General features: G+C 37.0%; 2 protein-coding genes and 1 long non-coding RNA gene across 7 annotated transcripts; all 3 read left to right on the plus strand.

Annotated features, from left to right (window-relative positions):
- The first annotated feature begins 34,878 nt into the window (after positions 1–34,878).
- LOC145086096 (uncharacterized) lies at positions 34,879–37,010 on the plus strand. Of its 2 annotated transcripts, XM_079023825.1 has the most exons (6): positions 34,879–35,124; positions 35,212–35,577; positions 35,680–35,754; positions 35,855–35,927; positions 36,647–36,699; positions 36,808–37,010. In XM_079023825.1, the coding sequence occupies exons 1-5, from the start codon at positions 35,029–35,031 to the stop codon at positions 36,664–36,666; spliced, it is 630 nt and encodes a 209-aa protein (XP_078879951.1). In that variant the 5' UTR covers positions 34,879–35,028; the 3' UTR covers positions 36,667–36,699; positions 36,808–37,010. The 2 variants fall into 2 exon arrangements, with proteins under 2 accessions (XP_078879951.1, XP_078879948.1); XM_079023822.1 differs by lacking the exons at positions 36,647–36,699; positions 36,808–37,010 and having other exon boundaries at positions 35,855–36,160.
- Positions 37,011–37,015: 5 nt separating this feature from the next.
- Positions 37,016–38,430, plus strand: LOC145086095 (cationic amino acid transporter 4, vacuolar-like). Of its 2 annotated transcripts, XM_079023821.1 has the most exons (5): positions 37,016–37,407; positions 37,490–37,574; positions 37,668–37,802; positions 37,872–38,126; positions 38,197–38,430. In XM_079023821.1, exons 1-5 carry the CDS (start codon positions 37,322–37,324, stop codon positions 38,317–38,319), a joined length of 684 nt encoding a protein of 227 aa, XP_078879947.1. In that variant the 5' UTR covers positions 37,016–37,321; the 3' UTR covers positions 38,320–38,430. The 2 variants fall into 2 exon arrangements, 1 of the variants encoding a protein (XP_078879947.1); XR_013700297.1 differs by lacking the exon at positions 38,197–38,430 and having other exon boundaries at positions 37,016–37,399; positions 37,738–37,802; positions 37,872–37,926.
- An 11,613-nt stretch (positions 38,431–50,043) lies between these two features.
- Positions 50,044–52,194, plus strand: LOC145090257 (uncharacterized). 3 transcript variants are annotated; one of them, XR_013701462.1, is made up of 5 exons: positions 50,044–50,578; positions 50,676–50,759; positions 51,191–51,276; positions 51,352–51,464; positions 51,977–52,194. It is a non-coding gene; the product is annotated as an uncharacterized LOC145090257 (long non-coding RNA). The 3 variants fall into 3 exon arrangements; XR_013701460.1 differs by having other exon boundaries at positions 50,676–51,276; XR_013701461.1 differs by lacking the exon at positions 50,676–50,759.
- Positions 52,195–72,089: the final 19,895 nt, after the last annotated feature.

Consider the following 72,089-nt stretch of genomic DNA (forward strand, 5'->3'; position numbering starts at 1 on the left):
CTAGTAGCTAATTTGGACACCAAAACACTTCAAAATCAAAGAGTTTTAGGAGTTTACGGCCAAGATATGCTCTTGGGCCGTAAACCCCTTTTTAAGGGCTATAAGTGCCCTAAATCACTCCTAAGGCTTTGAGACAATTACCCTTGAAAACATAGGACTTGAATGGGGATTAAACTACACAAAAATCATCCCTTAAAGGGAGTTTACAGCCAAGGAACATCACTTGGGCCGTAAACTCCAAGTAAAGGCACAAATGTGTGCCTAATGTCCCCTTTAGCCTTAGATAAAAACATAGAAGCTATCCTACATGTGCAAGTGACCAAAAAGAATTGAAACCAACACCCCATAGGAGTTTACGGCCGTAAACTCTAGGGGATATGGTCTTTAGGCCGTAAACTCCTCTATGGAGCATTCTAGGGCCGTAAACTACTTCAAGGATTATTCCAACAATGCTAGGCTTATTTTAGGATTAAGATAGCACTTCAAAACACCAAAAACCACCAAGTGGGGAGTTCACGGCCGTAAACTCATGGGTTCACGGCCGTAAACTCCAAAGGTGGGGTTTGTTGGGTGGTGAACTCTTATACAAGGTCTTTGGTGCTTCAAACCCTTTCGCCTTGTCCCGTATCGACTTAGATGCAACCCTTAGGACCTATAACATTTATACAAAGTGTTTTCATGTTCCTAAGTGTCCCAACTTATTTTAATAAGTTATTATTTGGCTAATTAGTTATATATATGCTTATTATATGATAACTAGGCTCGTGCGTGTAAACAAGTCTCCGTTTGCCACTTAGCATGGTATCCGACACTACAATACAAACAGCTCACCACAAGTGATTTCATACCCCTTTAATCAACCTTTGAAATGATTTTAAATGTTTTAAATACTTTATGGGGGGAATACAAGTCAAACACTTATAGTTATTGCTTCAATCACATGTGATTGCCTTGAATCACATGTGATTAATAACTAGGAAACCAATGATTTTACCACTGTTCAACCCGTTTATCAAACTATTTATCAAACTGCTTTACATAGAAATGTTTTATAAACGCTTATACTTTTAAACTTATTTACAACTGTGATTCAAACAAATGTTCCAAATACTTAAACTGTTTTATTAAACTTATGCCTTCAAATTGTTTTATAGATTGACATCAAGTCGATCTTTTCTTGAAATAATATTTATGTTTCAAATGTCTTATAAAATCTTATTTATGCTTTTACTTCTTATAAATTACATGCCCATATATGTATAGATGTATAAATAATGTTTAAAGGGCTTAGGAATGCCATCCGCCCTATTTCCTTTTCCTCGATTTGGATGTGGTCTGGTGGGATTTCGGGTGACCATCCGAAGGTCGTTTCAATATTAATTATATATCAAATATACATATATAGACATAAAAGTACTCCCATATTCATCCGTACGAGACACATCACTAGTTAGTTACCATCGGGGTAACACAGGATCATACATATACAAATATACTACGAGAACATATACAACTATACTACGAGAACATATACAACTATACTATGAGAACATTTACAACTATACTAGCAGGAGAACATATACAACTATACTAGAACTAGAAACATTACATTGTATATACGAGAATACGTTAACAAATGTGATCCACTGTATCGGTGCATGCCTTAAATGTCATGTCCCGAGTTGTAGCCAGAATTCTCTTGGAGGGAGAGCGTGAGTTTGCGTATAGATCTATACTGGATTGACTATCCTACACCTTCCTGCTAGCTACAGCTGGACCTGCAGGTCTGTGGGTGCCAAACGTCATTCCATTATTACGACCATTCGTATGTTGTTGTTACCAGTCGATAGCATGGTGCAATCATCACATATTACCTTATTATAAATCCGGTTTAAGGTAGTTAGTACAGCAGTAGTTTCTCTAAAACAGAACTACAGTACTACATTGATTTACCCATTACATATTTTTAGTGATAACCTCACTTAAACATTAAATGTACAAACTATATTTTAATAAATGATAGTTACATTTGGTAAATTACACACTTTTACAACAGACGAGCATACAAACAGTTAAGCCTTGGTAGAAGGCTCCTTTAATAGAAAATATAGGATTTTCTGAGAGATTCAAACTTTTACAAACACTTACATACATTTTACGAACTTATACTTTAGACACGTTCAAACGATTCTGATAACGAACACCGACACTAAAATACTTATGAACTCACCAGCTTAATGCTGATAAACTCTTTCAAAATAACTTGTATTCTCAGGTCAGCAGTAGACAGGTACCGAGGCCAGCTTTTGAGAAGATGGAGCGCATTCAAGACTCATCTCATATTATTTTGATTTACATTATATTTTTGGTGTCTAAAACTGTACAGAACACTCTTGTATTAAAATTATATATTTAATGCAATGGATGATGTTGTTTGCTTATTTACATTTACTGTGTTGTGATACTTTACATGACGTCCTCCGCCCCAGAACGTTTCCGCCGTTCTTGGTTTTGGGGTGTGACACATACTCTTAATTTGGAATGGCATACAAATTTTATAAACCACTTATGAACTCACCAACTTAATTGTTGACACTTTCTCTTTGAAATAACTTGTATTCTCAGGGTACCGCTAAGCAGGTTTGGAAATCAACTTTTGGGGATTAACGCGCTGGCGTTAATTACTTCTTTTGAAAGATGTTTATGTATTTATCTTTTGAACATGTAATGAATACAATTATGTAAACATTTTTAAAAACCTTTATATATGTATGGTAGTGTGCACTTTCCTTTCTATGAACTATTATGATACTGAATATGACGTCCTCCGCCCCCGAACGTTTCCGCCGTTCTGGTTTGGGGGTGTGACATATTCTGAAATCTAATCTAAAATTATTCTTTCATTTCAGATGTCTTCCAATAACAATGCTTCTGGCTCAAACCCTACTGGCTCATACTCTCTCATGAACCTTTGCTGGAGAGTCATCTTTTATGGATCCAATTTTATGGATTGGATTAGAACATCAGGATGGTCACTCACTATGAAGACAAAGAATATGTCCTTGATAGGTAGCTGAAGGAGATTGATGAGTCATCTGCTACCCCAGAGGAGATTGCTGCATTTCGAGCACATGAAAGGGATGCTACCAAAGTAGCATGTATCATGACTACCACAATGACAGCTGAGCTCCAAAAGTCCTATGGGGACTATTACCCTTTTGAGATGCGCATGGACTTGATGGAGCGATACCATCAAAGTGCTCGTCAAGAGAGGTATGAAATAATCTCCTCCATGATAACCACCCAAATGATGGAAAATGAGTCCCTCACGACCTACTTACAGAAAATGCAAAGGTTTGTGGATCGCTTGAAGAAACTGAATGTTGACTTTCCTGAGGAGTTAGCAATAGATATCATTTTGCACTCCTTACCTTCATGTTATCATCAATTTAGAATGACATACCACATGAATAAAGAAGAAGTTACACTTATTAACTTCAAGGACTCTTAAAGACTGCAGAAAGTAGTCTTAAGGGTAAGTCGGGTGTTACTAATCCTCCTACTCCTACTGCGGCCAATGTCTTGGCAATCGGGCATGGCAAAGATAAGAAGAGAAAGGACCCTTCTAAGGGTACCAAGGGTAAGACCCATGAAGGCTCCTCTTCAAGAAAAACCAAGAAAGGTTTTGTCACGCCTTCTGCTAACCCTAATGAGGCTGAATGCTTCTATTGCCAAGAAAAGTCGCGCTGGAAGCAAAACTACCCAAAGTACCAGCAAGATTTTAAGGATGGGAAAGTAAAACCCAACCATGCAGGTATATACACTATATTGTCTAATAACTCACCTCATTCTAAGTATCGGGTCCTTGATGCAGGTTGTCTCACATATGTTCTGATTTGCACGGACTAAGAAGAAGTGAGGATTTGGAAAATGGAAAGATAAACCTAATATGACGAATAGGAAAGTTTCACCTATCACCAAGATTGGAGTTTATTCCTTGTTACTAGATGGTGGGTTTACATTAGACTTGAATAAATGTTGTTATTCGCCAGAAATGGCAAGAAATGTTATTTCCTTTCATGCATTGTATAAACAAGGGTTCACCTTTTATTTTGATAATAAAAGTGGTGGTAATGATGCTTTCTATAATTGTGTTCTTTATTTAAAAGCATTACCTTGTGATGGTGTGTATGAAACTATATCTGTTGTAGATAACTTAAGAAATAATGTATTGTGTATCGATTCTTCCACTAGCTTAGATAAATCATCTTTATGGCATTGTCGTCTTGGACATGTAAGCAAGAAACGCATAGGCCAACTCCAAAAGGATGGAGTCTTGGAATCATTCGACCTAAAGTCGGATGATAGTTGTGAATCTTTTCTACTTGGAAAAATGACAAAGTCACCTTTTATTGGCACTTGTGCTAGGGGTGAAGGTTCGTTGGATCTCATACACACAGATGTGTGTGGACCCTTCAGAACCGTCACCAGAGATGATAATCGCCTTTATGTGACTTTTATTGATGATTTTAGTAGATATGGATATGTCTACTTAATCAAACATAAGTCGGAAACCATTGATAAATTCAAAGAGTTTAAGCAAGAAGTGGAGAATCAGTTGGGCAGGAACATTAAGATGCTTCGATCCGATCGAGGTGGTGAGTATCTTAGTACCGAGTTCCTTGACTATCTTAAGGAATGTGGGATAGTCTCACAATTGACACCTCCAAGAACACCACAGTTGAATGGTGTAGCTGAGAGGCACAATCGAACCTTGTTGTACATGGTTCGTTCCATGATGAGTCGAGTTTCGCTACCAATTTCATTTTGGGGGTATGCCTTAAAGACTGCTGTCAATATCCTTAACATAGTCCCTACAAAGAAGGTTGCCAAAATACCTCATGAGATGTGGACCGGAAAAGTTCCAAATCCAGACCACATCAAGGTTTAGGGTTGTCAGGCTTTCGTGAGATGCGAGACTCACAACAAGCTCGAACCTCGAAGTGAGAGGTGTATTTTCATCGGCTACCTACATAAATCTTCTGGTTATATCTTCTACAGACCCAGTGATAATGTGGTTTTTGTAGCAAGAAAGGGAGTCTTTCAAGAGAGAGAACTCATAAGCCAAGGAGATAGTAGGAGGCAAGTTGACCTTGAAGAAATTCAAGAGTCAAGCAGTGAAGGAACCTAAAACCCTAGCCCTCAACCTGATGAGGAAACTCTTGTTGAGCCGACTAAAGAATCCATACCTCTGAGGTGTTCCACCAGAGTTAGGAATGCACCTGAGCATTATTATGGTTTCCATATTACTGCAGAAGGTGATACCCTTATCAGTTATAATACATTGATAAATCTGGAAGAGCCTAACAGCTACACAGAAGCCATGGCAGGCCCTGAGTCTGCTAAATGGAAATAGGCTATGGATAGCGAGATACAATCCATATATGACAATCAAGTATGGAACTTGGTTGACAATGTACCAGGTCGTAAGATAGTAGTGTGCAAATGGATCTTCAAGAAGAAGACCGGCATGGATGGTAATGTACACTATAAGGCATGACTGGTTGCAAAGGGTTATTCTCAAACTCTGAGAGTTGATTATGATGAGACCTTTGCACCAGTGGCCTTGATTAACTCTATTAGGGTTATGTTAGCCATTACTGCATTTCATGACTATGAAATATGGCAAATAGATGTCAAAACCACTTTCCTTAATGGAAAGTTGGCTGAGGATGTTTACATGGTTCAGCCAGAGGGTTTTGTAAGTACAGAATACCCTAATAGGGTGTGTATGCTTGAAAAATCCATATATGGATTGAAACAAGCACCTCGCAGATGGAATCTTTGCTTCAATGAGAAAGTCAAAGAGTTTGGCTTTTCGGGATGTGAAGATGAATCTTGTATATATGTCAAGGCTAGTGGGAGTATAGTTAGCTTTTTGGTACTGTATGTGGATAACATACTACTCATAGGAAATGACATTCCAACCTTTCAGGAAGTGAAATCTTGGCTTGTGAAATGTTTTGCTATGAAAGACCTAAGAGAAGCTGCCTATATCTTCGGGATAAAGATTTTGAGAAACAGGAGTAAAAGACTAATTAGACTTAGTCAGAGTACCTAGTTGGACAAAGTGCTGAAGAGGTTCAGTATGGAAAATTCCAAGAAAGGAGATTTACCTATTCAGTGTAATGCCAGACTGAGTAAAACTCAGAGCCCAAGTACAGATGAATAGATAGCTGAGATGTGTCGAGTCCCATATGCTTCCGCTGTAGGCTCGATCATGTATGCCATGACTTGTACTCGTCCTGATGTTGCTTTTGCTTTAAGCATGGTTAGTAGATATCAGAGTAATCCTGGAAAGGCTCACTGGACTACAGTAAAGAATATTCTCAAGTACCTACGAAGGACTAAGGACTGGGTCATTACCCTTGGTGGGAGTGATGACTTGAAAGTAGCAGGGTATAGCGATGCTAGCTTTCAGACGGATAGGGATAATTTCCACTCTCAGTCGGGCTGGGTCTTTACCCTAAATAGAGGGGCAATTACTGGGAAAAGTTTCGAGCAAGCTACAGTGGCTGATTCCACTTGTGAATCATAGTATATAGCAGCATGTGAAGGAGCAAAGGAGGCTATATGGCTAAGGAACTTCATCGGAGACCGTGGAGTTGTACCAGCTATTAAGGAGCCCATGGAAAGTTTCTGTGATAGTGAAAGTGCAGTTGCCTTAGCAAAGGAACCAAAGGATCACGGGAGATCCAGGCACATCGACAGAAAGTATCATTTCATCAAACATCGAATAGAAGAAGAAATTCTTGTGGAAAAGAGGGTATCATCAGATGAGAACCCGGCAGATCCCCTCACGAAGGGACTGAATAGGGTTAAGCATCTTCAGCATACTAGGAGCATAGGGCTAAGAGATGATATTAGTTTTAGAAGTTAGATAATTTTTGAAATATTTAAAATGTAATTGACATTTAATGATAAATAAAAGTTGTTATTTATGAGTAAAGTGTTACTATCTCTTGTTAATCATTTACTAGTATTTCTTTTTGCATGTTTTGACTTCCCGAATAATTATGTTATGGTATATATCATATGATTCAAATTCTCCACAGTCAATCATATGTTGGAAGTACATATGAATCAAGACTATCATGGGTTGGTTTGTAGAGGTCCAAGATGTTAGACAAAGGGGGCTACAACACTCATGAGTGCTCATAAGTTCTGAGTATTGGATTCAACTCACGCTCACTGGTATCACTTCATGGAATTTATCTCGAGTGATCGTGAGACGGTAATATCATATAAGCCTTCAAACCTAGACATATGATTTGTTACCTATGAGTTGGTTATGCATTGATTGTACGAAAACACATTGGTAACTCGATGTTATAAAACGTACCTTTGTGTGTAATTCAACAAGTAGTAGAGCAAACATATGTGTCGAAGTTTATCTGTTCCTTCTTGGATTAGAAGCGATATCTGGGCCCCTCAATGATTTTCTTTTGACCCATGTATTGGGCTCGATCAGAACTGAATTGATGTGTTCAATTAAGTTCTATGTCAAACAAATCGGAAATCGGAAAACAACTGCTGGACAATAGAAAGAGATTGCTCCATGTGTTTGTCCGGCTGATATCTAGAACATAGGATTATATGATCACTTATCTAAAATGGCACACCATCATCTTCTCAGTTCCGAAAGACCTTGAAAGAGCTACGATTGTTGATCGGTTCCTGAAGTCATACTTGCAACTATAGTTATTAGACTTATCCAAGTGGGAGACTGTTGGATATAGTGTGTAAGTCTATAAATATATTTGGTATGTACTTGACCCGACCCAACATGGTCCATTTTGGTGGCATGGCATCATGCACTTGGATAGACTAAATGAGAGAAATAAGACACTTATGGTTTATTAATATATTATAAGTTCTAATATATTAATAATAAGAATAATAATATTTAGTCAGTATTGATCAATAATTAATTTAGAATTAATTATTTGATCAAAAGAAGACTAATAAAATATATGGGTTGATTGTGTCAATCATCCATAACTTATATAGTGGGCCAAGGCTCCATGGATTATCAAGTTGGGTTAAACCCATAGGATGCTCCACGGATGCTCCATGGGGATTACATAACCCATGGGTCATGGAAAACAAAGGTCATGACAATTAGGGTTTACATGTTGTAACCCTAATTGTAACATACTATATAAAGAAGCTATTCTTCACCATTTTCGGCCACTAGAGTGAATAAAAGAGGGCTAGCCAAAAATACTAAGTGTTCTTATTCTCTTAAGAGTTTATTCCAAGTGTACCTAGTGTTGCGTGAAGCATTTGAGGCATCACACTTGAGGTGCTAGGCCCACAAGGTTTCAAAGGAATCCAAGCTACAAAGAGGTATGTAATTCTTACTAACTATTAGAATAAAAGATCCCCATGTATGCTAGATATCATTATGAACCTTGGAAAATAATTTTGCATGTATCTTAGTCAAACATAGATGCAAGGTTTCTAGGGTTGCATGTACACCATAGGAGTGTTAGAATGCTAAAATCCTAACAGTAACATCCCGACTCCCAGGTATAATATTTATTTATTTATTTGTAAGTTGATTGAGCAACTCGATGAGTTGGATCCCCCAACTCGTCGAGTAGAGACGGATTAGCCACGTGGGTTTTATAACTAACTCGATGAGTCGGAGGGATCAACTTGGCGAGTTGGCACTGTGAGAGAAAACCCTAATCTTTGGGGTTTGGTCCTATTTAAAGGACCTTAAGTCCTCATTTCAGTTTCACCAGCCACCTTACTCCCCTGTGTAAACCTTAATCGTCCATATTGATCTAAGAGAGAAAGAGAGCTAATCTTTGGGCATTTTAGTATACTTTTGGAAGAGAAAAGAAGATTATCAAAGCAAGGAACATGAAGGTACTGTTGGATCTGGTGTTATTTCATCTATAACTTCTGTTGAAGGTAAAAAAAAAAGTCTCCACCTTGCTCATTAGTTTGATTAGATCTTATTTACGGAGTTTTAGGGCTTATTCCATCTTTCCTTGAGGCTTTGAGTGTGTTGAGCTTACCAAGAGATTAAGAATTCAGATCTAGACATTGTGAGGTCCCTAGAGTCCAAAGGTCCCCGCTTTATCCAGCTAATAGAAGAGCTTTTATGATTAAGACCCTAAATGGAAGTTGTTTTGGCATTTCAAACCCTAAGTGTCATGCGTGGACGTAAAGCTTGCAGCTTTACGTGGTATCTCAGCCTTGGGAGGCTAGATCTGGAGTTTAGGGTTGTAGATTTGACTTAAAACGTCTGAATGAGAAAAGGGTCTGAAGGGACTCGATGAGTCGATGAGCTGACTCGACGAGTCGTCTAGGGTTTTCCTCGACGAGTCTGGACATGAGTAACTAAGCGAGTTGATGAGACAACTCGACGAGTTAAGTTGGGTTTTTGCGATATTTCTGAAGGAATGAGGGGACTCGACGAGTCGGGTCAACATGGACTGTTGACTTCTTTTGACTTTAGGGTTTGGTTATGGCAGGAGTTGTGGAGACCATGAAGGGGTAAAATAGTCTTTTACCCATTCCAAGAGATTAGAGAGAGAACATAACTTGGTTTATTTGGAGTTGTGATGTAAGTGTCAATTAGAGATAATTCTCATATGTCTTAAGCGGAGGCAAGATCGGTGATTCGTGTACGAGGTTTATTGGCTTACTTACTAGGGGAGTCTTCTCACTATACTTACCTTGAGTGGTAATTTTGTGTGACCGGAGGGTCTTGTGTGCTTATATTGAGTATTGTTTTATCCTGCATTATGTCTTTGTGATTTATGTTGTGTATTATGCTGAGCTTTACTGAGTTAGGACTGGAGGGTCCACCCGAGTTGTGGGACCGGAGGGTTCCACTGAGACACATTGACCAGAGCGTCTTACTTGAGATATAGCCATGAGAGGCTAATGAGTTATGTGTGGTATTTTGGGGAACTCACTAAGCTTCGTGCTTACCGTGTTATGTGTTATGTGTTTCAGGTACTTCTCAAGATCACGGGAAGGCACCGTCTTGATTGTACACACGTGACGAAGTTATGTTTTGAGGATCTTGGATTGTGTTTAAACAATTTATGAACATGTGTGTTTGATAAATTGTCGTTGTTGGAGAATTATGAATCGTGTGTTTGAGAATTATGTGATTTAATTTTAAAATGAAAATTTTGTTTAAAAATTTACGTTTTTACAGTCGTCGTCACCACTATCATCCACCATTGTCTCCATTACCACCACTTTCCTAGTCGATCTCACTTTCTCTCTTATCTCCGAAAATAGTTTTTTTCTCTCTCTCACTCGCCCCCCCTCCCCCCCCCCCCCCTCTCACACACATATACACACAGATTTGAGTTGGAACGTCACTTCTTTTGCCATCACTCTTACAAAAATGATAATTGGGAAGTGGTCAGACGAATAAGAAGATCGAAGAAAATCATAAGATCGAACATCCGTCATCAGCACAAATATGTCGTCGTCTACACCTTCTTCACTGCCGACGCCAATACTAGGGTTTCCTAAATCTGCACCATGATACTATGTCGATATGGTTTCAAGTCTGGCGAGATATCTAGGGTTTGTAGAGGTGGTGACACAAGGGCTTGTGCAACGTCGTATGGGGTTTGGGTTCTGCTGTTTATGGTTTGAAAAGAATTTTATGGCAGCTTAAATGCGAATATCTGTTTTTTGAACAGGTGTGGCTCTACTGAATCAAGGGTTTCTTGGAAGAAGAAGATTATATATATATATATATATATATATATATATATATATATATATATATATATCTATATATATATATATATATATATATATATATATATATATAGAGAGAGAGAGAGAGATCCTCATATGGGAACCATCAATGTTTAGAAGACTGAGCAAGAGCTTTGGAAGGAGTTTGAAGAGTTCCATCATCATAAATACGTAAGTACACCATATGCTTGATTTAGGCTACCCATATTTTCTTTCCGCATTTGATTCGGGTTCCAGTTGCTTTAGGTTACGAATTTTCAGCCATGATTTAAATTATCATATGAGATTTGGGTTTTTATGGTGTGGGGGAGAGTTTCAAATGGGATTTCACTTTTTTCAGAAGCTTTTGGAACTGGGTATTTTCGATCTGTAGCTAATCATGTTCACGTTTAAAGAGCAGATTTCACTTTTGAAGGTGTTGATGGCTACGATGTGCAGGTAACTACAGAGGGTGCTGAACGTGCATGTGTGTGTGAGAGAGGAGATATTTTATTTTTGATGTGTTTTTAATTGTTTTTAATTGTTGTACTAAAAGAAAAATGGAAAAATAAAGTAATAAGGGCAAATCCATCATTATAAAAAAGTTTAAAACACTTTGGACCAAACTTGCAACAAAATAAAATCTTTTGACCTCTAGTCCTAGTTCAAACCTATTCGGACCAAAGTGACAATTTTCACCTAACCACAAGACAATTCATGCAATTTTGTCTTGTAAATATGATGATGATTTAAACAATATCTTACAAAATTCAAACAAAATAACTAAAGCTTAGATCACTTATAACATTATTAGATATAAATCTTGTTTCAGTCATTAGAAATAATTACTCTAGCTTGAAATTGTGAAAATGAAGATACAATTTTACGTTAGCGTTTAAATATATTAAGCTAATGGATCAAGAAATTGCAGCCCTTCAAGCAAAATTGGAGGAATGGAGCTATCATTTGCAATTTTGTTGGCTATTTAGGTAATTTCCTTAATTTCGGTTATTTTTTAATTTTATAGATTAAATAAGGATTTTGGTTAATTTTTTTTTTCTCAAAAATTTATCGCCGTCAATCTTCAAATATACTAAACATTAGAAAATATATTCCAGTTTAAGGAGTAATAAACTAATAATCACCATTGTCTCAAAGAGTACGCAATATGTTGATATCTATTCGATGTCATTTTTTTGGAACTCCCAATTATATTTAGATTACTTAAGTCGTTCATCTACCTTCTTTTATCCACACCCACAATCCCTTGAATTTGGATCAAAATTATTCATCGAGGATCGGTTTGACCTTCAATCCATTTATTATTGCTTTCAAGTCTTTTTTGCGTTTCTTTATGTTATATCCCATAGTTTCACTTAGGGATGAGCAAAAACCGAACCGAAAACCGAAAAACCGAAAAAAACCGATATAACCAAAACCGAAAAACCGAAACCAAAACAATAACCGCCGGTTTAGGTTTGAATTTTACAAAAACCGAAAAATAACGGTTTGGTTCGGTTTTGACGTATAAAACCGCCCATAAAAACCGAACCGACCCATATATATATATTATTTATTATGTTTTAAACTTTTACTTTTAGACTTTAGACTTTATCTCTTTAATACTTTATGTTTATTTTCAATAAACTGTTAATGGTGTTAAACTTTGATATTTTAAACATTTTTATGTTTTTATAATACTAGAATTCGTACTCTTTATTTTGGTATATTTAAAGTAGATACAATACTATTTATCGCAACGTATTTTCACTAGGTTTGAACCCAAAAACTAGAAAAAAAAAAATAGGAGCTCATAAACCCACGGTTTAAAACCGAAAACCCATAAACCCAACCCGGAAAACCGAAAAACCGAACCATGCAAAAACCGAACCTATATGGGTTTAAAAATCGAAAAACCGACTTTCTACGGTTTGGTTTGGTTTTATCCAAAAACCGACCCATGCTCATCCCTAGTTTCACTTAACCGAATAGTAGAATATCTCATCTATCTTGGAGAATCCATATATTTTTTGTTTAGAGTTTAAGATAACAAACAAGATTGATTGGATTATTTTGAGCCTCTATTTGTAAATATTTCCTCATTAAAATCAGAAATGAATTCAATATCCACCCCTCGAACACTTGAATTGGGGATTACCACTGGAATGTTCATTACCTCACGGACTGGATATACTTCACCAATCTGATGTTGCGGTTGGCCTTTTGCTGCTATGGTTTTTTGAATTTTCTGTTGGGCTGATGTTACGCTAGCAGTCTGTTTATGTTGTTGGGCCTTCGCTATTACAATTTGAGTTTTCTGTCATAGCAAGTAAACAACCTATGTCTGCTATTGGGTCACATCTGATGCAACTTGCAACCATCTAACTTGATGTATATGTCCCTAGACTTGTAGATATTGCTGTTGGAGTAGTTGGTTGTGAGCCGATTTGAGGTGTGAACCAAACCGCAGCGGTGGACTCAGAACAAAATATCAGGAATAGCACACGTAAAATTTAGGGTAGCACGAGGGGAAAATTAAACTAAACCAAAAAAGATGTAAACAAATTTCCATCATGCCAAAAAATTTGAGGGTTAGCATGGGTTACCTGAGCTTCCACTGAGGTCTGCCCTTTAGATGGATACATGAGTGTGACTTCTACATTGGCTCCTCTAGAATTCCTATTTTGTGTTATTATCAATAAAACTTCCTTCAACATTATTTTCTTTATTGGTTTTGATGATATTGTTCAACATTATCTTCTATCTTGGTTTCATCTTGAGCAAAGGTGCCGGTTACCTCATCCGTGAATTCTTCATCTTTCATGTTATTATGTTAGTGGCACTTTAGTTGTGATTAAAAGCTAAAACCTTCGTTAAATAAGTTGTTAGATTGTTTAAAGTTTTCCTCTTGACCTTTCACTTTGTTGTTTTCCTCATCTTTAAGCAATTTGGGTCCAATCACTAACTTCAGCCATTATGGCATCGAAACTGATATTCATGGTTAAAGATCTAACAATTAATTGAGTACTACAAAGGTTTTCACTGTGGGCATCATCCATGTAAAAAGCTGTTCGCAATTTATAACCAACTTTCTTAAAAAAAATTGAGAGCAAGATTTTAATGGAATATCTCCTATATCGATCCCAAACCAATCCATTAGAACAAAATCATGTGACCAAGGAAGAAGTTGATTAAACCATGATAGCATCCTACATATTGTGAGCTTAAAAGTTTTTGCAAGAACATTGTGAAGTGAATTCAAACAACACCCATCAAGCTCTGATGTACTTTAAGCTCGCATCAATAAAACCTTCATTTTTGTACAAATGTTGAATATTGGGAATGGAGAAGACTTCTTTCACTAGACATCAATAAAACCTGTGGTTGAACATAAGTTTTCACCGGACATCACATAATCACATTGTATAGAATTTTTATTTTTTTTTTATTTTTAAAAGTGATTACATCGATACAATAGAAAAGGAAAAATAAATAGACAGATTGTTTACATCAACATGGAAACCCATTAAGGTTAGGAATAGATTATGTGATGGAGAGGAAAATTTGTTTACATCAACATGGAAACCCATTAAGATTAGGAAGAGATTACGTGATGGAGACGAAAATCAGGAGTAGATAATTATGCAATCCAATACTCCCCCTCAAGATGGAGCGTCCAGATTTCGCATGCCCATCTTCTTGAGTAAAGGTTCAAGTTGTCGGCATCCGAAAAGCTTTAGTGAAGCGGTCGGCTATTTGTATCTTTGTGTTGATGCAGAGAGGTTCTATTTCTTGAGATTCGACCCATTCTTTGACGAAGTAACAGTCCATCTTGACATGATTTATTCACTCATGAAAAACCGGGTTATTCACGATGTGTCGTGCCGCTTGGTTGTCGCAATAAAGTGGTGTAGGCCCACTTTGTTCAGCTTCAAGACCCTTTAGGAGCCACCCCATCCATAAAATCTTACTGGTGGTGGTTGCCATGGCATGGTATTCAGCTTTGGCTGAGGATCGAGAAACAACATATTGTTTCTTGGATTTCCAATAAACTGAAGCTCCCCTAAGAGTAAGAGTATACTGTATCCTATTCATGATCTTCTTGTGAAGGGGAACCCTAACTAGTCGGCATCACAATATGTGACCAAGTTTGTTCCCCCGTCTTTAGGAAAGAAAACACCTTGTCTTAGTGTCGCCTTTAAATACCAAAGTACTCGCATGACATCATCCAAATGGCTTTGATGATGGTCGAAGACAAATTGGCTTAGGACGTTTACCGGGTACGTGATATCTGGTCTCGTGGCTTGGAGATAAAGCAACCTCCATACTAACCGTCTATACATGTTGGCATCCAAACAAACATCATCATCATTAAGCTCGAGTTTTAGATTTTGTTCCATTGGGAATGAGTTCAGTTTACACCCTAGCATCCCGCTATCCTCCAAAATGTTTAGAGTATATTTACGTCGGCTAAGCATTAACTCCTCTTTCGTTTGTGTAACCTCTATTCTGAGAAGGTATTTAAGAGGGTCAAGGTCTTTAATCCTAAACCTCCTGTCAAGATGGGTTTTTTTCTCTTGTATTTTCTCTTTGTTATTTCCCACTATTATGACATCATCAACATAAATGAGAGCACTAAAAAACAGCTTCCTTCTTTTATAAGTAAAAAGTGAGTAATCAGCAAAAGATTGTTTGAACACATGTTCGAGCAAAACTAATGTAAATTTTTGGTACCAATGTTTCGAAGCTTTCTTCAAATCGTATATCGACTTCCGTAACCGCACACTTTTGTTACTCCCTTTTCATCATAACCCTATGGGATTTTCATATTAACTTCGTCATGTAAGTCCCCATGCAAGAATGCATTATTCACATCGAGTTGTTAAATAATCCACTATTTCTTAACGGCAATGACGAGTAGACTTCTAATTGTGTCAAACTTAGCCACTTGGGCAAACATGTCATCATAATCAACGACTTCCCTTTACGTGAATCCCTTCGCCATTAGCCTAGCCTTGTACCTTTCTATTTCACCATTTGGTTTATACATTATCTTATAGACCCATTATGAGTCTATAGCTCTTTTCCCATCTAGCAAATTTTCTACAGTCTAAGTTCCACTTTCCTCAAGTTCCTTTATCTCCGTTTGTATTGCATCCCTCCAATTCTGATCTTGTATATTTTCCTTAAAGTTTTTCGGCTCATCATTTGAGGTGATGGCCGTTAAAAAGGCTTTGTGTGAATCAGAAAAGTTTTCATAAGAAACAAAGTTAGACAGGGGATGTACCATCGAGGATTATTGATTGGCAGAAGGTAAAGCATGATCTATGGATGGAGGAAGGTTGACAATGCAATCGTTCAACCTTTTTTGGCTGAGTTATGGCCCTTTTCGGTCTGGCTAATTGCAGCCCAACATTGCCCACTTCATCTTGTATGTAGTTATCGGTTTGGTTAGCTCCTTGTGGGTGATCATCAGGCCAATTATCTAGTGTCTCATTCTCATTGTCAAACTAAATGTTGTTATCTAAATCGTTTAGGTTGGTTCCACCAGTTTGGTATGTTGTGGCCTCATCAATTTCCTCATAATACAAAGGTGGGAAATCAAAGAGTCTTATTTTCTTGTCTATTAATGGGGTTCAAGTTTCGATAGGTAAAAGTATTTTCGACAAATCTCATGTCTCTTGATTCCACTATTTTTTCCCTAATAGGTAGCTTAAAAACACACCAGGTTTCCCCCTCCATTCAAACTTGTTTCCCTTTGTGTCGGTATTCCGAAAGTAGGCAAGACACCCAAAAACTTTCATATGTTCATACTTGGTTTTTTGTTCATAAAGAATCTCAAAAGGGATTTTGTTGTCAATAGTCTTTAACAGGAGACGATTGATTATATAGGAAGTCTGAAAGAACATAATTTTGTGGTTTAAGCTAGGCATCATTTTGAATAGGTGATAGTGTCATTTTTTGCAGTGATTGTGTGTTGTCATGCAATGTGTGCTGCCACACATGTGTGTGCGACCGCACACACACTCATGTGTTCGGATGCACACTCTTGTGCTGGTAGAAGGAGTACTATATATAGCAACTGTGTTGTGTCAGTTTGTACCTTTTTTTTGCTTTGTGTCAGAACTTTGTAGTAGTTGTACTTTATCAAGATGTACTTGACATTTAATGGCAATAGATGTGTGCATGCTTGATTCTACTTCTTCTTCATCTCAATCTCAATTTAATTGCAATTAACTTCATTGATTACTAAATTGGATCCTCAGTTTTGGGACTAACAATTGGTATCAGAGCCAATTTGGTATCAATTGAAGTTATTTTTGAGTGTGACAGTGCAAACATTTCATTGTTTTTAAGAATTTTGATCGAAGAACTGTTGAAGGTTTGCTGCCGATAGTGTGTGCGGTGGAGTGTATCCTTTGAAGCTGTGTGCGATTGATATTTGTTGTGTGCGGTTGGTGTTTGCTGTTGAAGTTTGTGCTGTTGATATTTGTTGTGTGCGGTTGGTGTTTGCTATTAAAACTTGTGCGGTTGGTGTTTGCTGCTGAAGTGTGTACGGTTACAAGTGTAGTGTTTGCTGTTAAACTGTGTGTGGTTACACGTGTACGGTTGGAAAGTGTGTGCGGTTAAGATTCGTTTGCGGTTGAGTGTTAGTGTGCGGTTGAGTGTTGCTCAAATGGAATCTCAAAGCATGATTGCTCATCAAGATTTGGATGCAATTATGGGAACCACTACTCGTATTCCTAGATTGCTATCAGCTGAAGGATTTCCTGAATGGAAATACAGAATTGAAAAATATATCAAAATGAAGGATTTCAAAATTTGGAGAAACATTTTAAGAGGACCAATTAGGATTACTTCTACTCTAGAAGATGGCACGGTAATTGACAAACAGATTGAAAATTAAACTCAAAACCTGCCGCCAATGCTGCAATGGCACCAGTGTTGGCCAGAGAAATCTCGTTTGCTCCTGATCTTCGGCCGGAAATGCAGCTCGCGAACACATGAGCCAAGTACTTCCAGCAAGGAGGAAGCAGCTTCTTAATTGTAGGAGGAAAAGTTCCCTCGTATCCCATATGCTCTAATACTTCCTAAATTTGCTGAACATCAATCTCCATGGGGTACTCAGGTCTGTCCTCAATTTGGAGAGATTCTCTAATAATGCTTTATGTTACTTGAATTTTCTTGTCTTCTGTAACATCCCGAAATATCAAGAGTAGAGTTGAAGGGCTAAAAGAGTATATTGGGAAAGAGTGACTCGGCGAGTCCATGGATGGACTCGGCGAGTAGAGTCGCGATTTGGTCGCGTGTTAAGTATCCGACTCGGCGAGTCAATGAGGTGGACTCGGCGAGTAGGCGCTGAGTGGAGAAAACCCTAATTCTCGGGGTTGAGCCCTATATAAAGAACATTATGTTTCCTTCCCAGCCTCTTTATCACCCCTTGAGTCCCAGAAACCCTAAAGTCGTGGAGAAACCCCATTGTTGAGCAAATTAGAGCTTGGAGAGGTGGTTGTTGAAGAGATCTTAGAGAAGGAGAGGCTTGGAGCAAGGGGCTTTGCTTGGATTCAAGTTTCATTGCACTTGGGGCGTTCTTTTGAGGTAATATCTCGTTTTTGAGATGCTATTTCCTAGATACATCATTTTGGGGGATTTAGAGATCATATATTGGGATGTGTTGGAGTTTAGAGGTTAGATCTGAGGTTGCTACCTCATATCTGGAATGGAGAAGAGTTGGAATGCATGAAAATCCCTGTGTTGAGTGTTGGATGAAGCTATCATGTCCCAAACCTTAGCGCTAACGTGCAAAATGCATAGATCTCTTTGGATTCACGTAAAGTTTGCCACTATACGTGATGAATGAGTTGTAGGAGGCTAGATCTATGTTTTGGAGCAATTGCATGGATTGGAATGCTTCTGAATGGATTCAAACCGATGGTACTCAGCGAGTCACATGGGTGTACTCGACGAGTTGCTTGAAGATGAGCTGGAACTCGACGAGTTGGAAGAACAACTCGGCGAGTTAGATGAAGATGGCCTTGAACTCGGCGAGTTGTATGAACAACTCGGCGACTAGGTTGAAGATAGCCTTAGACTCGGCGAGTCTGTTCTTGGACTTGACGAGTCTTGTCGAAGAGTCCCAATATTTTCTGGTTTAGTCGAGAACCGGCGAGTCAAGGGATGACTCGGTGAGTTGTGGACGAGTGGAATCAAAGTTGTTGGACTCGACGAGTCTCGGGGTGACTCGGCGAGTTAGGTCGCGGGTTGAGGGAAGTTCTGAGTGCGGGGACTCGGCGAGTCATCGGGTTGACTCGACGAGTAGATTCAGTCTGGGGTTGACCTTGACCTTGTCCAAGGGTTGACCAGTTGTCTTTCAGGGGTATTTTGGTAATTAAGGGTATTTATAGAATTGAGTGTTTTGGTGTTCAGTGGAGGAGTTCGTGTCGGAGATTGGAGCAGCGGGATCTTATCATTTCAGCCGGCAGTTTCGAGATGAGTTATCCTCACTATATCCACAGGGTTTAAGGCACCAAGGCCGACCCTCTATCGGATGGAAATCTGGGTAGTTGTCTGTTGTTATGATATTGCGGGATATGGGCCAGAAGGCATTATCTTCTGGGCCGGAAGGCATTATATGTTGTGGGCCGGAAGGCATTATATGATGTGGGCCGGAAGGCATTGTGATGTGGACCGGAAGGTCATGGCCTGGAAAGGCGTATGTGCGTAATTAGTGTGTTGGCTGAGTCGTAGGGTGATGTTATGCTAGTGATCGGCTAGGCCGGTATCTTGGTTAGGGTGATGATATGTTATGTGATCTGTTTGATTGATTTGCTTACTGAGAACTGTTATATGATTATATGTTATATGCACACGGTTGCTTGGATTGGATTATGACCCGGTATGCATGGCTGTTCTATGTTCTGTTATGTTATGTATGCTTTTTATGTTATGGGTCGGAAGGCAATACGTTATGGGCCGGAAGGCAATATGTTTTGGACCAGAAGGTCGTGGCCTGGAAGGGCGTATTTGTGGTTGGTATTTTGGGGGTATCTCACTAAGCTTTCGGGCTTACAGTTGTGGTTTTATGTTTTTCAGGTTCTTCAGGAGACCGTGGCAAGGCGAAGGCGTGATCGTACCGTTCCTCATGATTTTGTAGTATTGTGATTCTGGGAACACGTTAAATGTTTTGTATTGAAAACCTTTTTGTAAAGATTTAATGGAATCGAGTTGTTTTTGAAAAAGTTAAAAATTGCTGTATTTTTCGGTCGTTACATCTTCGATTGTTGCTTCAACGAATTTTTATCCCTTACCATTCTTCTTTACAACAGCATTCCTCCAGAATTCCTTAATCAAACTTTGGTAGATAGCAGGACTTGTAGTTAGAGCATGAACCAAACAGGATTTGTTCAAGCCATCCACAATGAATTTCAAGTCATTGTGGACTGCGGGAGGGTCTTCGAGAAAAATTGCAGAATTATGAGCTTTAGCAAATTCCATGTCTCCCATGTTAATCTGAAAGTGAACACACAAAGTTATTAGGTCAAAACAAAAAAAAATGAAGCCGCACATGTGATTTCACACAACCGCACACGTGAATACACACAGCCGCACACACAGCCTCACACGTGCAAGTGTGCGGCCGCAACCGCACATCCACAAAATCAAGCAGCCGCACTCGATCAGCCGCACACGCTTGTGTGCGGCCGCACTCACCGTGTGCTGTTATTTTCGAAGACAAACAATTTTTTTTATGAAGATCCAACAGCAAACAAACAAGATTCAACAGCAAACAATGAAAATTTTCACCGAGTTCATAAGAATTTACCGAGTCAAAGCTTTGAATTTAGAATGAGATTAAGAGAGAAACAGCGTGCGTGTGCGGTTGAGGCAAAAGTAAATGACGGTGAAAAAGGCTCACCGCACACACACACACACTATATATATATATATATATATATATATATATATATATATATATATATATATATATATATATGCACAGAATTTACACTTCCTCCCCCTAGTCCTTTAATTATTTATCCCAAAACCCCTTTCACTCACAATTTTCTCAAAAATGAATTATTTTGAGGATTAATAAAATATTAATTTCAAAGTTCAAAAAAAAAAATTTAAATAAAATAAAAATAAAAAATAAAAATAATTAAAAATAAAAATAAAAAATAAAATGAGATTGAAAATACTATTAACGACAAGAATCAATTTAAACCTATATAAATTGTTTTAACCTGTTGAGGTTTAGGGATCAAAGTTTTTAGACAAACATTATCCGCTTGTCGGTACCTTTCATATTCACATCTTTGTCTGGTTGATTATCAATATTGTTGTCCACTTCAACACGAAAAATTGTGACAAAATTAGGACATACTATAAGTTACAAGACAGGTGAACTTAAGTTCCTAGATATTATATCTGATCCTAAGTTACTAAATACTATATCTTAGGGACCATTCAGCTGGCGACGACCAGGGATATTGTTGTCCACCTAAATTGAGCAGCGAGATCTATAGACAATCTGTATGTGTTCAATTTTAAGTGTACTAGGATGTGTTTCCCGCTTCCTGATATGCCCCAGCCATCAAGAACTTCCAGAGTACTCCTTACACCGGGTGAGCAGACAACCATTCAGAGAGAGGATAGATTCTGAATTCTATTACTTATTATTTATTTCTTCAGAGGGGTTTAGAAAGTAGAAGGTTGCATATGTTGTGTACCAGGTCGGATTAGAAGTCGTGCAGAGGAGACAACATATGGCTAACAGATAAGAAGTCTTTCACATATATATCCTGCAGAGAAATAGAGTTGCATATGTTGTGTACCAGGTCGGATTGGAAGTCACGCAAAGGAGACAACATATGACTAACAGACGGAAAGAAAGAAAATGATATTCTACAGACCTAATTTATCGGAATTTACCAGTCGCCCCATCCAACCGGAATTAAGGACAGAATCCGCACATCGAGGAAAAGTTAAACCACGGTTCCAAGTACGGGTTCATTTAATGTGACGAGTAGATTCCCATATATATCTCCCTGCTCAACCTATCCAAGCATCGTATTATCAGGCTAAATGGAACTAACTAGGTCAAGATTTGTCAAGTCTATAGATTCCTAAGTTTAATTCTGCCTAGTCATGTCCATTCAGAATCTGTCGTGCTTACCAACACATCAAACCAGAGCATTGACCCTTCAACTTTGGGTACGTTACGCAGACTCAGGTTGTCTGTTATCACATTATCATATCACTTCCCAAAACATCTCCCTCAAACATAATTTCTAATTTTTAATGTTTTTGGATTTTCTATTTTTAATGTTTTTTGGATTTTCTATTTTTAATGTTTTTGGATTTTCTATTTTTCTCTCCTAAATTTGTGCATAAAAATGAAATACAATAAAATGCGCAAATTTATACTAAAAATTAATCCTCAAAACGAATCACTTTTAGAAAATTAACCAGCACATCGAATCGAGCTTTGTTAAAAGGCTTGGTGAACAGATCTGCTACATTATTATCAGAGCGGACATGTTCTAGCCGAATGAGCAAACGCTCATAACATTCTCGAATAAAATGAATCTTGATGTCGATGTGCTTGGTTTTTGAGTGCTGGACCGGGTTTTTGGCAACTTGGATCGCAGCCTCATTATCACAAAAAATAGGGGTTTCTTGAAAATTCAAATCGTAGTCCAACAACTGATGTTGGATCCAAATGACTTGAGAACAACAAGCAGATGCAGCAACATATTCCGCTTCTGCTGTTGAGGTTGATACTGTGTGCTGCTTCTTGCACTGCCATGACACCAGTCTATCTCCCAGAAATTGGCATCCTCCTGAAGTCGATTTTCTATGAAGCTCACACCCGCCATAATTGTTGTCTGCAAAAGCATAAAGATCAAATTCGGGATTTTTCGGATACCAAAGATCCAGTTTTGGGCACCCTTTGAGATACCGAAAAATCCTTTTAACAACAATTAAATGAGAGAGTTTAGGATTAGCCTGGTAGCAAGCACATTGATAGACCGCAAACATGACGTCTGGGCGACTAGCAGTAAGATACATGAGTGATCCGATCATTGATCGATAATGAGTTTGATCTACGGATTCACCCTCAAGATTAGGAGTCAGAAGAGGCCATTCCGCCACGGGCGTAAGAGCAGGTTTTGAGTCTCGAAACCCGAACTTCTCTAGTACATCTTCCACATATTTTCCTTGATGAATAAGGATTTTGGTTGAGATTTGTTTGACCTGAAGCCCCAAAAATGTGGTCCTTTCCCCAAGTGAACTCATCTCAAATTGCTTCTTCATCACCGCTTCAAACTCCTTACAAAGTTGTTGGCTTGTCGACCCGAAAATGATGTCGTCCACATAAATTTGAATGAGAATTTGATCTGGACCGACATGTTTGAGAAATAAGGTTTGATCAATGGTGCCTCGGGAATAGCCGTGATTGAGCAAATGCTGAGTAAGAGTAGCATACCAAACTCGAGGAGCTTGATGCAATCCATACAAAGCTTTGTCTAACTTGTAAACATGTTTTGGAAGATATGAGTTAACAAAACCAGGTATTGGGTCAACGTAAATCTCCTCCTTGACCTTGTCGTACAAGAAAGTCGTCTTGACGTCCATTTGGTATACAGTAAAGTTCATGTAGGAAGCATAAGCAAGGAAGATGCGAATGGCTTCCAGACGAGCAACTGGAGCATAAACTTCTGTATAATCAAGACCCTCAATTTGCCGAAACCCTCGAACCACCAATCTTTCCTTGTTGCGCACAATGACACCTGAATCGTCTTGTTTATTTCGAAATACCCTACGAGTATCAAGAGATTTCTTTCCTTTTGGTAGCTCCACCAATTTCTAGACTCCGAGTTTCTCAAATTGATTTAATTCATCATGCATGGCTTCAACCCAGCTGGGCTCATTCGGAGCCATTTCGACAGATTTGGGTTCTATTTGAGAGATGAAGCAAGAGTAGAGACATGTATTAACATCCCCACTTTTACTTCTCGTTTGAACACCGTCGCCCAACTGGCCAATGATGTTCTCTATCGGATGATCTCGCTGAATACGTGTAGGGATCTGATAGCTAATATCATTGACAGAAATAGGAAGATTATGAATATTAACCGCTCCATCATTTGTTGTATGATCTGTAGAGGATGAACAAGGTTCATTTGAAGAATCTACTACAAACTCTTCTGCAATATTTTCTGGAAAGAGAAGTTCCATCAGATTTGAAGTTACAGCGGAAGTCTCGTGGTTCATGAACTCTCTTTCCATCGGAGTTAAAGGAGTAACAATAGCATCAGGAGAAGGTTGTTGAGGAGACTCAGAAGATTCAAAATGAGCAGAGGGTACCAATGGAGGATCAGAGAAAATCAGTGGTGGTCGATAACTTCATCTTCTTCGTCTTTACTAGGAATCTTTGAATTGGAAGTAGATCCTTCTTGATTATCTGAAAACACATTGAATGAGTTGAAAAGAGATGTGTAGTCAAATAACCAATCAGGACCCACTCTTGCATCTGTCTCATTTTCCTCAAGCCAACGAACATCAAAGGATTCTACAATTTGTTTAGTCTTCTTATTGTAAACCCTATACGCAGTTCGAGCAGCATATCCAACAAAGTAACAGTCATCGGCTTTGGCATTGAATTTGGGATTGGATTCCAAGTGGATAAGGGTGCAAGGGCAGCCAAATACTCGGAAATGACTGACAGAATGCTTGTGTCCAAATAAAATCTCATACGGCGTCTTCATTCTGGCTTTGTTGATTAGCACATGATTTTGAACATAACACGCGGTGTTAATCGCCTCTGCCCAGAAGAATACAGGAAGCTTGGAATCACAGAGCATTGTCCTTGCGACATCTTTTAGAGTTCGATTCCAACGTTCGGCAACGCCGTTTTGTTGAGGTGTTCGAATAGAACTAAATTGACGCACAATGCCTTTTTCAACGCAAAAATGATCAAGAACAGCGGTCTTGAAATCTGTTCCATTATTGGTATGCAGCGCTTTCACTCGATTTTTAGTCTGATTTTCGATCATCACAATGAATCTTTTGATAAGGTCAGCAATTTCAGCTTTGTTAAACAGAAAGAAAACCCATGTGAAACGAGAGTAATCATCTATCACAACAAGGCAGAAAGAGTTGCGATTGATGCTTAGAACATTAATCGGACCAAATAAATTCATATGCAATAACTCAAGCACTTGACTTACGGAGTTTATCTGCTTTGGAAAGTGTGGTTTCCGATGATGTTTTCCCTGAGCGCATGATACACATTTTTCAAAAGTAATGAAATCTTTGATGGGTAGCCCACGGACCAATTCGTTCTTCGCAAGCCGATTCAAGTTCTTTGCATTAGCATGAGCGAGACGACGATGCCACAACATCGCATTTTGTTCAGAAGCTTTGGAGAAGAGACAAGTGACATCGTCAGGGAAATTGTTATTCATGTCTATAATGTAGGCATTTCCACCCCGCTTAGATCTTACAAGAATCTAATCTTCAGGGATAACAATGTCAGGCTTTAAGATCAGACATTCCTTATTAGTGAAATGAGTAGAGTAGCCCTTGTCGCATATCTGGGATACACTCAGCAAGCTGTGCTTCAGTTCTGGAGCAAAGTTAACATTCTCAAAATTCAACACTCCATTAGAAACAGTTCCTCTTTGAGTAATTTTTCCGCCCTCTCCGCCCGCAAAAGAAACATATCCTCCATTAAAAGTTTGAATGTCGTGCAATTGGGATATGTCTCCAGTCATGTGCCGGGAGCAGCCGCTGTCGACATACCAAGGTCTGGCGACATTCCTCCGCAACTGTCCCTGCACGATGAACAAAACTAGTTAGTTTTGGGGACCCAGGTCATCACAATCCTGGGTTCACCCTTTCCTTTTACAAGTTTTTCATTTGATTCTTTCTTTGCTTTTGAATTAGAGAGTAATGGAGATTGATCTGAAAAAGATTTTGGAATCCACTGAAGGTTAGGTTTTAAAAATTTGTTAGTTTGCTTCGAACCGGTGGATTTTCTACTTGAAGAGTTAGAAGATCTTGTCCTGCTCTTTGACAAATTCGACTTAGGCTTAGCCTGAGTTGATTTTGGCAAACTTTTGTTGTTTATACGAAAAACCTGTTTATTCTTTTGAAATCTTTGAAATTTTTTGTTTAATGTTGTATTCAAATCTCCATTTCTAGAACGAGTTTTGGGAATTTTTCTAGTTAAAGATCGTCCCCGAAATTCATTCTCCCCTCTTTTTGTTGTATGAGATACAAACATCCGGTTCATGAAATTTCTTGCAATGTGTCCAGTAGTGCCACAGTTAAAACAAATTTGTTTGTTATCAGTAGCTTTGGCATTGCTGTTGACAATGTTATTCTTTGCTTTTCCATTTCTAACACTTTTACACTTGCAAGATCCATCATAGAATTTAGTAACAGATGTGTTAGATGCAGAGACATGTAAATCAGGTTTAGCAGTTTGATCAGAAACACACTATTAGAAACAACATTGTCAGACTGAAATAAAATACCACCCGACACAAAAGCATTTGTTTTTTATATTGACACAAACTCATTATTGTAATTAACACCAGACTCAATCACAACATTATTTGACTCAAAAGTTTCAACTGCATGCTCCCCCTGAACTATTGATATATCTGCACTTGAAGTAAAAACGTTAGTATGCAAAGTCTCATAACTAGACTGTATTTCCTGCTCAGAAGCTGACTTTCCATACACCATGCAAGGTTCTCTGTCAATTTCTTCTTGAGACAGGGGAATAGTAGTATAATTGTGATTGAAAGGAGGAGGGACACTCTCAAAACCTAATCCGACTTTTATTTGATTACCATGAGTGATATCCCTCCAGTGCGATTGACCTTCGATTAATTTTGCAATCTTTTCACTTGATCCATCGTATTATTTGAAATTAAATTCAGCTTTTTCAAAATAATTTTTCAATGTGTCAAGTTCCATGGTTACAGCAGCAAGTTTTCTTTTGAGATGATCATAGTTCTCGCATTTGTTGTTGTAATCCTCTTGCAATTTTTTAAAGTCTTTTGTTTTATTTTCTAATTGAGTTTTTAAGGGCTTTTGATCTTTTCTAAGAGTATATCCCTCATATTTCAAGTCCTCGTTCTCTCTTTTGATTAAATCAATTTGATCTCTCAAAAACTTAACAGTTTTAATACAAGATTGAGAATAACCAAATTCACTAACCTTAGATTTGACTGGTTCAGGAGTGGTCTGTACCATGAATGCAAACTGCAAATTCATCATCTCCTCCTCTGGATTTGCCTCTATTTCTTCACTTGCATCCTTGACTTGAGCAAGATTTTCCTTTTCAGGTCCCGAAATGTTTAGGGCTTGAACTTGATCTTCCCAGTTGAACGATTGAGCTACCATTGCCATGTTTGTAGATTGATTGTTTCAAGATGATCCGCTATTGTTGTTGTGAACATAAGTTACTGGCACCATGGTTCTGTCAGAGTTTGCTCGCTGATCAGGTTTTGGACATTCCCTTGCAAAGTGTCCTGGTTCGTGACAATTATGACAACGTAACTTTCCTTTGCTAAAACCCATCTTTTTATCTGAATTTACACCCCAGTTGTTCTTTCCAGTCTTTTTTGAGAATTGTTTAGCCCTGAATACTGCCATTGCCATTTGCCAAGTAATATCCATCTCTTCCACATCTTCAGGATGGATTTGATCAAGATCAGTAAATGAGAGTTGTGGAGAGAGGTCTCCAGCAACAAAAGCATTATAGCAGTTCACCAACCCAATAGCTAGAGCCATATTTTCCTCCTTTTCCTTTGTAAACGAACTTTGAGAACCAATTTCATGAGATTGAACTGAAACACTTGTGGAAGAACTAACACAAGAACCAACTTGAGATATGCTTTGAGGGATTTGAGTTTGTTGCATTTTAGGTATGTTGTATGGTATGTTTTGATGGGCTGCATAAGATTGAACTTGTGGAACCTAGATTTGAGTATTTTGATGGGTGGTGAAACTTGACAAAGCAGTGTTGTTGTTTTGGATTCCAAGATTGGCTGAAGAGTACGAATTTACATGGTTGATTTCTCTTTGTTTATCATCAAGATCGCAAGCTTTGATGATTGCCATTGTTTCAGACAAGCTTAAACGGTTCAGGTCTTTTGTCTTTTTAATCACCGAGACATTCATGTCCCATGATTTTGGAAGAGAATTTAGTAATTTCTTGTTGATTTCAGACCTAGTAACCATCACACCTGTGGAGCTCATTTTAGAGGTTAGTGTGATAAATCTTTGCAATTGATTTTCCAATGTTTCTCCCAATACATAATTGAACATGTTGAATTTATGTCAGAGCATGTCTTGTCAACTTTGCTTCATGTCTTCATTTCCTTCATAGACTTCTATGAGCGCTTCCCACAATGATTTTGTTGATGTATATTCACGAAACCCTTGTGCAATCTCAGGAGATAACGCCATACTGAGTGTGGCAAGTGCCTTTTCTTATTCTTCAACTCTTTCAAAGTCATCATCAGTATTATTAGAGAATCTCTCCAAATTGAGGACAGACCTGAGTACCCCATGGAGATTGATGTTCAACAAACTCAGGAAGTATTAGAGCATATGGGATACGAGGGAACTTTTCCTCCTACAATTAAGAAGCTGCTTCCTCCTTGCTGGAAGTACTTGGCTCATGTGTTCGTGAGCTGCATTTCCGGCTGAAAATCAGGAGCAAACAAGATTTCTCTAGCCAACACTGGTGCCATTGCAGCATTGGCGGCAGGTTTTTAGTTTAATTTCTCCAAATTCATAATGAATGAAATGATTTTAAATCTTGAAGGGAGCAAAAGGGACAAATTCTGGATGTATCCAAGATTTTTGCAAATCATCCTTAATGTGAATCGCCCCGAGCTGCAGAGAGGAAATGATATCTTGGATTTCAAATCCATTGGTCCAAGTGCTTTTGGGCTAATGAAACAAAAGAGAGGCGGGAAATTTGTATTTGAAGGAAAATTCCCGTTGATAAAATTTGGAATTTTCAAAGAGGGTGATAGAGAAGAATCAGAAGAACAATCTACGCAAATGGAAAATGAAGATATTCATCACTCTCCCTCCGAGCCTAAAGTGGAGGAGACTCATCACTCTCCCACAGCTTATGTAGCTGATGAGCATAATTATCAGAAAGCAAATGATTCAAAATCTTCTCAAGGGGATGATGACGATGATCTTTATGAAGATGTGGAGTTTTTGAAAGAAATCGACTTTACAGGAATCAATGACGACATTCCAACAAACATAGAGTTTGATTTTGGTGATGAAGATTTTGATCCTTTTCTTGATATTCCCAGCAGTCGTGTAAATAAAGTCAATGAAGTTGCTTCTCTAGCAACTAAGACTAGAGATGAAGGAAATTTTCTCAAAATTCTACTCTCTACCTCAAAGCCCTTGGAGGTCACAACAAGCCAAGGAGATATGACATCAGAGATTCCTCCCTCTGTGTTACTTGTCTCAACATTAGCTCCAATCATTTCTGACTTATCTGAACCTCATAATTCTCAGACTTCCATAAGAACAAGCCAATCTCTTGAAAGTCTGGAGATACCCTCTGTAAAATGTGCTCCTCAAGTTATTTCAACAATCACTGCAACCTCTGCTCACTCTCCTCCAAAGCAGACTGATGAAGGTCCAAGTACCATGTTCGAGACTGGTGGATCCTCTTCTATTCCAGAATATTCTCCAACTCGACCTTCTCTAGATGAAGCTTCTATCATATTAGTAAGACATCTGGCTCAATCTAGTCCAACCTCTTCACGCGGGAAAGGAATATCATTTAACGAGGGTCGGACAGATGATGACAAATTCTCTTTGTCTGATCTCCGAGAGGAAATTGGAGTTCTCCGCCAACAGCTCATTGAAAAGTCAATTCAAATGGATCAGCTTTCTGCACATATCTTTGAGCTTAGGGCAAAGGATGAAGAAAAGACCAAACAAATCAAAGATCTACAAACGAGTCTTGGATCTATTCTAGCTAATTATTTCAATCTCAAGAACGTATTGTATGATGCTTATGGTGAAAAAGTCAAAGCTCTCTTCCAACAACCTCATGGAGTAGTTGATCCTCCTTCTGCTCAATCACCTCCTGCAACTGATGATCTACCTGTTGACCCACCTGCTCCAAGAACAACTACAATTGTCAACAGATTTGAAAATGAACCAGAAGGAAGCAGAACCAGAATCACAATCAAACAGGGCAAAAGAATTGTGACTGCAAATCAACACGAAGGACTTTTATTTATGAAAAATACCAATGAAAATCGCAAAGCAAAACACCTTGTTCTGACTGTAACAGATTTGAAAAAGAGAAAGTTTGGCGACGAGTATGGTGACAGATCTGGTATCCGTATGTGGGCTTTCGATCCAGAAACGAATTTGTGGGTGGTAAAGCAAAACTCAGGAATATCTGAGTGTTACAAAAGCACCCATGATTTCAATTCTTGGACTAAGACTGGTCTAGCAGAATTATCTAGGGTCCCATTCCACAATCCCTCGCAAGATCCAAGTGCATCTAACTTTAAGAGGTTCCTTGATAGGCAAGTCAAAGAAAATTTTCCCAGTATGAAGACTGCCAAAGCCCTTTATCGAAAGGATAAGGATGTTCTCGACCCAGAAACAGGCAAACCTATGAAGATTATTTTATGGCCTGCTACAAAAAAGCAAAAAGAAATTCCAATCCCTCAGCACTTCCAGGAGGGATATCTTGACAATATGGAATTTTGGGCATACGATGACGAAACTGCAACTGCTGCTATCAAATTCAAGGATCAAGAACATGTTTTGAGGCTGATTAATGCAAAAGATCTTCTTCGTTTTCGAGAAAGGGATATCCAGACTCTGGCTCATCACCAGATAATATGCAGAAAAGACGTAATGGAAACTACTGCTAAAGAATTCACTGCAATGGTGGCTACGATCATAAATGGAAGATTGTGGATGGAATCGATGGGGAGATCAGATCTGAGGTTCTTTGAGAAGTCTGCCGAGGAGCCAAAGGAGTGAAGACAAGACTATGCTAGTCTCAAACCAAGGGGGAGACTGAAAGAACATAATTTTGTGGTTTGAGCTAGGCATCATTTTGAATAGGTGATAGTGTCAATTTTTGCAGTGATTGTGTGTTGTCTTGCAATGTGTGCTGCCACACATGTGTGTGCGGCCGCACACAGTGTGTGTGGCCGCACTCATGTGTCGGCTGCACACACTTGTGTTGGTAGAAGGAGTACTATTTATAGCAACTGTGTTGTGTCAGTTTGTACTTTTTTTTGGCTTGGTGTCAGAACTCTGCAGTAGTTGTACTTTATCAAGATGTACTTGCAGTAGTTGTACTTTATCAAGATGTACTTGACATTTAATGGCAATAGATGTGTGCATGCTTGATTCTACTTCTTCATCTCAATCTCAATTTAATTGCAAATAACTTCATTGATTACTAAATTGGATCCTCATTTTTGGGACTAACAAAGTCGTCATAATGCATTTGCCCCAAAACCCTTTTGGAAAGTTGGCTTCAAATCTTAGGGCTTGTGCAGTCTCGAGCAGGTGTCTGTGTTTGCATTCTAAAATGCCATTTTGTTGTGGCATGTGGGGGCAGGTAGTCTTAAGGATTATGCCATGCTCGGCAGAGAAATCATTCATGCGGTTTGAAACAAATTCTCCCCCGTTGTCGCAATAGATTATTTTTATCAATTTTCCAAATTGTTTCTTGACTGGTTTGTGGAAATAAACTAGGCGATCACCCGCCTCAAATTTGTGTTTTACGAGAAAAACACAAACGGATCGACTATAGTCATCCATGATTGTAAAAAACTAGTTTGCCTGAGAGAGGGAAGGAGTTTTGTGCTTTCCCCATATGTCGCAATGTAACAATTTAAAACACTCTTTACTTTTAGTAGAACTCACTAGAAAAGGTAATTAAGTGTGTTTGGCTTTTGCATACGAATCACAATCCACTGTCTTAAAAGAAGCACTTTTAACAAAATCAAGACCAAACATTTTATCGCTAGAAGTATGGCCTAGCCTCTTATGTCATACTTCTTTTGAAGCCATCATAGCCTTACTTTATTTTCCACCATCTCAATCCAATATAGATCACGTTTACATTTTACCATTCCAATCAATTCCCTCGAATAAAAGTCTTGCATGAAACATAAATTTGGGAAAAAGTCATTGAACATTGATGATCCTTTGACAAGCAGCTTACCGATAGTAGATTGCACCTAAACTTTGGAACATGCAGAACTCCTTTAATAGTGGTTCCATTGGGTAAATGACAATTTCCTTTACCTTCAATAGGTGTGGAATCACCATTTGGTATCATGTCAAGAGGTTCAAGAGTGGATACCATTTTGTTTTCAATCCATTTGGCTCGATGTGTTAGGTGTTCAGTACAACACGCTATCCAACCATTATCCTCTCTATCTTTACACAACATGTTGGCTTCTAGAAGTAGCTCATCCTTTGACGAGTTTTTTTTTTTTTTTTCAATATAGCGTAAGAGACCACAATATTGTTTAGAATTCAAACCTGGTGTAAGACATGAGTTTGGGTCGAAATCACAGTATTCAGAATCGTGAATGTGGCATGGAGAATTGGTGTCAACATGGTTTTCTTCGATCTTCTTTCCGGATGATTGTTCATACTCCATGGCTGTCGATCAGAGTGGGGTGGCCCGTTCTAGGGTTTGTTTGTCGAGCGGTTCAGAGAGCCGCTCTGATACCATATAGAATTTTTTTATTATTGTTTTTAAAAGTGATTACATCGATACAATATAAAAGGAAAAATAAATATGCAAATTGTTTACATCAATATGGAAAGCCATTAAGTCTAGGAATAAATTACGTGATGGAGAGGAAAATCAGGTGGAGATAATTATGCAATCCAATAGAGCATATGTACTGCCGGTCAACTTTCCACATTGCCTACGCTAATAAGAATCAGACAAATCCAAACATATTGCTCAAATAATGTCTCCTAGAGATGTAGGGCATCTACAACACTTCCATCTTTTAGAAAAATGTCCCAAAGGTAACCATTTTTCAATGTACTGGGGAATCCATAACATAAAGTGTTTGAAACAATATATTAATATTGAAGGCCTTAGACTTCGCATGTGGATGAGACCAGGTCTATCAAAATCGCCACAATTACCATTGCTTCTATTGCCATTTTCACCTATTCGCATAATGCTCCATTAAGAATAGAATAAGAGAATGAATATACCCAGAACCTATGTTGTGATCATTGAAGATACTTGAACCAGAGATAAAAGTGTGTTTGGTTGAGCAAAATTTTCCTGGAGGATTTTAAAATGAGAATGAAAACTTTGAATATGCGTTGGGCTGATTCAATTTTCAAAATATTTCCATGAAAATGAAAATTTTCTGTTTACAAAATTATATATAGATTAGAAAAGTGATTTTTACAGTTTTCGAAAGTATTTTAAATTTCTAAAATAAAAAATGAAAACTCCACTAGTTTTAAGCAAATGCATTCTCTATATTTTTTATTGAAAACTGAAAATCCAATGTTATTTGCTGAAAACGTTTTCTAAAGAAAATAAAAACAATTTCCACGACCAAACACACCCTATTGTATTTTTGAAACCCGTGTACTGATCGCTCTGAATTGAAATCCTCTTTATCTTGAAACCGGAACAACGGAGTCTTGGACACAGAGCTATTGAACCTTCTTAACTGACTGATGAATGATTTGAACCTTCTTATTATAATCTCCAATCAAAGAAGAGTAGAATGCGATTCAACCCGCAACCCCACCACATGTTCTATCATTGCAAAACATAACAACGGCTACCAAGAAAGAGAACTTTCAAGTTATTGGTTTTCTTGTTTTACATATATAGTAACTAAGAGGATAGCAGATGAATAGATATTTTGTCAATCGAGTTTCAACATGGTTGATGTTGATCGAATCAATCTTTATCAAGTTTAAATTTGTGTTCGAATTCCAATATGAAAATATAAATCAAGTTGGACTTTATAAAATTAATGAACCTGATGTTTTGCATGTTTTAACAACCAACACATTCCCTCTCCTCCCCTTACTGTTTCAGCCAAAAAAAGCAAGAGAACAACCACCACCGGCCACCCACTGCCACCTTCAAACCTCCACTGCACCACCCTTTCTCCACCAATAAATCATCACCACCACCACTACTTTGATGATATAACACTGAAAAACGAACCCCACCACCTCCTCCCACCCCCCCACACGTCGGAATTACTAACAGAATGAAGAAACGAAGGCAACAGCACCAAACTGCCACTACTAGATACCTAACCTACAGCGACGGAATCAGGGACAGATTTTATCTGTAGCTAATTAGCGACAGTTTACTGAGGAATCACTGATGGAATGCATAAATATTTCAATCCAAATAATTATAGAAGTTTAGAGATGTATTACCAAGGGATCAACGACAGATTGGTTTGATTTTATCGACAAAAAACAGTCCCTCGCTGAACCGTCGAAAAGTAAAACCTCTCAATGAGGGAATAACGACGGATTGCAAAAAATTAGTGGCTTTTTTTCCTGGCCCTCGCTAAACCCTTGCAGAAAATCTACGCCTTCCTTTTTTCATTCCTGGCTTTTCTTCCTTTACTAGTTCCCTCGTTTTATTTTCATTCCCACCGATTTATTCCCAAATCTCTACCAAATCCCTATATGACCGTCAAATCTCTACTCTGTCCAGGAAATCGCCTCCACCACAGTCAACCTGTATCATCCCTCTTTGAAGCCTCTCAAAGGAAAACCTGATCTGAAATCACATCCTCGTTGGCTTTCTTCTCGGTTTGAATCCCTTCCTCGTTGACTCACAGCTTACTTCCATGCCAATGCCTTTCGATCTGTTGATTCACAACTACTCCAGACCGTAACTACTTAGCGGCAACAACGACGTCGATCACCCGATAAGATAGCGGTGGTGGTTCTGTTGGCGGTAGCTGGATCACAGTGGTGGTCATCCCATTCAAGCTCTTGTTTATAGAAATTTGATTAACCTTGAGGTAATTTTGAACTTTGTGGATGATATGCATAAGTTTAGGTCATTGTATTGTGTTGTGTTAGATTGATAGGATTAGCTTTGAATTGATAATCTTGACAATTGATGAAGTTAATAGCATGTACCTAATTGAAAACAAGTAGCAATGTGTTGAAAATTATTCAATGAATCTCGTGAATTACTCAAGGAATCTAATCTCCTGGAAAGTGGATGAAGACTGTTCTTTTTGGGAAGAGTCATCAAAATCTAATATCTCAAAAGTAAGTAAAAGTGTTAATTTACAGTTTACAGTTACACCTGTTACTAGTAAAACACATATACATGATGGTATCTTATTATTCTTGAAGGATGCTAGTTTAGACAAAAAGACCTCCATTACCCTCAACACACAATCAAATGATCTTGCTGTTGATTCTACTGTTATGTCAACACCAGTGTGCCACATCAGCAACATAAATGGAGAACAATCACAGTTAGAGAAGAGCTCCAGTGCCAACTTACTAAATGTTGCAAATGATGATGATTTAATCAGGCTAGAACAGGCTGCTACTAAGGCACAAGCAGCTTTCAGGGGATACTTGGTAAGGTTAATGCATATTACAAGAACATTGCAGGAAATAGCAATTTACTTCACTCCACTTACTAATATAGGAGCTTTCAAGCCTTCTTGTAATATTTCAGTTACATTTAATGATGTGAAAACTCACAAACAAGTAAGCTATTCTTATTGTTCTCATTCTAGATAGATGATTATTGTTTAGTATATCAATACTTTGGCCTGCTATAATAATTCTTCTTTACTAATTCATCATCAGGTTCCTTTGAAGAAGGAAAATGGTCAGATATCAATGGTGCCTCTTTTCCAAAGTCAAGAATGCATTGCTGGAGTGGTATTTATTGATGGTTTTGTAATTTTGTTGGATAATAAACCTCTTACTTGCTAGCTACTGATCGAAACAAGTTGAATTTACTTATTTACCCTTTTTGCAGATATCTGTAGACCCAATGCAAGGGAAGAAGGTCGAACATAATGGCATTAAAATAGAACTCCTTTGTCAAATTGGTGAGTTTTCTACTTATTTATAGGAGAAATTGTCATGCAAATCAATATTAATAATATTTTAGTATTTTATTTCTGTTTGTATAAATTTATTTTGACAGAGGCAACTTCTATGACTTTACCTCTGTTGGTAAGTCCATCTGTTTGGAGGCTAACTTTTACATGTTATTGATGAAATGACAACTTTTATGTTGTTTTTTCCTTGATAATTGATAATTCAACATCACTATTCATCAATAATTTACAATGTTACCCTTTCTTATGTAGTTCGTGAATTGGATGTTCCTGGTGAAATATATGAAAGGAAAACATTTCCTTTTGAATTTTCTTCAGTTGAAATGCCTTATGAGACATACAATGGTGTCAATGTGCGACTTACGTAAACACCATCTTATATCTAAATTCAAATAACATACAAAAAAGCATAAAACCATGATTATGATTGCATATAAAATGGGTTTTAGCAAGTGATGAAGCTCTATTTTTGTAGCAAGTTGAAAATTATAGTCTGTGTTCTAGAGTGAAATTAAGTAGTTGATATCTGCGAAAAATGTTTTCTCTTGATCACAATTTAAAAGTAAAATTAAAGCAAAAGTAACACTTTACATGGAAATATATTTAGTGTTATAAAATATCTCCATATCTTCATATCTCCATGTGAAATATATTTTGTAGTTGTTTCCTTTTATTAATTTTTTTAATCATTATTCATTTCTTGACAGATCAATGTGTCAATATATAAGTACGACATCCCTTGAGTAGTTCTCCAAGGCAGGTATGTAATTTTGTATTATTTCCTCTTCTTTTTTGGCCAATGCATCTTTTGATCAATGTAATGTAACCATTGATCGATTATGATAAACATGCTCTAATGATTCTGTAGGAAACATGATAATAACCTCCGTTAATGATTTTAGAAAGACAAATAGAATTAGTTTTTATTCCCTTGGTTGATGCAAGTGTCGCTAGAGCTGAGGGTTTTCAGTTGGCCAAATGTCTCTCTGTTTTTTGATCTCATCGCCATTGGTAAACTTTCAATCAACTTACGTATCATCACTTTTCACCTTTCATCGTCTATCTATTATTGATCACTTCTCGGATTTACATTAAGTAAAATCGATACATATATATATGTTTTGTTGATTAATACACGTTGTTTCTCTTAGTGTCGTTATGCAATGAATTTGTTATATATGTATGTATGTATGTATGTATGTATGATGTTGGGATGTATTGGTATCAATTAACCTAAAAGTCAAACCAATTTTTTCAAGATTTGGAGAAACAATTGGAGCTGGAGTTTACATTCTTGTTGGAACAGTTGCTAAAGAGAAAACAAGGCCTGCAATCACAATATCATTCCTCATAGCCGGAATAGCAGCTGGACTTTCAGCATTATGTTATGCATAACTCGCATGTCGTTGCCCATCTGCAGGGAGTGCATATCACTATTCTTACTTATATGTTGGAGAAGGGTAATCTCGTAATTTCTCTTAAGAATTCTCTTATTCATATATTCATATTTTCTTTCTGCAAATCAATATTCTATCCCCTTCAACTTCCAGTGTTGCTTGGTTGATTGGTTGGTCCCTGATTCTTGAATACACACTTGGTGGAGCAGCTGTAGCCCGTGGCATATCCACAAATATGGTGCACTTCACCTCCTTTTTCTTTCAACCTAATTTATAATTTCAATTTTCTTTTTCTTTTTCTTTTTCGAATTATAATTTCAGTTTTAAACAGGCTGTGTTTTTTGGAGGTCCAGATAAGCTTTCTGCTTTCTTAACTCGACCCACCATTCTTGGAATTATAGTTGATCCTTGTGCTGCTGTTTTAGTCTTCATTATAACTGTACTACTTTGCACTGGAATCAAAGAGGTATTTTAGTCCTTTCAGTTAATGACTTATTCTTAAATTTTATTATACTAATAAAATGAATACTTTTAGAGTTCATTGGCTCAAGGCATAATCACAACAATAAACGTTGTAGCCTTGCTTTTCATCATAGTAGTTGGTGGACACATAGGTTTCAAGACTCAATGGGTGGATATAAAGTTCCAGGCAGGTAATATGTTCATTTTTTCACATGTGTTAAATTACCATTTTACCCTTGGCAACATGAAACATGTTTCTGATTTTCAGGTATTTCCCGTTTTTTTCTCATATGATGGTTTTGATGCAGTAACCAGCACAGCCGAAGAGGTAACACTAGTGATTGTGATTGTTCTTTCTAAAGGGTATAATTGTAATTTTCATATTGTTTATATTACAGGTGAAGAATCCTCAGAGAGATGTATCTGCTGTTGTGATTGGTTTGGTGCCATGTTCCCAATTAGACCCTGATACCCCTATCGCCTCTGCTTTTGCTAGTTATGGAATGAATGGAGCAATGTAAGCATACAACATTTCTTTCTGAAGGGCGTAATTGTAATATCATGTTTATTTACATCTATAACGATCATCATGATTTCATATATGTTATAACAATCGGATCTGTTACTACTCTCTGTGCTGTTTTTGGTTGTATCATTATTTGATGTTTTTTAGTATAATAATTTGATGATTGTAGTATTTTTTTTCCTTTTAGAATCATAATAAAAAAATGATATTACAAGTTCGCGACGGATTAGACAAAAAAAATAATAATAATGCATGAATTTAGTGAGGGATTAGCTATAGAAAAAATATCATGTCTAAAGTTTGTGACGAATCAACGACGGAAAAAGAACAAAATTAATTTAAGAATTTTTCGAGGGATTAGCTATGGGGAAAAATCATGTCTAAAGGTTGCGACAGATCAGCGATGGACAAAAAAAATTTAGTATATGAACTTTGCAAGGGATTAGCTATGGAAAAAAAAACTGATCATGGAAATTTGCGACAGTACAGCGACGGAATGTCTTTAACAAATTTTGTCGCTAACGTCCTGGGTAAATGTATTGAGTAACATTTAGCGACGGATACTCTGTCGCTAAATTTGTCGCAAGGAAAAACTAATCCGTTGCTAAAACCCTCGCTAAGTCATTAGCCACATTTTAATTACCTATGGAGTGAATATGCCGCTGATCCATCGCAAACAACATTTAGCGATGGAATAGCGACGGATTCGTCCGTCTCTAAAACCCCTGTTTCTAGTAGTGTGCCACCTCCGTCGCCTCCCTGTCGCAGCCCCAAACCACCGCCGTCACCACCTCCTACTATTGCTTCCTCCACCATAAGTCCACTCCATCCATCAACATAAGATTATTTGATCAAATGTGCCTTCGTCGATCATCAAAAATCTTAAAGCCATTCGTATTATTTTTTTCATTCGATGATACACACAGCGACGAGCACAGGAGGGTTTACCTCCTATGCAAAACTTGAGATTACTATGCAAACTCATTTACAAAATTAATTCCTTGCCCCCTATTCCGAAATTCCTTTGTAAAATCAGTCCTAACCTAATGAAACATTAAATAAAATGTTCAAACCCTACCTCTTTTTTGGAAAATATTAAATCATTTTAAATTAAAATTTTAAAGAAAATTTATTTAAATAAATCATCATTTAAATAAATTTTGAATAGGCAAAACATATGAAATTATTCAAGGAATCATTATAATACCAATCACGTTCAAATATTAATATATATCAAAATTTCTAGGAAATCAAATTATTTATTACTCTACTACTTACGGTACGGGGAATCTGGTTTGAAAGCCCGCATAACGTTGTTGGATTTTAGAACGGCTTAAATGCTAAAATGGTGCTGCCCTTCAGTGTTTCATGTCTTACCCTCATCTGTACATGGTAGTATGCGTACTAAGTAATATTTATCATACAAAATACATATGAATTATCATTATTTTGTGTAAACACATTTCTAGCTTGTGAAATATTTATTTAAATACTTATACGTTATAAGTAAACAAAATCGTTTTAAACATCAATATTTACATATGTTATGTTGTTAAAATAATACAACTAATAAAAATAGCATATACATTCCGACAACAAATGTGCTATGACTGTATAGACGGTTATCAACTTGGTAGTTTCAATATGCCTCATACACATACAAAAATATATAAGTTTATATATTGAACTTGTATCTTAGGCTCTTATATATGCTTTTGTACACTACCCTAATTTTTATCAACTGTTTAAACAAATATCATACCCTTTTATTGTACTCTTATCAAATATACTTGTTCTTCATCCGTTTATCCGTATCTGCGGCCGTTAAGTAAAACCTTGACAAATAACTTTATATGTATATTTGTGTGCTTCTTTATCTGTTATCTGTATAACTTTTTCACTATAAACTTAAACTAGATTTCAATATCTAGAAACCACAGTTTAGATTTCTATTTTTATCAAACATTTCCAAACACAGTTTTACTTACAACAAAGGCAATACTTTTTGGATCACATTAAAAGTATAATTATTTCATAAAACTTGTGACTCTCACCAACCTTTGTGTTGACCCTCAAACTTACAAAGGCAATACTTTTTGGATCATTTAGTTTTCGTTATCTGTCTGCCTGTTTAAGGCAACTACTGTACTATTATTATCTATAAGAACCTTGTATTCAAAATTAATGATGGAATACAAGTGATGTTTTGTTTATCGTTGTACTTGTGCTATATATTCATTTTATCTGTGATCCATGAACTTAGTCCCACTCCCAGCATGTCCCGCATCAGCCGACGGTGTGACAATACTCATTTGAAATGACATAAGAGTTACAATTATTACCTAGGATGAAAAGATAATGTATGAAGTCAGTATACAAGCCCTGTTTTGTTGATGATTCTAGGACGTAATCATCCTAAAGGGGAGAAAATTGTAACGTCGATAGATTCAGGCTAGTCAATTTAGAAACAATAAGAGTTAAAAATGAATTTTTGACAAAATATTATTTAGAATAAATAATCTTAACTAAAGTATAGTATATGTGACAAGGATTCCATACATATAAAAAATGTTGAAATCCGACTTATAACGAAGAATTATGACCCGTAGAAGTTTTGCGACAAAAACGGCACGGCTCTGCTTATCATAAATAGAAAATTTTTGACAAAATACCTTTTAGCCTTAGTGATCTAAAAGAAAGTCGTAGTATACGTTGAAACGAGAGCGCACATATAGAGAACGCCAAAATCTAACTTCGTGTGAGGAAGTTATTAATTTTCTAAGATTTTGCATAGCAGTATACAGCCCAAAAATCGAATTTTAGATCGATCGATTTTTAGCCGATACAACCTAAATGAGAATTGAAGATCTTGTTAATAGGAGCTCAATAGTATAAAGACAGTAAAAAACGGACGTCGGATGACAAAGTTATGAATTTTTAACGGACTTTAACTATCTAAGTCTTTTAAAATATAAATTTAAAAATAAATTCAAAATTAGCCGACGGATTTTAAGCGAAATTTGTAGATCACATCGCTACCTACGTGTGGATATAAACAACGTCAAAAATCTGAGCCACTGCTTCCTACCCACACCTTGCCACCAGATGTTGACACATGGCCAACAAACGGTCAGTGTTCAGCTAGGGAACGCTCCACATTCGACATATTTACAGCCTATATATAAAAGGTGCAAATCACTCCATTCTTCACATCTTTCTCACCCATTCTCTCCCAAAAACCCCCCAATGCCTCTATTTCTTTCCCTAGCACCTCCTAGGTGTTAAAAGCGAGTCCCGGAGCAATAGAAGGCCCTGAAGAGAAGAGATTTTGACTTAGAAGTTCTGCCCACGCAGAGCCCGATTCCTCGCTAAACCCCCTTGTAAGTGAGTTATGCTTACCAAACTATAAGTATAACTTATGTTTAAGTTCATTAACGTTCTTATGAACCTATAAACAAAATTTATCTGTGATTCCAAGTCGTTATACTGATTGATCTACTTATGGGGATGATGTCAAGATTTTGATTTAGTGAGGTGTTTAAAGTGGGATTTCCAAACAGTATACTTCATATACCAAACGGACCCTACCTCCAATATGAACCTTCCTGGTTGTTCCTTACTTGATAGATCATGAACGTAGACTTTAAGTTAATGATGAATCTAGACTAATAATTAGTCGCAATAAATATTAGACTAAAATTTAGTGAAAATAATACTAGGTTTTGTCAACGGAAAAGATAATTGTTAGAAGCGAATCGTTGCCCGAATATGAGTCATCACTTTAACAAGTGAGTGCATAGTCCCTTTCATGAAGATGATTTTAATACAAGTATTAATTAAATTATTAAATATATATTTATATGTGAGATATCTGATATTACCTGAAATACGTGTTAAGAGCATATATGATAATATATGATGATTTAGGACTTACAAAATAAACCTAAGCTAATTAAGATGAATATCGGGTAGTATCTTCTTATGAGTGCGGGGGGAAATATACACGGAGGCTAGAACTTTAAAATTTGTCATTGATCCAAGAGCATGGATTAGACAAAGTTATTCATCCTTAGTCCAAGAGTATGGAGAGGGCATAGTCATTTGTCATTAATACGAGATCATGGATTAGACATAATCATTTGTCCTTAGTCTGAGAGTATGGAAAGGGCATAGTCAATTGTCATTAATCCGAGTGCAAGGATTAGATATAGTCATTCGTCCCTATCCAAGAGTATGGAGTGGGCATAGTCATTTTTCATTGATCTGAGAGCATGGATTAGACGTAGTCATTCATACATGATACATGAGTATGGATTAGGTAAAGCTGTTAATTTTAGATCCGAGAGTATGGATCGTGTTTTTGTGAGGATCGACGGGGTGGGATAAAATTTCATATATGAGGTGAAATTGTATATTGTGAGTTCTAAAATATATATGTATATATATATGATATAGCATGGTGGGATTGAAATCCCTCTGTACTCCCCAGGTTTCCCAACCTGACCCACTCAGTTTATTGTACCACAGGTGGGTTTATGAAATATACATTCTGCTGAAAGATTCAAGGAGTATTAGGCCACTAGTTTAATTAATGTAAGGCTTGTAATATTTCGTTATGCTTATGTTTCTAAATTGACTATGAAATCCCAATGTTTTAATATAAATAAATATACATTTCTTCGGAAATGTTTTGATAATATCTTTATCATGTTTCTTGGGAACAAATTCCGCAATATTATTCTTCAAAAAGAATACTCTAATTTTTAAATAAGCATAAACAAATCGGTCTTTTTTGGTTGTGAAATTGGGGATGTCACACCGTATGATCTTGAAACGGCGACATATGAATTGTAATTTACAAGTCGGTTTTACATTGGTAATGCGTAAAAACATCGGTAACTTGATGTTATAAAACGTATTGTCATGCATGACTTGATGAGTAAAGGATGCAAGAATATGAATCAAAGTTTTTCCGTTCTTTTTTCCCTAATGGGAAAAGCGATATCTTTGGGCCCCTCGATGATTTGGTGTTGACTTATAGTGTTGGGCCTAGCCAGGACTAAATTGATGTGTTCGATTAGAAGTCCTATATCATCACAATTCAGAAATCGGAAACCAAAGTCCTGGAAAATGAGATTAATTCTATTCCATGTCTCATGTCCAAATGATATATTGCAGAATGGAGAATTATATGATCACTTATGTTAGGACGCGTAATTGATTGGGTCAGAGTTTGGATACGCCTTTTGGAAGATACAATTTGGTGATCGATTAAGAAGTTATACTGCTAGTTATAGTTATAGAATTATCTAAGTGGGAGACTATTGGATTAGGTGTCTAAGCCCATAACTATAATTGGTATATACTTTATAGTAGCACAGTCCTTTTGGGTTGTCCTTAAACCTAGCAAATGGACAGGATGATTTTTAGAGAGAGAGATTAATTTATTATGTGATCAATAAATTAATATAAAAAGTTTATTATTGTATTATGAAAATAATATATTAATTAGAAACTATATTATTTAATTAATATCTACTCAGAAATTAATCAGAACTAATTTTGGGATTAATAGAATTAATTAAAAGTGCTGGGTCGAAAGTGCAATTGTTTAATAGTTGAAGAAAATGCTTCAGAACCTTCAAGATATAGGGTTGATAGTTTCTTAAGGGATATTCTAGGATTTCTAGAATATCCCATGTGGATATATAAGGAGTTGTGTCACACCCCAACCAACGGCGGAAACGTCAGGGTTGCAACTTAAACGTTTGGATCATAGTCAACAACATATAATGAAATAATAACAGAATTTATACGATATTACATTCTTCCAAAGCCTGAATATGACAAAATACATCTTTTAAAATCCATAAGCGTTATACACGGATTTTGATTTCTTACAACATAAAAGAGACAAAAGTCTACTATAGAGCCGACCATTTATTTTCAACGTCAAATCCTTCATCCTCACACGGGATGAGAGTTCTTCCGGCCACCTTGAACACCTAGAGATACATACATTTTTAAAATACGTCAACAATAATGTTGGTGAGCTTTATAGGTTTTTTTTTTACTCCAAAAATTTTATAATCCAAAATAATTTGTTTTCCAAAAACCGGTAAATTATGACGCATATTTTATTATTCAAACACTTTTTAACGATAAGGATTAGTCATCCTCATAACAATTTTTATTATTTGGATCTTGTCTGTTTACGAAGAGTTATGTCGCAAGGAGAGGTAGATAACACCGTATACACTCGATACTCTCGGCCCCAAATTGGGAGAATTGACTCAATCTAGATCTATACTCCTTCGAATAAAAGTCTTCAATATATCAATATGCCTATAACCGACACTATATGTCGCTCCTCCACAAGCCACACATGCACAATATAATATAAAAGTTGAGGAATCGAGATCATTACTAACGTTTAAAAGCAGTTGTATAGTAACGACGAAAGAAACACTTGACGCATGTTGCCTCGTCGGACGAAGTTGTAGCTAGCAACCACAGACGAAAAAATACGGTTCACATAAATCTTCCCATAAGAATAGATCTAAACCAAAGTTATTTATTATAAATCTATGTCGTGTACATAGACCTACAATATATGATCCCTCCTTGATTAACGGTTATAGAGCTAGGTGTCAATTCCAGGATTTGATCCTTACGAAGGAAAAACACACCATCATAAAACTCTCTTTCACCCATTTCGATACATTCCTCCCACAAGCACACACGTGATACACAATCCGCACAATCCATGACGACAATTCTTTAATTCATAAAATTCGTCACTTCCGATGGTCACCAACACAAATCTTAAATTATTAAGATCTTATTTTTAGCTAGTGCATTTAGTTAAATATTAAATTTAACTTAGCGTTCGAATAATGAGACATTAGTAACTCAAGTAGTTTCAATCTACCATCGGATAGGAAAGACGTTCCGTTAGCGTAGTCGAGTACTTCATACGTGTCGATGTTACGTCGGTTGAGCGGTTGTTGCTTTAATCGAATATTTTTGTATTTTTAATATTTACTTAATGTTGAAAACGTATAATTTTCGTTTGTAAGTAAACTTTAGTTTTAAAAATACATACACATTATTTATCGACGAGATTTCATATTATACCATAGTATATAACTACTTGTGGTTTATTCTCATACTCTTGATATCATTTTATAATTCATTCGTATAATTTTATTTTATCATCTTGTTTAATTCTTTCATATTAATAATTGATGAAAAATAAGTTTAATGCCCTAATATACACAAGTCATATGGTTATACCTATCATGACAAGCTAAAAAATGTTCATAATTTCGACGTAAGTTCTTAATGATATTTTTATTTGTTCCGACAAATATATAACACTAGATTACTCTTATCTTATATTTTTGTTTACACGAGTACTTGTAAATAAGTCTAACTTTTTATAAAATTCTTGTGTATATCAATTACTAATCACCACCTTTTTAACAAACATTATTTGTAAAAATAGTATTTATAATAAACATCGACTTTAATAGTTTTTGTATATAGTATTAACTTTGCACGCATCTAACATATAAACTTTCTAGCCATCAAATTATATCAAAATACTCAAGTATGTATCTCCCCAAACAAGTAAAAATGTAAAAATGGGGCCATAAAGACTCACATTTGGTGCGTGGTTCTCGAGTTTAGACGGGAGGATTCGGTGAGGTTTTTGCTTCGTTCAAGACCCAGTATCTTCACCAAACAATAAACGAATCTTGTTTTAGATTATTGAACTTCACAAAGGTGTTCAAAACAGCAAGTTTTTCAGATTTTTAAGGTGAAATAAACTCACCCAAAACAGCTACAGGAGTTGTCGACATAAATGAGGTGGTCGAGGGTGTTTCCGACAGCTTTCTCGTGGCTGTCATTTAGGAAAAATGGGTGAAAACATGATCGATCAAAGGGATGGTATTTGGCTATCTCAAAGAGAGGTTAAACAAGAAGGAGTTCCGAGAGGCTGCTTCCTCTTTTCTCGCCGGTAAACTAGTCAGCAAACACCTCCGGTGGAGGTGTTCCTTGATGAACACGAAGTTAGGCTAGAAGAGATGGAGAGAAAAAGGTTTGAAGGGTGATTTTGGCCTGCCATTTCCAGCCATGAAGAGTCCTTTTCTAGTTCTAGATTGTTGGCCATCATCAAGTGGGTGGTACTTTGGTTCATTACTTGAAGTTATTTTCTTACCCATTGCATTTACCCCTAGTACCACTTCTGCAAAATTTTGATGGATTAGAGGAAAGAAAGGAAAGAAAATGTAGGGTATTTGGGGTAGGGTGTAGAAGTCTTTAATTAACATGTACTTTGGTTGATACTTGTAAGCAACACTGTTAAATGAGTGTACTTACACCCAAAAGGGAATGATGTGAATGGGTGGTTGGAAGACTTAAACACTCAAGGAAAAAAGATAGACCCTTTAGAGGTTGACTTTTGCATTCAAGGCTAGTCTTGGATATATTTAAAGTTGATTGTATGCACTAGTACTTGAATGAGTGTAGTGTGAAAAAAAAATGAACTTTTAGGGGCTAAGTTTCGAGATTTTCTAACCATATATATATATATATATATATATATATATATATATATATATATATATATTTCATAATTCACCTATTTTGTTATATATTTGTCATATGATAATAAGGTCCACTTATTATTACATATAACACTCATAAGGACTTGGATATTATTATTATTATTATTATTATTATTATTATTATTATTATTGTTATTATTATTTATAAAACCCTTTCAATACATAAACATAATTGTATATATCTTATTGATTTTATTAGCATATGATTTGTCGTATACGAATAATAATCTTTATAAAATGATTCTTATTGTTAAAATATATACTTATATGTATAAGAATATCATTCATTAAGTCCTCCATCAGTATCAGTTACGGTCGTCATTCGACGGACATCAACCTAAATTTTACGATTGTTACAAGTTGGATAGTTACCAAGTTAAAATATTCTTATTATATTCCAATTAGGGTTATCCAAGGCTTCATTGTACCACTATATAAAGAACCCTCGGGCCTTCATATTTCGGCAACTTGATTTCCAAGAAGGGTTGGATGAAATCATGCATCCTCTCTCCTCTCTCTATAGTTTCCCTTCTTGCTAGCTTGGGTGTGAACCACTAGAGGAACGAAAATTGTGGTGCTTACTTCCAAGAAATCTACAAGTGAATGAATCATTGTTATTTGCTATAATAACAATTAATATATGTAATCCTACACCCTATATGATTTTCAAAAATAACCTAGGGTTTCTAGGGTTTCATATTGTGTGCTCATAGTTATAGGTTTAATAGTGAAAACAAAGATTCTATTTCGTTTGCATGCAAATTTAAGGGTGTTATGTTTATTTGTTTTACCTAAATCCCATCAGTTATATGATAGATGATCTTACCTCCTTAACATTTACACCACAATCCTCCTACTGCTCATATTTCTAATTCAATAACACATATCTATAAGTCTGTGCATCAGTTAAACATTTGAAAAACTCCATGAGGTTTCTTGAGAACATCCTAATTTTATTATAAAAATATTTTACCGGTCACAAATGATAGTTTTATTATATATTAGATTAACAAAATCAAATAGATTAATACTAAAATAGAAGATAAAAAACATTAACATCTTGTAATTAAAATGCAAAATACATGTAACTACTATATAAGACCAACATACTTCGTTTTACCTGTAATAGCATTGGTTTCGCATAGGACTAAAAAGAAATATAATAGCATTGGTTTCACATAGGACTAAAAAGAAATATAATTTGCATATCATTTCCATATGGTTGGAGTAGATTTCATCAGTTTATTTGCTCAGTTCAGCCTACATGTGGTTAAGAAAATTCATTGCAAATTCACCATGAGATAAAGTAACCCTTTATGGAAATATATAAACTTCAATGATTCATTTAATAAATCAATCAATTGTGTGTTGTTAGAATATTAGATTTGTACCAACGGATCCTGATATATCATAAGAGGTTCTTGTCCACAGTGACTGTAGTTCATACATACCTAAAGCTTAACTCATAGCAAAAATACAAAACCCCATATCAGTTTCACTTGGGAATTCCAAAGACAGTTGACATGCATTGTATATGTATTAGAAACAAATAGGAACAAATAACGAAGGAAATAAAGAAATACCTTTAAACATATTCCTAATATGCCTAATCAAAACCCATAGAATACAACAAAAAGTTGATTGTATAAAACATACAGAAGAGAGGTTAGAGGAATAAAAATACATGTAAGTAATGCTGTCGAAGATGCAGAAAAAGCACCAACATCAACATCATCAACATCAGCATCATCAACATCAGTAACTGCTTCATATAAAAAGAATAAAATCGAACAAATCATGATTATGAAACAAAATTTTAGGTAAGAAAGATGATTACCTTACCTTCTCGACCAAACTAACTAATGAATTAATAACCAGTGCAAATTCCATCAATAATCAACACCAGAAAATTCATAACCTAAAAAAACAATAAAAAACGGAATTAGGGCATATCAAAATTGAAGGATCATATACGTATCGCAAGAAATGGATTAAATCCTACAAGACGAAATCGGTTCGTGACTTCCATTAGTGGAAGTTGACGATTGCGGAACCAAAAGGGCATGGAATCAAGTATATATAGAAATAGAAGAAGGAAGCATTTTCAAGAGTTTGACATCGTGGGATCGAATTTGCAGGGGAAGGCGGAGGGATAATAGTCATGCGAAGCTTGATCAACAGCATGTTACAGATCATGCGGGCTCTTGAAGGTAGAAGAAAACATCTCCAAAAACTATAAATAGCAACTTTACACGGCCATGATTTTATCTTGAAGATATCGAACAGATGAAATACTAAGTGGCTATTCACGCCCCGCTGTTAGTAATAATAATAATTACTTGTTATTATTATATCGCGCGTAATATATTTCATACAATAAAAATTAATGAATACATTTATAACTTATAAGGGTGGATACGATATTTTTCACCCTTTGTCACAATACCACATGAAAATGACAACTCATATTTCTCATTTCACTTATCTCACTCAATTTTCATATATTTTTTAAATCTTAAAACGACAACAAAAATGATAAAATATACTTCAATTACTACAAACCCCAAGTTACAAAGCATCATATATATCTATTTTCAAACAATTTAATGAGTTACACTATGCTAACCCTCCTAATTTGTTGCTTAAAATAATGCATAATTGTTTAAAAAAATCTGACAATCTTTGTAGATTATTGACCAGATTATTTTCTAAAGCCAATTTAAGCTTTCGTCAATGTCACGTCTTCGTGCTTGTACCCGTCACACATCTTTTGACTAAACTAGGAATATAATCCATTTCAAATAAATGGATTTTAGAAACTAAACAAAATAAAAAAAAATGAAATTTGAATTTCACCATTGGAGAAGAGAGATAATAGAAAGGGAGTACATGTGTTAGTCAAGTAGTTAACCCACAAAGTCTTAATTCGGTGCTCATCCATCTTCATAGTAGTAGAATCGGCACCGTCGGCCGTCTATCGGGCTGCCTCGTCACAATACCACATGAAAATGAAAACTCATATTTCTCATTATATTTATATAAAAAAAGAGTTCCCAATTCAACAGTTCTCACTATTGATTCGACGAAAAAAATTGGTTTTCTTTTTCTTTCTCATTACCATTATTATTCCTCTTTTATGTTCCTTTTAATACGTGTTGTATATTTATATACGTGTTATACACAAGATTCTTATGTGTGAAGTTTTCCTCCCACTTCCCACCGCATCCAATTACAAATTAACAGCAAATTCACACCGCCTCAGTTCTTTACCTACTTCCTTCACCGCCTTCATTTTTCTTCCCGCTTCTCTCTCTAAAACTAGACACAAATCCAGTTTCTTCCTGACTTATCTCCGCCACCACAACTGCCCTATACGTCACTTCTCATGCAAATTTCTAATTTCGTTCCGAAATCTCTGCAATTCGCATGCCGTCTTCTTCGTCATCGACAACAATCGTCTTTCTAATACCCTAACCAGAGATGGGTGCACGGCCATTAAAATAACCGAAGACCACAAAGGATGAGCGGAAATCGACGGAGTCGGCTTCAAGGCATGTGGAATTAATGGCGGTGGGAATCTCCTGCTTTCACTCACTACATGTTCGATGAAATGCCACATAGGTATTAAGAAAAAAGTATTTTTATGCTCACTTTTGTAGTTGTGTGCTTGATTTTAAATCATAAGTGTTTGGCTTCATTGCTTCTTGATTTATATCAGATTAGACCCAAAGTATGAATGATAAGAACTAATGTGGATGTTCTTCCTGATTTGACCCTAGATTTTTGATGAAAGATTTGTTTGGTATGATCTCTTAACCCTTGCTAACTTTTATTTTCCAAATTGATTAATTAATTGTCTGTGACATATAGAAAAAAACGATTTTGTATACAATAGTGCTCATATTCCTTGTATTCTCAAGATTACAGACTAACTATATACATGCCATAAAAATGAGTTGACAACTTCTTATGGGGTAAGTTAGTTTTGCACATGTATTTTCCCTCATATTTTATTGTTCATGGTTGTTAATATAAGATTAGAACATAAGGTATTCAGAGCAAAAGAAACATAATTAAGATTTGAGTTGTTGGCAACAATAAATCATGAAGAAACACTCCTACATGGGCTAGAATCTGACAATAAATTTCTTGATGTTTTCATTCACCACTTTGGCTACATAACACTCTTATGGTGGGGAGTTCGTTTTATTGTGATTTCCTTTGTTTGTTTAGGAGGTCCCGGATGGTGAAGGGAGTTGTTAATGAAGAAGTGAAGCATATATTTGAAATGCTAAGTATGCATGACAAGGGGTAAAAGGGTAATTTTGCTTTTGAACCTTTCTCGAAACAAGAAAAAAATGCCATTTGTTGATTCTTATAGATTCAAGTTTCAGTTTGTATTAGGCAAAACGGGCAAAGGCGGTTACCCAAAGGCCGAACGTTGCAGGCTGTCAGTTGGGCATCCGGAAACTTTGACAACTGAGCCCGACATTGTGACGGCAATAAGGTGGTTCAACGTTATTCATGTCTTTTTTACATTTTACATTCACATTTTGGGTTGAAAGATCTTTGATATTTTGGGTTTATATTCATAATGATTATCGAATATATGTTTATTTTGTGTTATTTGTATGTATTAAATGGGCGGAAAGGTAAAATAGTCATTCATTCAGGTTTATATAGTATTGCTGGTAGATATCTATTCCAAAACAGACGAACATACAAACCTAATAATAACATTGGATTGAAAAGAAATTGGTAATTTTGAATGGAAACCCAAAATTTTAAAATATTTTTGACCCAAACACAAAATAAAACATAATTAATCTGTAATTTTATTTGGCCCTAATTCAGTTATTTATTTTTATTTGTTCAAACCTGTCACCTCTGTTAGCATGCTAACCAATACAAACTGTTACTTGTAATATTTTTTCATGCTGGACTCATTTGCCTCCTATTTTGTCTTTTTTTTTTTCTTCATGAACTTGAAATTGATGGTCTGAATTGCCATTCTGATAGGATAATGGTGCTCCTCTGAAGCTTTGGGGGATCACTAAAGGTGTTGTTATTGGGGACTATGGACATGTTGCTTACATGCTACCTTAAATGGAAATTGTAAACATTGATTTAATAATCCTTCGGAGGAATCATCCAGGTTTTGACTTTAGGAATTAGTAAGCAGGATAGTTCTTCAGATGGTTTTGTTGTTTTTTTTCTACCTGATTGAAATTCGTGTTTTATTCCCCTTTCAATTTCTTTCCTAATATTCTATAAATTATTTATCTTTATAATCATCAAATCATTATCATTTAAATTGTCTCTTATCTTGTGAAATGATTTCAGTTGTAATGTTACAGGTGGATTAGTGTAACACCCGGATTCCCATGTATTATTTTTATTCTTTTATTTTTGAATGATGTGAGGAGACTCGGCGAGTTGGAGTCTAAACTCGCCGAGTAGGATTGCGGTTTTACACGCGGGTTCGCGTCTGGACTCGGCGAGTCCAAAAGTGGACTCGGCAAGTCCACGCTGTTTAATGAAACCCTAATTTCCAGGGTTTGAGACCTATTTAAAGGGGCTTATGGCCGTCATTTGCGGCCACCAACCCCAGAGAGAAACCCTAAAGAGATCTTGAGCGTTTTGGGAGAGAGAGGAGGCCATTGTTAACCTTTGAAGCATTGTTTGGCAAGGCAAAGGAGATTCTAGCCAAGAGGAGGTAAGGGAGGTGGACATCCTTCGAATTTGGAGCTCAGAGCACCATTTTGGAGGTATATTTTGGCTCCCTTTTCTGTTGTTATGATGAACATAGGGGTTTCGGGTTTCTTGACCCCTTTGTTGTTAGATTTGATGTCTATTTCGTCCCTATTTGTGATGAGGCTTGAAATGGGATCCATAGAGGTCCAGAGAAGCTTTATTCCTTAAGCTTTATGAGGATTCATGGGAGTTTTGACCAAGGGTTATGAGATATGGGGCTAAAACATCACATATGAGCAAATAGATGTTGTTTGAGCACCAAGGTTTGGACTTTACATGATTATCATGCTTGGGGAGGCCATATCTATGATTGTATGGAACATATCTAACCTCAAAAGTGGGTTTGAGTTTATGCATGGCATGAACTCGCCGAGTCTGAAGAACAGACTCGGCGAGTAGCATGAAGTTTTCCCGTAACCACATAGTGAGTGGTCTTGTCGAGTTGAGGGAACGACTCAGTGAGTCAGGGTGTAACGCCCGTAGATCCGGGCTAGTCAATTTAGAGGCAATAGGGGTCGAAAACGACTTTTCGACAAAAGATTATTAAGAATAAATCATCTCAACCAAGTTTTAGTATATGTTACAAGGTTTCCGTACATATAAAGAGCGTCGAAATTCGAGTTATAACAAAGAAGTTATGACCCGTCGAAGTTTCGCGACGGAACCGACACGATACCGGGAGGCATAAATAGTGAATTTACGATAGAGCGAGATTTAGCCTTAGCGATCTAAACGAAATTCGTAGTATATATTAAATCGATAGTGTGCATCAAAGAACATCCAAATCTAACTTCGTATGAGAAAGTTGTGATTTTTCTAAGATTTAGCATAACAGTGCACAGCCCGAAATCTGAATTTTAAATCGGTCGATTTTTAGCCAAAATAATCTAAACGATAAATGAAGATATCGTTAATAGGAGTTAGACGATAAAAAGACAGTTGAAAACGGAGCTCGTATGAGAAAGATATGGATGAAGCTTAATCCCTACTCTTCGAGCGTTGCGAATTCGATACAGTTTTGTAAATCTGAGATAGAGTGAGAATTAGCCGACAGGATCTAAATGAAAGTTGTAGTACTCGTAAACACCAACGCGTGGATATAAAGAACGTCGATAATTGAGCTCGTATGCGAAAGTTATGGACGAAGCTTGGAGACTACTTTACTATACAATTCCTATACATAAGAGATGAACTCTTCATAATTTCCTCACACCTTCAAACCTTTCTTTCTCTCTCTAACTTCTCTCTAACCTCCCTAAACCCCTCCCAAGTCTAGGGAACCTCCCTATCACGAGAAGAAAGCCCCGGAGCTCCCGACGGCTTCGAGAAGAAAACCTTTCGGCTCGGAAATGCTGCTCCAGCGAAGCCCAGTTTTTAATAAAAACCCGCTGTAAATGAGTTACACCTCTACTATATTTAATATAGATTTTATTTAATTATATTAACATTAGTAGGACCTTAAAATAATTATTTGGGCTATTATTATGAGTTATATTGAATGTTATTTAACGCTTATATAATAGTAATAATAGCTAGACTATTAAATTAGTCTCGTCAAGCGTTAGACTAAACTCCAGTAGTAATGATACTAGGTTTCGTCAAGGGATAATTGTTTTAAGAGTAACAAAGTGATGTCCGAGTGCCGACTCACCACCTTTCAGGTGAGTGCGTAGTTCCTTTCATCTTACACATAGATATGAAGTATTTTATATAAATTACGTGCTATGTGTGCATATTATCTGAATACTTGCCGTCTATGCTGGATGAACGATTTTATACATGTTTTAAATGATTTAAACTGTATATGTATTTTATATCTACGATAATGTTGGGGTAAAACATGGGTAGATGTAATAGATGGAATATGAGTGGATGATTAGTTGGGAGGTGTTATAGACCATGAGGTGAGGGTGAGAGGTGGACGATGTGAGAAGCCTTTTCCCAAACGATGGCACCGTCATTCAGCAAAGTATGGATGAGAACCACGGACTATTCTAGACAGTCCAGTGGAACACTAGCAGGCTCGCGACCCATAGGTGTTGTGAACGATGTGTTCACCCGGTGTACTCTAAACCTGGGTGATCATGCGGACTTGATGCCTAAACCCTGATGATCATGCAGACTTGATGCCTAAACCCTGGTGATCATGCAGACTTGATACCTAAACCCTGGTGATCATGCAGACTTGATGCCTAAACCTTGGTGATCATGCAGACTTGATACCTAAACCCTGGTGATCATGTATACTTGATGCCTAAACCATAGTGATCATGCAGACTTGATACCTAAACCTTGGTGATCATGCAGACTTGATACATAAACCCTGACGACTATGCAGACTTATTGCCCGTTGTGTAAACCGTGGCAACGATGGACTTTGTGCCGATTCCTTAGGATGATCTTTAGGAATGAATGAACGAGGAATAGCTGATTCTTAGGGTAGATCCTTAAGACTAAAGAAAATAATAGGGATGGGTAATTGGGTTGATTGTTTGATTGTTTAAACATAATAATTATATTATTGTGGGTTGAAAACCCTATATACTCACCAGGTTTTCCAACATGACCCACTCAGTTTATTTATATCACAGGTGTTGATACGAAGTCACATTACACTGAGAGATTAAAGAGATGTAGATCAGTAGTGTAAACAAAAGTAAGTTCCGTTTATGCTTATGTTTCTGAATTGACGATGACATCCTAAACATTTTAAAATGAATAAAATACGTTTCTTTGAAAAGGTTTTGATAAAGTATTTATCGTGTTTTTCTGGGAACAAATTCCGCAACATTTTTATGAAATGAAGTACTCTGATTTTTATAAAGCATAAACAAAATCGGTCTTTTCTGGCCGTGAAAATTTGGGATGTCACAGTTGGTATCAGAGCATTAGTTTAAGCGAACTAGGAATAATGATTTATTTCTAGTCTTAAACTTGGAATGCTAAGCGATGATCGTGAGGAGTGTGTAATATATTTTAGGAAGTACACCTGAATAGACACAAGCACTAGCTTAATTAGGAAAGATGCCTAAAATGGTTTTATGTGCTAAATGATTTGGGAAGCTTTATGCTATCGTTTGATCGGATCTATGGTCTGTTGCCGACCGGGTCTGGAAATTTTATGTGTTCAGATTTCTAATCGTTTAATTACGATATTAGATCTGGCATATAATTTTTCGAGGTAATAAGGAGGGATACGCGTCTAAATCTTCCTTTATCTTTATTCTCGTCTCGATACACCAAACGACTGCTCTGGTGTGCAGAACATCATGGTGAAGACAGGTAGTGATTTGAGTAAATGAGGAAATGAGAAGGCCTACGATAGTGAATGATACCCATCGGAAGATATCGTAAGAGTGATGTCTTGCCTTTAGAATGCATCTAATAAATAATACGTCTAGTACGGGAGAAGTACATGTTCGATTAGTAGAAAGAAAGACTTTTGGTATAATCCATGAAGTTATCCCATCGTCTGAGATTTCCATCACCAACCGAGTTGAAGCAGAATTGATGATTGAAGATACATGTGGAAGAAGTCCTAGTAGAGCCTAGGGAAAATTATATGATTGTTTGGACACATTTGTGTTAAAATTGTTTTTGTGATAATAACTTGGAGAACTGTGAGACAATACATGAGACAAGTATGAGTAAGTGTGAATGGTAGTAGAGGCCTACGATAGTGAATGATACCCATCGGAAGATATCGTAAGAGTGATATCTTGCCTTTAGAATGCGTCTAATAAATAATACGTCTAGTACGGGAGAAGTACATGTTTGATTAGTAGAAAGAAAGATTTTTGGTATAATCCATGAAGTTATCCCATCGTCTGAGATTTCCATCACCAACCGAGTTGAAGCAGAATTGATGATTGAAGATACACGTGGAAGAAGTCCTAGTAGAGCCTAGGGAAAATTATATGATTGTTTGGACGCATTTGTGTTAAAATTGTTTTTGTGATAATAATTTGGAGAACTGTGAGACAATACATGAGACGAGTATGAGTAAGTGTGAATGGTAGTAGAGGCCTATACTACCGGAAGCATAGGACTCACGCTTGGATCAGGGAAAGACACAAGGTTACCAAGAAACTAGTAATCAATTTCGTTTTATTCAAGTATGTCATTACCATCGTTTTGGTAATACCTAAGAAGATGATTGTTATTCCGACCGTAGTGGTCATATCAAATTGAGTCCGACTACGATGAGTATGTTACGTGGTTTAGAGAACCAAGTTCGATGTAGCATCTGACTTAAGCCAAAAGATTGAAATAAAAGAAAATCAAAGCGACCAATAGAGGTATCGCGATAGTTGCTTGTAGCTAGAAATGCTACCTTTTAAGATGTGATTACATCCCATTTGAACATGAAGGAAGGTAGTCTGTTCTGGGATTTGACTCTAAGAGACCTAAGTCTAAGCGTTGAAACATACGATGATAGGTCATTAGAATATGACACATCAGTCCATTATAGTAATAAAAGAACTTATCTTAAGTAGAGGTGCACATAGAAACCAGATCAACCAAATGAAACCGATCCGATCCGAAAACCGGTTTCGGTCAAAACCGGTTTTGACCAAATCGGATCGGATTAAACCGGTGACCGGATTCAAACCAGTTTGACTTTTCGGACTCAAAATCGGATTTACCCCCGGATCACAAACCGGATTCTACATAAACCGGTTCTTAAACCGTTGATAAATCTAGTAAAACTTAAAAAATCCGGATCAAACCGGTTTCAAATCGGATTCTGATTGTTGACCAGATTCGGATCGGATATTGACGAATTCGGATCGGATTTTACCAGATCGGATTGTTGACCGGATCGGATTCGACCGGATCGGATTGTTGACCGGATCGGATCGGATCCTAGGTTTGTGGATCTCTAATCTTAAGTTTGTATCCAGTGAGGATTGAGATTGTGACACGAAGGTCATGATTGAAAGTCTACGAGCAGGTGCAAGACCGAGCACCGCATGCAGTCAAGGAGTCCAAGAGTTAGATACTCGTTCGAAGCAACATAGAAGTTACAGTTATTACCTAGGATGAAGAAATAACGTATGGAGTCATTATACAATCCTGTTTCGTTGATAATTCCGGGACATAATCATCCTAAGGGGGAGATAATTGTAACGCCCGTAGATCCGGACTAGTCAATTTAGAGGCAATAGGGGTCGAAAACGACTTTTCGACAAAAGATTATTAAGAATAAATAATCTCAACCAAGTTTTAGTATATGTTACAAGGTTTCCGTACATATAAAGAGCGTCGAAATCCGAGTTATAACAAAGAAGTTATGACCCGTCGAAGTTTCGCGACGGAACCGACACGATACCGGGAGGCGTAAATAGTGAATTTACGATAGAGCGAGATTTAGCCTTAGCGATCTAAATGAAAGTCGTAGTATATGTTAAACCGATAGTGTGCATAAAAAGAACATCCCATCATCATAGATTTCCATCACCAACCGAGTTGAAGCAGAATTGATGATTGAAGATACATGTGGAAGAAGTCCTAGTAGAGCCTAGGGAAAATTATATGATTGTTTGGACATATTTGTGTTAAAATTGTTTTTGTGATAATAACTTGGAGAACTGTGAGACAATACATGAGACAAGTATGAGTAAGTGTGAATGGTAGTAGAGGCCTACGATAGTGAATGATACCCATCGGAAGATATCGTAAGAGTGATATCTTGCCTTTAGAATGCGTCTAATAAATAATACGTCTAGTACGGGAGAAGTACATGTTCGATTAGTAGAAAGAAAGATTTTTGGTATAATCCATGAAGTTCTCCCATCGTCTGAGATTTCCATCACTAACCGAGTTGAAGCAGAATTGATGATTGAAGATACACGTGGAAGAAGTCCTAGTAGAGCCTAGGAAAAATTATATGATTGTTTGGACACATTTGTGTTAAAATTGTTTTTGTGATAATAACTTGGAGAACTGTGAGACAATACATGAGACGAGTATGAGTAAGTGTGAATGGTAGTAGAGGCCTATACTACCGGAAGCATAGGACTCACGCTTGGATCAGGGAAAGACACAAGGTTACTAAGAAACTAGTAATCGATTTCGTTTTATTCAAGTATGTCATTACCATCGTTTTGGTAATGACTAAGAAGATGATTGTTATTCCGACCCTAGTGGTCATATCAAATTGAGTCCGACTACGATGAGTATGTTACGTGGTTCAGAGAACCAAGTTCGATGTAGCATCTGACTTAAGCCAAAAGATTGAAATAAAAGAAAATTAAAGCAACCAATAGAGGTATCGCGATAGTTGCTTGTAGCTAGAAATGCTACCTTTTAAGATGTGATTATATCCCATTTGAACATGATGGAAGGTAGTCTGTTCTGGGATTTGACTCTAAGAGACCGGAGTCTAAGCGTTGCAACATACGATGATAGGTCATTAGAATATGACACATCAGTCCATTATAGTAATAAAAGAACTTATCTTAAGTAGAGGTGCACATAGAAACCAGATCAACCAAATGAAACCGATCCGATCCGAAAACCGGTTTCGGTCAAAACCAGTTTTGACCAAATCGGATCGGATTAAACCGGTGACCGGATTCAAACCAGTTTGACTTTTCGGACTCAAAATCGGATTTACCCCCGGATCACAAACCGGATTCTACATAAACCGGTTCTTAAACCGTTGATAAATCTAGTAAAACTTAAAAAATCCGGATCAAACCGGTTTCAAATCGGATTCTGATTGTTGACCAGATTCGGATCGGATTTTGACGAATTCGGATCGGATTTTACCAGATCCGATTGTTGACCGGATCGGATTCGACCGGATCGGATTGTTGACCGGATCGGATCGGATCCTAGGTTTGTGGATCTCTAATCTTAAGTTTGTATCCAGTGAGGATTGAGATTGTGACAAGAAGGTCATGATTGAAAGTCTACGAGCAGGTGCAAGACCGAGCACCGCATGCAGTCAAGGAGTCCAAGAGTTAGATACTCGTTCGAAGCAACATAGAAGTTATAGTTATTACCTAGGATTAAGAAATAACATATGGAGTCATTATACAATCCTGTTTCGTTGATAATTCTGGGACGTAATCATCCTAAGGGGGAGATAATTGTAACGCCCGTAGATCCGGGCTAGTCAATTTAGAGGCAATAGGGGTCGAAAACGACTTTTCGACAAAAGATTATTAAGAATAAATAATCTCAACCAAGTTTTAGTATATGTTACAAGGTTTCCGTACATATAAAGAGCGTCGAAATCCGAGTTATAACAAATAAGTTATGACCCGTCGAAGTTTCGCGACGGAACCGACACGATACCGGGAGGCGTAAATAGTGAATTTACGATAGAGCGAGATTTAGCCTTAGCGATCCAAATCTGACTTTGTATGAGGAAGTTGTGATTTTTCTAAGATTTAGCATAGCAGTGCACAACCCGAAATCTGAATTTTAGATCGGTCGATTTTTAGCCAAAACAATCTAAATGATAAATTAAGATATCGTTAATAGGAGTTAAAAGATAAAAAGACAGTCGAAAACGGAGCTCATATGAGAAAGATATGGACGAAGCTTAGTCCCTACTCTTCGAGCGTTGCGAATTCGATACAGTTTTGTAAATCTGAGATAGAGTGAGAATTAGCCGACGAGATCTAAATGAAAGTTGTAGTACTCGTAAATACCAACGCGTGGAAATAAAGAACGTCGATAATAGAGTACGTATGCGAAAGTTATGGACGAAGCTTAGACCCTACTTTTCGAGTGCGGCGAATCCGATACAGTTTTGTAAATCCGAGATAGAATGAAAATTAGCCAACGAGGTCTAAATGAGAGTTGAAGATCTCATTAATAGAACTCAACGTTAAAAAGACAGACAAAATCGGAGCTCGTATGCAAAAGTTAAGGACGAAGCTTAGTCTCTACTTTTCGAGCGCGGTGAATTCGATATGGTTTTGTAAATCCGAGATAGAATGAGAATTAGCCAACAAGGTCTAAAAGAAAGTTGAAGATCTCATTAATAGGAACTCAACGGTAAAAAGACAAACAAAAACGGATCTCGTATGCAAAATTTACGGACGAAGCTTGGAGACTACTTTACTATACAATTCCTATAAATAAGAGATGAACTCTTCATAATTTCCTCACACCTTCAAACCTTTCTTTCTCTCTCTAACTTCTCTCTAACCTCCCTAAACCCCTCCCAAGTCTAGGGAGCCTCCCTATCATAAGAAGAAAGCCCCGAAGCGCCCGACGGCTTCGAGAAAAAAACTTTCGGCTCGGAAACGCTGCTCCAGCGAAACCGGTTTTTAATAAAAACCCGCTGTAAGTGAGCTACGCCTCTACTATATTTAATATAGATTTTATTTAATTATAGTAACATTAGTAGGACCTTAAAATAATTATTTGGGCTATTATTGTGAGTTATATTGAGTGTTATTTAACGCTTATAGAATAGTAATAATAGCTAGACTATTAAATTAGTGTCGTCAAATGTTAAACTAAACTCTAGTGGTAATGATACTAGGTTTCGTCAAGGGATAATTGTTTTAAGAGTAACGAAGTGCTGTCCAAGTGCTGACTCACCACCTTTCAGGTGAGTGCGTAGTTACTTTCATCTTACACATAGATATGAAGTATTTTATATAAATTACGCGCTATGTGTGCATATTATCTGAATAATTGTTGTCTATGCTGGATGAATGATTTTATACATGTTTTAAATGATTTAAACTGTATATGTATTTTATATCTACGATAATGTTGGGGTAAAACATGGGTAGATGTAATATATGGAATATGAGTGGATGATGAGTTGAGAGATGTTATAGACCACGAGGTGAGGGTGAGAGGTGGACGATGTGAGAAGCCTTTTCCCAAAAGATGGCCCCGTCATTCAGCAGAGTATGGATGAGAACCACGGACTATTCTAGACAGTCCAGTGGAACACTAGCAGGCTCGCGACCCGTAGGTGTTGTGAACGATGTGTTCACCCGGTGTACTCTAAACCTAGGTGATCATGCAGACTTGATGCCTAAACCCTGATGATCATGCAGACTTGATGCCTAAACCCTGGTGATCATGCAGACTTGATCCCTAAACCCTGGTGATCATGCAGACTTGATGCTTAAACCCTGGTGATCATGCAGACTTGATACCTAAACCCTGGTGATCATGTATACTTGATGCCTAAACCATAGTGATCACGCAGACTTGATACCTAAAATTTGGTGATCATGCAGACTTGATACCTAAACCCTGACGACTATGCAGACTTATTGCCCGTTGTGTAAACCGTGGCAACGATGGACTTTGTGCCGATTCCTTAGGATGATCCTTAGGAATGAATGATAGAGGAATAGCTGATTCTTAGGGTAGATCCTTAAGACTAAAGAAAATAATAGGGATGGGTAATTGGATTGATTGTTTGACTGTTTAAACATAATAATTATATTATTGTGGTTGAAAACCCTATGTACTCACCAGGTTTCCCAACCTGACCCACTCAGTTTATTTATATCACAGGTGTTGATACGAAGTCACATTACACTGAGAGATTAAAGAGATGTAGATCACTAGTGTAAACAAAAGTAAGTTCCGTTTATGCTTATGTTTCTGAATTGACGATGACATCCCAAACATTTTAAAATAAATAAAATACGTTTCTTTGAAAAAGTTTTGATAACGTATTTATCGTGTTTTTCTGGGAACAAATTTCGCAACATTTTTATGAAATGAAGTACTCTGATTTTTATAAAGCATAAACAAAATCGGTCTTTTCTGGCCGTGAAAATTTGGGATGTCACAGTTGGTCTCAGAGCATTAGTTTAAGCGAACTAGGAATAATGATTTATTTCTAGTCTCTACTTTTGGAGCGCGGCGAATTCGATACAGTTTTGTAAATCCGAGATAGAATGAGAATTAGCCAACGAGGTCTAAATGAAAGTTGAAGATCTCATTAATAGGAACTCAACGGTAAAAATACAGACAAAAACGGAGCTCGTATGCAAAAGTTACGGACGAAGCTTGGAGACTACTTTACTATACAATTCCTATAAATAAGAGATGAACTCTTCATAATTTCCTCACACCTTCAAACCTTTCTTTCTCTCTCTAACTTCTCTCTAACCTCCCTAAACCCTCCCAAGTCTAGGAAACCGCCCTATCACGAGAAGAAAGCCCCGGAGCATCCGACGGCTCCGAGAAGAAAAACTTTCGGCTCGGAAACGCTGCTCCAGCGAAGCCCGGTTTTTAATAAAATCCCGCTGTAAGTGAGCTACGCCTCTACTATATTTAATATAGATTTTCTTTAATTATAGTAACATTAGTAGGACCTTAAAATAATTATTTGAGCTATTATTGTGAGTTATATTGAGTGTTATTTAATGCTTATATAATAGTAATAATAGCTAGACTATTAAATTAGTGTCGTCAAATGTTAAACTAAACTCTAGTGGTAATGATACTAGGTTTCGTCAAGGGATAATTGTTTTAAGAGTAACGAAGTGCTGTCCAAGTGCCGACTCACCACCTTTCAGGTGAGTGCGTAGTTCCTTTCATCTTACACATAGATATGAAGTATTTTATATAAATTACGTGCTATGTGTGCATATTATCTGAATACTTGCCGTCTATGCTGGATGAACGATTTTATAAATGTTTTAAATGATTTAAACTGTATATGTATTTTATATCTACGATAATGTTGGGGTAAAACATGGGTAGATGTAATAGATGGAATATGAGTGGATGATTAGTTGAGAGGTGTTATAGACCATGAGGTGAGGGTGAGAGGTGGACGATGTGAGAAGCCTTTTCCCAAACGATGGCCCCGTCATTCAGCAGAGTATGGATGAGAACCACGGACTATTCTAGACAGTCCAGTGGAACACTAGCAGGCTCGCGACCCGTAGGTGTTGTGAACGATGTGTTCACCCGGTGTACTCGAAACCTAGGTGATCATGCAGACTTGATGCCTAAACCCTGATGATCATGCAGACTTGATGCCTAAACCCTGGTGATCATGCAGACTTGATACCTAAACCCTGGTGATCATGCAGACTTGATGCCTAAACCCTGGTGATCATGCAGACTTGATACCTAAACCCTGGTGATCATGTATACTTGATGCCTAAACCATAGTGATCATGCAGACTTGATACCTAAACCTTGGTGATCATGCAGAGTTGATACCTAAACCCTGACGACTATGCAGACTTATTGCCCGTTGTGTAAACCGTGGCAACGATGGACATTGTGCCGATTCCTTAGGATGATCCTTAGGAATGAATGAACGAGGAATAGCTGATTCTTAGGGTAGATCCTTAAGACAAAAGAAAATAATAGGGATGGGTAATTGGGTTGATTGTTTGATTGTTTAAACATAATAATTATATTATTGTGGGTTGAAAACCCTATGTACTCACCAGGTTTCCCAACCTGACCCACTCAGTTTATTTATATCACAGGTGTTGATACGAAGTCACATTACACTGAGAGATTAAAGAGATGTAGATCACTAGTGTAAACAAAAGTAAGTTCCGTTTATGCTTATGTTTCTGAATTTACGATGACATCCCAAACATTTTAAAATGAATAAAATACGTTTCTTTGAAAAAGTTTTGATAACGTATTTATCGTGTTTTTCTGGGAACAAATTCCGCAACATTTTTATGAAATGAAGTACTCTGATTTTTATAAAGCATAAACAAAATCGGTCTTTTCTGGCCGTGAAAATTTGGGATGTCACAGTTGGTATCAGAGCATTAGTTTAAGCGAACTAGGAATAATGATTTATTTCTAGTCTTAAACTTGGAATGCTAAGCGATGATCGTGAGGAGTGTGTCTAATATATTTTAGGAAGTACACCTGAATAGACACAAGCACTAGCTTAATTATGAAAGATGCCTAAAATGCTTTTATGTGCTAAATGATTGGGGAAGCTTTATGCTACCGTTTGATCGGATCTATGGTCTGTTGCCGACGGGGTCTGGAAATTTTATGTGTTCAGATTTCTAATCGTTTAATTACGATATTAGATCTGGCATATAATTTTTCGAGGTAATAAGGAGGGATACGCGTCTAAATCTTCCTTTATCTTTATTCTCGTCTCGATACACCAAATGACTGCTCTGGTGTGCAGAACATCATGGTGAAGACAGGTAGTGAATTAAGTAAATGAGGAAATGAGAAGGCCTACGATAGTGAATGATACCCATCGGAAGATATCGTAAGAGTGATATCTTGCCTTTAGAATGCATCTAATAAATAATACGTCTAGTACGGGAGAAGTACATGTTCGATTAGAAGAAAGACAGATTTTTGGTATAATCCATGAAGTTATCCCATCATCATAGATTTCCATCACCAACCGAGTTGAAGCAGAATTGATGATTGAAGATACATGTGGAAGAAGTCCTAGTAGAGCCTAGGGAAAATTATATGATTGTTTGGACATATTTGTGTTAAAATTGTTTTTGTGATAATAACTTGGAGAACTGTGAGACAATACATGAGACAAGTATGAGTAAGTGTGAATGGTAGTAGAGGCCTACGATAGTGAATGATACCCATCGGAAGATATCGTAAGAGTGATATCTTGCCTTTAGAATGCGTCTAATAAATAATACGTCTAGTACGGGAGAAGTACATGTTCGATTAGTAGAAAGAAAGATTTTTGGTATAATCCATGAAGTTCTCCCATCGTCTGAGATTTCCATCACTAACCGAGTTGAAGCAGAATTGATGATTGAAGATACACGTGGAAGAAGTCCTAGTAGAGCCTAGGAAAAATTATATGATTGTTTGGACACATTTGTGTTAAAATTGTTTTTGTGATAATAACTTGGAGAACTGTGAGACAATACATGAGACGAGTATGAGTAAGTGTGAATGGTAGTAGAGGCCTATACTACCGGAAGCATAGGACTCACGCTTGGATCAGGGAAAGACACAAGGTTACTAAGAAACTAGTAATCGATTTCGTTTTATTCAAGTATGTCATTACCATCGTTTTGGTAATGACTAAGAAGATGATTGTTATTCCGACCCTAGTGGTCATATCAAATTGAGTCCGACTACGATGAGTATGTTACGTGGTTCAGAGAACCAAGTTCGATGTAGCATCTGACTTAAGCCAAAAGATTGAAATAAAAGAAAATTAAAGCAACCAATAGAGGTATCGCGATAGTTGCTTGTAGCTAGAAATGCTACCTTTTAAGATGTGATTATATCCCATTTGAACATGATGGAAGGTAGTCTGTTCTGGGATTTGACTCTAAGAGACCTGAGTCTAAGCGTTGCAACATACGATGATAGGTCATTAGAATATGACACATCAGTCCATTATAGTAATAAAAGAACTTATCTTAAGTAGAGGTGCACATAGAAACCAGATCAACCAAATGAAACCGATCCGATCCGAAAACCGGTTTCGGTCAAAACCAGTTTTGACCAAATCGGATCGGATTAAACCGGTGACCGGATTCAAACCAGTTTGACTTTTCGGACTCAAAATCGGATTTACCCCCGGATCACAAACCGGATTCTACATAAACCGGTTCTTAAACTGTTGAAAAATCTGGTAAAACTTAAAAAATCCGGATCAAACCGGTTTCAAATCGGATTCGGATTGTTGACCAGATTTGGATCGGATTTTGACGAATTCGGATCGGATTTTACAAGATCCGATTGTTGACCGGATCGGATTCGACCGGATCGGATTGTTGACCGGATCGGATTGGATTGGATCCTAGGTTTGTGGATCTCTAATCTTAAGTTTGTATCCAGTGAGGATTGAGATTATGACACGAAGGTCATGATTGAAAGTCTACGAGCAGGTGCAAGACCGAGCACCGCATGCAGTCAAGGAGTCCAAGAGTTAGATACTCGTTCGAAGCAACATAGAAGTTATAGTTATTACCTAGGATTAAGAAATAACATATGGAGTCATTATACAATCCTGTTTCGTTGATAATTCTGGGACGTAATCATCCTAAGGGGGAGATAATTGTAACGCCCGTAGATCCGGGCTAGTCAATTTAGAGGCAATAGGGGTCGAAAACGACTTTTCGACAAAAGATTATTAAGAATAAATAATCTCAACCAAGTTTTAGTATATGTTACAAGGTTTTCGTACATATAAAGAGCGTCGAAATCCGAGTTATAACAAAGAAGTTATGACCCGTCGAAGTTTCGCGACGGAACCGACACGATACCGGGAGGCGTAAATAGTGAATTTACGATAGAGCGAGATTTAGCCTTAGCGATCTAAATGAAAGTCGTAGTATATGTTAAACCGATAGTGTGCATAAAAAGAACATCCAAATCTGACTTCGTATGAGGAAGTTGTGATTTTTCTAAGATTTAGCATAGCAGTGCACAACCCGAAATCTGAATTTTAGATCGGTCGATTTTTAGCCAAAACAATCTAAATGATAAATTAAGATATCGTTAATAGGAGTTAAAAGATAAAAAGACAGTCGAAAACGGAGCTCATATGAGAAAGATATGGACGAAGCTTAGTCCCTACTCTTCGAGCGTTGCGAATTCGATACAGTTTTGTAAATCTGAGATAGAGTGAGAATTAGCCGACGGGATCTAAATGAAAGTTGTAGTACTCGTAAATACCAACGCGTGGAAATAAAGAATGTCGATAATAGAGTACGTATGCGAAAGTTATGGATGAAGCTTAGTCCCTACTTTTCGAGTGCGGCGAATTCGATACAGTTTTGTAAATCCGAGATAGAATGAAAATTAGCCAACGAGGTCTAAATGAGAGTTGAAGATCTCATTAATAGAACTCAACGTTAAAAAGACAGACAAAAACGGAGCTCGTATGCGAAAGTTATGGACGAAGCTTAGTCTCTACTTTTCGAGCGCGGTGAATTCGATATAGTTTTGTAAATCCGAGATAGAATGAGAATTAGCCAACAAGGTCTAAATGAAAGTTGAAGATCTCATTAATAGGAACTCAACGGTAAAAAGACAAACAAAAACGGATCTCGTATGCAAAAGTTACAGACGAAGCTTGGAGACTACTTTACTATACAATTCCTATAAATAAGAGATGAACTCTTCATAATTTCCTCACACCTTCAAACCTTTCTTTCTCTCTCTAACTTCTCTCTAACCTCCCTAAACCCCTCCCAAATCTAGGGAGCCTCCCTATCATAAGAAAGAAAGCCCCGAAGCGCCCGACGGCTCCGTGAAAAAAACTTTCGGCTCGGAAACGCTGCTCCAGCAAAACCGGTTTTTAATAAAAACCCGCTGTAAGTGAGCTACGCCTCTACTATATTTAATATAGATTTTATTTAATTATAGTAACATTAGTAGGACCTTAAAATAATTATTTGGGCTATTATTGTGAGTTATATTAAGTGTTATTTAACGCTTATAGAATAGTAATAATAGCTAGACTATTAAATTAGTGTCGTCAAATGTTAAACTAAACTCTAGTGGTAATGATACTAGGTTTCATCAAGGGATAATTGTTTTAAGAGTAACGAAGTGCTGTCCAAGTGCCGACTCACCACCTTTCAGGTGAGTGCGTAGTTCCTTTCATCTTACACATAAATATGAAGTATTTTATATAAATTACGTGCTATGTGTGCATATTATCTGAATACTTGCCGTCTATGCTGGATGAACGATTTTATACATGTTTTAAATGATTTAAACTGTATATGTATTTTATATCTACGATAATGTTGGGGTAAAACATGGGTAGATGTAATAGATGGAATATGAGTGGATGATTAGTTGAGAGGTGTTATAGACCATGAGGTGAGGGTGAGAGGTGGACGATGTGAGAAGCCTTTTCCCAAACGATGGCCCCGTCATTCAGCAGAGTATGGATGAGAACCACGGACTATTCTAGACAATCCAGTGCAACACTAGCAGGCTCGCGACCCGTAGGTGTTGTGAACGATGTGTTCACCCGGTGTACTCGAAACCTAGGTGATCATGCAGACTTGATGCCTAAACCCTGATGATCATGCAGACTTGATGCCTAAACCCTGGTGATCATGCAGACTTGATACCTAAACCCTGGTGATCATGCAGACTTGATGCCTAAACCTTGGTGATCATGCATACTTGATACCCAAACCCTGGTGATCATGTATACTTGATGCCTAAACCATAGTGATCACGCAGACTTGATACCTAAACCTTGGTGATCATGCAGACTTGATACCTAATCCCTGACAACTATGCAGACTTATTGCCCGTTGTGTAAACCGTGGCAACGATGGACTTTGTGCCGATTACTTAGGATGATCCTTAGGAATGAATGAACGAGGAATAGCTGATTCTTAGGGTAGATCCTTAAGACTAAAGAAAATAATAGGGATGGGTAATTGGGTTGATTGTTTGATTGTTTAAACATAATAATTATATTATTGAGGGTTGAAAACCCTATGTACTCACCAGGTTTCCCAACCTGACCCACTCAGTTTATTTATATCACAGGTGTTGATACGAAGTCACATTACACTGAGAGATTAAAGAGATGTAGATCACTAGTGTAAACAAAAGTATGTTCCGTTTATGCTTGTGTTTCTGAATTGACGATGACATCCCAAACATTTTAAAATGAATAAAATACGTTTCTTTGAAAAAGTTTTGATAAAGTATTTATCGTGTTTTTCTGGGAACAAATTCCGCAACATTTTTATGAAATGAAGTACTCTGATTTTTATAAAGCATAAACAAAATCGGTCTTTTCTACCCGTGAAAATTTGGGATGTCACAGTTGGTATCAGAGCATTAGTTTAAGCGAACTAGGAATAATGATTTATTTCTAGTCTTAAACTTGGAATGCTAAGCGATGATCGTGAGGAGTGTGTCTAATATATTTTAGGAAGTACACCTGAATAGACACAAGCACTAGCTTAATTAGGAAAGATGCCTAAAATGATTTTATGTGCTAAATGATTTGGGAAGCTTTATGCTATCGTTTGATCGGATCTATGGTCTGTTGCCTACCGGGTCTGGAAATTTTATGTGTTCAGATTTCTAATCGTTTAATTATGATATTAGATCCGGCATATAATTTTTCGAGGTAATAAGGAGGGATACGCGTCTAAATCTTCCTTTATCTTTATTCTCGTCTCGATACACCAAACGACTGCTCTGGTGTGCAGAACATCATGGTGAAGACAGGTAGTGAATTGAGTAAATGAGGAAATGAGAAGGCCTACGATAGTGAATGATACCCATCAGAAGATATCATAAGAGTGATATGTTGCCTTTAGAATGCGTCTAATAAATAATACGTCTAGTACAGGAGAAGTACATGTTCGATTAGTAGAAAGAAAGATTTTTGGTATAATCCATGAAGTTATCCCATCGTCTGAGATTTCCATCACCAACCGAGTTGAAGCAGAATTGATGATTGAAGATACATGTGGAAGAAGTCCTAGTAGAGCCTAGGGAAAATTATATGATTGTTTGGACACATTTGTGTTAAAATTGTTTTTGTGATAATAACTTAGAGAACTATGAGACAATACATAAGACAAGTATGAGTAACTATGAATGGTAGTAGAGGCCTATGATAGTGAATGATACCCATCGGAAGATATCGTAAGAGTGATATCTTGCCTTTAGAATGCGTCTACTAAATAATACGTCTAGTACGGGAGAAGTACATGTTCGATTAGTAAAAAGAAAGATTTTTGGTATAATCCATGAAGTTATCCCATCGTCTGAGATTTCCATCACCAACCGAGTTGAAGCAGAATTGATGATTGAAGATACACGTGGAAGAAGTCCTAGTAGAGCCTAGGGAAAATTATATGATTGTTTGGACACATTTGTGTTAAAATTGTTTTTGTGAGAATAACTTGGAGAACTGTGAGACAATACATGAGACGAGTATGAGTAAGTGTGAATGGTAGTAGAGGCCTATACTACCGGAAGCATAGGACTCACGCTTGGATCAGGGAAAGACACAAGGTTACTAAGAAACTAGTAATCGATTTCGTTTTATTCAAGTATGTCATTACCATCGTTTTGGTAATGACTAAGAAGATGATTGTTATTCTGACCCTAGTGATCATATCAAATTGAGTCCGACTACGATGAGTATGATACGTGGTTCAGAGAACCAAGTTCGATGTAGCATCTGACTTAAGCCAAAAGATTAAAATAAAAGAAAATTAAAGCAACCAATAGAGGTATCGCGATAGTTGCTTGTAGCTAGAAATGCTACCTTTTAAGATGTGATTATATCCCATTTGAACATGAAGGAAGGTAGTCTGTTCTGGGATTTGACTCTAAGAGACCTGAGTCTAAGCGTTGCAACATACGATGATAGGTCATTAGAATATGACAAATCAGTCGATTATAGTAATAAAAGAACTTATCTTAAGTAGAGGTGCACATAGAAACCAGATCAACCAAATGAAACCGATCCGATCCGAAAACCGGTTTCGGACAAAACCGGTTTTGACCAAATCGGATCGGATTAAACCGGTGACCGGATTCAAACCAGTTTGACTTTTCGGACTCAAAATCGGATTTACCCCCGGATCACAAACCAGATTCTACATAAACCGGTTCTTAAACTGTTGAAAAATCTGGTAAAACATAAAAAATCCGGATCAAACCGGTTTCAAATCGGATTCGGATTGTTGACCAGATTCGGATCGGATTTTGACGAATTCGGATCGGATTTTACCAGATCGGATTGTTGACCGGATCGGATTCGACCGGATCGGATTGTTGAACGGATCGGATCGGATCGGATCCTAGGTTTGTGGATCTCTAATCTTAAGTTTGTATCCAGTGAGGATTGAGATTGTGACACGAAGGTCATGATTGAAAGTCTACGAGCAGGTGCAAGACCGAGCACCGCATGCAGTCAAGGAGTCCAAGAGTTAGATACTCGTTCGAAGCAACATAGAAGTGACAGTTATTACCTAGGATGAAGAAATAACGTATGGAGTCATAATACAATCCTGTTCCGTTGATAATTCCGGGACGTAATCATCCTAAGGGGGAGATAATTGTAACGCCTGTAGATCCGGGCTAGTCAATTTAGAGGCAATAGGGGTCGAAAACGACTTTTCGACAAAAGATTGTTAAGAATAAATACTCTCAACCAAGTTTTAGTATATGTTACAAGGTTTACGTACATATAAAGAGCGTCGAAATCCGAGTTATAACAAAGAAGTTATGACCCGTCGAAGTTTCGCGACGGAACCGACACGATACCGGGAGGCGTAAATAGTGAATTTACGATAGAGCGAGATTTAGCCTTAGCGATCTAAATGAAAGTCGTAGTATATGTTAAACCGATAGTGTGCATAAAAAGAACATCCAAATCTGACTTCGTATGAGGAAGTTGTGATTTTTCTAAGATTTAGCATAGCAGTGCACAACCCGAAATCTGAAT

Source organism: Lactuca serriola, chromosome 2 (assembly GCF_051521515.1).
Source record: "Lactuca serriola cultivar US96UC23 chromosome 2, Lser_US96UC23_V15, whole genome shotgun sequence".
Taxonomy (NCBI): Eukaryota; Viridiplantae; Streptophyta; class Magnoliopsida; order Asterales; family Asteraceae; genus Lactuca; species Lactuca serriola.

What these genes read in the sequence shown, in the direction of transcription:
- LOC145086096 (XM_079023822.1), top strand. Translation starts at nt 35,029, where the DNA reads ATGAATCTCGTGAATTACTCAAGGAATCTAATCTCCTGGAAAGTGGAT. An exon ending in CAAAATCTAATATCTCAAAA is followed by an intron (nt 35,125 to 35,211) that starts GTAAGTAAAAGT and finishes TTATTCTTGAAG; the next exon opens with GATGCTAGTTTAGACAAAAA. An exon ending in AAGAATGCATTGCTGGAGTG is followed by an intron (nt 35,755 to 35,854) that starts GTATTTATTGAT and finishes CCCTTTTTGCAG; the next exon opens with ATATCTGTAGACCCAATGCA.
- LOC145086095 (XM_079023821.1), top strand. Translation starts at nt 37,322, where the DNA reads ATGTTATGCATAACTCGCATGTCGTTGCCCATCTGCAGGGAGTGCATA. An exon ending in TGTTGGAGAAGGGTAATCTC is followed by an intron (nt 37,408 to 37,489) that starts GTAATTTCTCTT and finishes TTCAACTTCCAG; the next exon opens with TGTTGCTTGGTTGATTGGTT. An exon ending in TAACCAGCACAGCCGAAGAG is followed by an intron (nt 38,127 to 38,196) that starts GTAACACTAGTG and finishes TTTATATTACAG; the next exon opens with GTGAAGAATCCTCAGAGAGA.